Source organism: Aythya marila (assembly GCF_965140915.1).
Source record: "Aythya marila genome assembly, chromosome: 3".
Lineage (NCBI taxonomy): Eukaryota > Metazoa > Chordata > Aves > Anseriformes > Anatidae > Aythya > Aythya marila.
In genome coordinates this window covers 116,314,865-116,382,789 of record NC_139044.1, presented here as the reverse complement: position 1 = coordinate 116,382,789, position 67,925 = coordinate 116,314,865, and the positions used below count along the sequence as shown (strand labels likewise).

Below are 67,925 nucleotides of genomic sequence, written 5' to 3'. Positions count from 1 at the left end.
AACGAGGAAAGTGAAAGTGTTAAAAAAGAAAACTGGAAAATGAGCAAAAATATTGCACATCAGAACTTCATTCAGGCAGAAACAAAAAATATTGAGCTTCCCAGTTGGTTGGTTTTGCATTTCTGCATCTTCCAGCTGAAACACAAACGTCCTTCCTCTATGAATTTGATTTTTTATTCTTGATTTTCTGCTGAACCGAAAAGTGTTTTTTCCTACTCAGTTCTACTTCTGACACCTGTTTTTAATTCATTAATTATTCTTCATAAAGTGCTCCGGGGTCTTTTGTGGAAGAGAAATAAAATAAAAAAGAAGACAGAGCAAAAAAAAATAATAATAATAATAATAATAATAAAAAAAAAAAGACAACCAAATGGTTGCTTCCACCTGGCCAGCCAGGGAGTCATCGTGGATCGCATGGGGTTGGACGCCTCTCTTGGAGGTGTCCTTGGGGAGCCATCCCTTGCTGAATCCAACCCTTGCAGAGCAGGATGGCACAAGACCAGGCTCCCCCCAGCATTTTTTTTGGCACCCCAGGATTCAGGTGGTGTCCTCCAGCCACTGCCAGCCCCACGGTGCAGCATCGGTGATGCTGGAGACCACCGGAGGAACCAGCATCCCTGCCCCTGCCTCCAGGCACATTGCCCTGAGGGTATTGCAGTTCTATTAAACACCAAATTAACAATCTCAGAATAATTAATGATCTAAGAATAATTAGTTATCTAAGAATGATGGCTAATTGGGGATAAATTTTCCACTATAACGTTTCTCCCACGGGGTGCTGCGCTGGGGCTCTGCCCCATGAGAACCTCATTTATGACAAACTCCCTCTCATGTTGAGCTACGTTTTGGGGAATTTTCTCCCTTTTTCCCTAGGATGAGCCCCCCGGGGTGAAGAACCCACGGTGCCTGGGCTCTCCCAGCCCTGTCCAAGCCCAAACACTGTGCCAAGGGGTCCGCAGCTCCGAGCAATGCCAATGCACCAGCAGCATCAGTGCCAGCAACACTTCTCTAGGTGTAAATCCCAAAAGGGGGACAGCGGGAGAGCAGGCAGGCTCTTCCCAAATGGAAACTGGAAGCTTTATTTGCACGGCCATAGGAATCTCGGCAGCATAGTCCGAATTCCTGCTGGGCTGAGCTAAGCTGGGGAAGCTTGTGATGTTCCTTGCCCGGGAGCGGCGGCACAGGGGCTGCCCTAAGCATTTTTTTTTCTGTAGAATATCTCTGGGAAGCTGGGCCCCTGGTTTTGTAGGAAGAAAATGCCCACGTCGCTGCCTCAGCTCCAGAAATGGGGGTGTAAACCACATGGAAATTCATTGTAACCCCAAGGGGGCTCAGCAGCAGCTTGGAGATTAAGGGCTGATTATTTATGAGCTCTGCTGATGCCAACCCCACTACCGGAGCCGAGTCCTCCCCACCTGCAGTTATAGGGACACCCCTCAGCCTGGAGAGAGATTAGGATTCCCGATCCTATGGGGGCTTTGGGACCTCCTTACCCTCCCAAACCTGGGGCTGGGGGAGGCTCTGCTGTGTCCTGGCCCCATGGGGAACAGGGTTGGGATAGGTCAGGGTGAAGTGAGGAGGGCTCCCAAAGCTTCCCCATCACCCCAGCTCTAACACCCTGGATTTTCCTTGGGGAAAAATATAGATGCTTTCATGCTTTTAAAAAAATAAAAATAAAAAAATAATAAAAAAAATAAAATATTAAATCTTATTTATTTTAAAATCCTATTTATTTTAAAATCCTGTCTTAAAATGATCCCCATTTTAATGGGGGTGTTTCTTTTTTAGTGTGAGTTTTATTTAATGTTTTTTGTTTGTTTGTTTTGACTTTTTTTTTTTTTTTACTTTTTAATTTTTTTCCCTGCAGTCCAACCTCCAGCATCACCACCCACCCCACCGGAGCCTTCATCCCCCTCCAACTCCTCCTTGCCCTTGAGCTCTGAGCATCGGATGCATGAAAACCCAAATCTGGGATCAGCACCGGGACCAGGACCAGGACCGGGACCAGGACCGGGGCCGTGCCCGGGGCCGAGGCGGCGTCGGGGCTGCCGGGGGCGCTGACCCCAGCGCCGGGGAGTCTGGAGCGGAGCCGTCCCCGCCGCCCCCCCCCGGCGCCCCCCGCCGTCAGCCCACACCTCATCAATAGGGGCTGACAGCACGGCCCCCAGCACGGCCCCGGCGGGGGGGCAGGCGTAGGGTTGGGGGTTTAGGGTTAGGGTTAAGGTAGGGTTGGGGGGTTAGGGTTAGGGGTAGAGTTGGGGTTGGGGTTAGGGGTAAGGTTGAGGGTTTAGAGTTAGGGTTAGGGTTGGGGATTTAGGGTTAGGGTTGGGGATTTAGGGTTGGGGTTGGGGTTTAGGGTTGGGGTTGGGGTTGGGGTTAGGGGTAGGGGTAGGGTTGGGTATTCAGGGTTAAGGTTGGGGTTGGGGTTAGGGATAAGGTTGGGGGTTTAGAGTTAGGGTTGGGGATCAGGGTTAGGGTTGAGGATTTAGGGTTGGGATTGGGGTTTAGGGTTGGGGTTGGGGTTTAGGGTTGGAGTTGGGTTGGGGAATCAGGGTTAGGGTTAGGGTTTAGGGTTAGGGTTAGAGCTGGAGGCTTAGGGTTAGGGTTGGGGCTAGGGGTAGGGTTGGGGGTTTAGGGTTAGGTTTGGGGGTTTAGGGTTAGGATTGGGGTTGGGGTTAGGGTTGGAATTAGAGTTAGGTGAGATCCCCCCACAGGTGTAGGCACTTGGCAGGGAGATGCGTGGGTGGGGATGTGGGGACAAATGCAGGGCTGTGTAGGAAGGGGGCACAGTCAGGCACAGGGACACCGAAATGATGGGAATGTCACGGGGAGAAAGGGTCAGGTGGCTCTGTGGTGTGGGGTGTGGATGTGCAGGTGTCTGGATAAATGGATGTATGGAGAAATGGATATAGGGATAAATGGATATATGGATAAATGGGTATGTGCATAAGTGGGTATATGGATAAATGGATATATGGATGTATGGATAAAGGGATATATGGGTATATGGATAAATGGATACGAGGATGTATGGATAAAGGGATGCAAGGATATTTGGGTATATGGAAAATTGGATGTATGGATATATGGGTGTAGAAATAAATGGATATAAACCTATATGGAAAAATGGATAAATGGGTAAATGAATATATGGACATACGGGTATATGGATAAAGGGGTGTATGGATAAATGTGGATAAATGGGTATATAGATAAATGGGTGTATGGATAAATGGATATAAGGATATATAGCTATAGGGGTAAATGGATATATGGGTATATGGATAAATGGGTGTATGGGTATATGGGTAAAAGGATATGGGGATAAATGGATATAAGAATATATGGATAGATGGATATATGGGTATATGGATATGTGGATAAATGAGTAAATGGGTAAATGAGTAAAAATGTAAATGAGTAGATGGGTAGAAGGTCGTGTGACATGTTTATATGGCTATAGGGCTAAATGTGCAGACGAGTAGAAGGCTGGATGGCCCTACAATATATGGCTCTATGTCTATATGGCCGTATGGCTCTATGTCTATATGGCTCGGTGTCTATATGGCTATGGGGCCGAGGGTGCTGTGGTGTCAGGGCCGTGGCTGTGCACGGCTGGGGCAGAGCAGGCAGGGGGGCAGCGCCGGGACCCCCCCCCCCGGGCAGGGGTTTGGTGGCCGCAGGCGCGGCCCCGGCGCGCTCCCGTTCACCCCGGGCGCGCTCCCGCGGGTTCCCACGGTGACGGCGCCGCAGCGGGAGCGCGCCCGCGTTTTACGAGGGACACGAAACGAAATAAAGCAAAATAAGGTAAAGAGAAATAGGGTAAAGTAAAACGAAACGAAGGAGAATAAGGTGAAATAAAGCGCAATGAAATAAGGTGAAATAGAATAAAGTAAAGTTAAATGAGAGAAAGTAAAAAAAAAAATAAAGGGAAAGGAAAGGAAATAAATTAAAATGAAACGAAATGAAACGAAAGAAAAATAAAATAAAATAAAATAAAATAAAATAAAATAAAATAAAATAAAATAAAATAAAATAAAATAAAATAAAATAAAATGAAATGAAATAAAATGAAATAATGAAATCATAAACTAAATAACATAATTTTGATGGGGGGCGGAGCAGGGTCCCCCAGCCCTGCCCCCTTCCTGCCCACACACCGCTGTTTTTTTTTTGGGGGGGCGGGGGTCCCCAAATATTCACCAGGATGGGGCCTGGGGGAGAGGGGAAGGATCCAGCCCTACAGCGGCAGAGGGGTTTGGTGCTGGTTTGGGGTTTTGTTTGTGCTCAGACACGGATGGGGGGGGGGAGAGAAATTGGGATGGGGGGGGCTCAGCTGCGAAGGCGCTGGGCAGGGGGCGGGGGGAGGCGGCGGCGGTGCGGCCCCGAGACGTCTCCGGGGCGCGCACGGCTCCTCCCGGCACGGCCCCGACCGGCCCCAAGCACGGCCGCAGCTCCCAACCCTACAGCCGCAGCTCCCGGCCCTACAACCGCAGATCCGCAGCCCTAGAGCCGAAGATCCCGGCCCTGTAACAGCAGCTCCCCAGCCCCTATAGCCGCAGCCCCATAAACCCTAAAGCCGCATCTCCCCAGCCCTATAACCGCAGACCCCAGCCCTATAGCCGCAGCACCAAAACCCCTATAATCACAGCACTAAAACCCTTATACCCACAGCTCCCCAGCCCTACACCCGCATCTCCCCAGCCCTATAGCCTCATTTCCCCAACCTCTATACCCTCAGTTCCCCAGCCCTATAACCGCAGCTCCCCAACCCTATACCCGCAGCTCTCCAGCCCTATAACCACATCTTCCCCGCCCCTGTACTCGCAGCCCCCCGGCCCTACAAGCCCCGCTCCGTACCGCCCGCGGCTGCCCCCCCACCATTTAGGGCAGCCCTCCCGAGTCACCCCATCCCGTCCCTCTCCGGCTCGCAGCCGGAATTAAAAAATCCCAAACCCCAGCGCCCTGCGCGCTCGGCGCCGCGTGTACCCGCTTCTCCCTCCCCCCGTGCCAAAAAGACTTTTCTTCCTGCCTCGCGTCTCCCCCAACCATTTCGTGTGCGTGATTTAAGGAAAAATAAAAAAAAAAAAAAAATCAATTCTCGGCACAGATTTTTAAAACCTTAAATCCCTCCCCAAACCCATCTTCTCAGCTCCGACCCCAAAATCCTGACGCCGGTCCCGGCTGCAGCCACCGAGCGCCGCAGCCGCGGGGACCCAGCCGCATCCCGACCTCTGCTTTTATTTTTTATATTTTTTTTTTCGTTTTCTTATCAAAAAAAAAGGTTAAAAAGGAACGGGTCCGTCCCCTCCCCATATATCCATCTCGCCGGGGCTGAGCTCAGCGCTTTTGGGGTGAAGCCAAGGCAGGTCCCTGAAATCCCCTCTGCTCTCGGCAGGGCTGCTCCGGAGGTTTTAAGCGCTTTTAATTGAAATTCTTCTCCCTCTTATTATTATTATTTTTTCTAAATGAAGAGATGAGATTCCGTAAAAAAATTCAACGAAGTTTCCCCTAAAAAAAAATAAAAAAAAATCCGGTGGGTTTTGCAGGGAGATGCGCGTCCCTTGGGATGGCGGCACATCTGGATCCGCAGCTGCTGGGGAGGGAAAAAAAATAATAAAATAATCAATAAAAAGAAAAGGGATTAAATTCTGCCGCCTTCCCCTGCCCGGCGCCGTGCCCCTATTTGAGTCCATGCCCCTCTTTATGTCCGCGCACACGTGGGTATTTAGGAAGGGCTGGATTTATGTTTTTACACCCTATACACCTACATACCCTATATATTCCTATATATGAACACGTTTTAAGTCCCGTCCCCAGGCGATATTCGCATTTCGATGTACAGACCCGCAGCAGAAATCATTTTATTTAGCCGTACCTAACCCGATACCCGCAGCAGAGATCTAAAATCCCGGTTTAGGACCGCGGTCCTAAAAGAAATTCGTGCCATTCCCCCGTGTTTCTGCGCCCGCACGGACTTTTCTATAGGTGCCCGCACCTATAGCCCTGCTGCCCGGCCCCGATGCCCTACACCCGGCCCCAAAGCAGCCCCCGTTTTGGGGCAGCTCCCGCGCCCCCAATTCCCTGGGGGAATAAGGGGCTCAATGGGACAGGGGGGCTCGCGCTCCGCTCCCATAAATTGCTTTTTCCACATTTTTTTTCACTATTGAAACATAAAAAGGAGAAATCTTTCAATTGGAGGTTTTTTATTTCATCGGGGATTTCACTTTCCGAGCCAAAATCCAATTCCAGCCCCCCCCCCCCCCACCTCTCCCTGGATCAGACCCTAAAATTTAGGGGTACCCCAGAGCCCCCCATCAGCCCACTGCAAACTCAGGGCTTTGGTGTGTGATTATTAGGGGCAAATAATGGCCAGGATGGATTTTTTTAGGAATTATCAAGGGTGTGAGCATCATTCGGGGGGGGGACAGAGCCCCCCCAGACCCTTCTGGGTTCGGTGGGACCCCAAATTGCAATCAGCTGGGCTGGCCCCGCATCGCACCGGGAACCTTTAGACCCTGCAGCAGTGCACAGGGGGGCGGTGGGGGCAAGGTTGGGGGGTCTGTATTTGGGGAGAGGGGTCTATTTTGGGAGGGGCACCCCTAAATACGCTGGGGTGGGAGCAGGGTGGCTTTGACTACTTTGCTCTGCTCGGAGCATGAAGGATTTGGGGGCGGGAGCTCGGAGAAATCCCCCCGGCTCCTCAAAGGTCCCCAGGGAATGGGGTCGCCGGTAATGGGATCGGGGTGCTGGGTGCCCCCCGTCCCCAGCACGGGGGGGCCACGGGTGTCCCTCCAGGTGCGTGGGGAGGCACGGAGCAGGGCTGGACTTTGCCTGCAGCGTGGGGCCGGCCGTGTGGGCATGCCCCGGGGCTTCATTTTAGGATTTTATTCCTTTTTTTTTCCCTTAAAATTTATATTTTTGGCACGGCAACGAAACCCGGCGCCCGGCTGATGGTGCAAGAGATACGGACCCCCCCCTTCTCCTCCATCCCCCCCCCACTTTTTTCTTTTTTTTTTTCCCTATACCACCACCTCTTTTCCTCCCATCGCCGCCCACTTCCACGTGACGTGGGCAAACCAGTCAGCGGGTGGGACTGGGGAGACTGGCCACACTGGGGAGAAATTATTTGGGGTGCTGGTGGTGATAGGGGGGGGGAGAGAGGGGGGGGGGCGCACAACCAGAACCCAGCTGCCCCCTCCGCAACCCCATTCCCCGGCGGAGCAGGACCAGGAGCCAGGCACCCCATAGCCCCCCGCCATCCCCGCAGCGAGGGGTCCCTGCCCCACGGCCCCAAAAGGCCCCAAAAGGCCCCCAAAGGCCCCCCCCTGCCCCCAGCACCAAGGTGGGTAGCACTTTCTGTCCCCCGCTCCTGGCGAGCCCCTTCCCTCCAGGCCTCTCCCCGCGAGCTTCCTCCTATTGTTTCCCCGGGGGCTTGAAAACGGGCTCAGATTCGCTTTTGGGGTTGATTCGCCTGTGATTTGGGGGATTATTCCGATAGGGGTTGTTGCCCACGGGAGGGGAATTCGCTCTTCTTCCCTTCCCCTGCCCCTGACCCCGCTCCTTTTCGGAGCCCGCAGTGGGAAGGCTCCGTCCTAGGCCACTCACGGGCACACTCACAGCAGCCCCTCCGTCCCCTGGGTTTTGGGGAAAAGCAAATCCACCCCAAAATAACCTTTTTTTTTTTTTTTTTTTTTTTTTTCCCACCCCGCTGCCATCCTTACCCGCTCCCAACGCGCCACGGGGCTCTGCCTCCGGCTTCTCCCCCTTCCCTCGGCTCCCGCTGTCCTGCCGGGTATCAGCCCTTATCTCCCGGTTATCTCTGCTGCTAAATTCAGCCCGGCCGAGGGGTTCAGCCTGGGGAATCTGCTGCTTAAACCTAAATCAGTCCCAAGAGTGAGTCCTCTGGCCAAAATCCCCCTCTCCCTGCCAGCCCTGGCCTGGGTGCGAGGCGGTTTTCTAGGATCCCTCTGTGATCTGTGGAGAAATCAGCAGTAGGGGATTTCATTTCCCTCTTCCCCGCCTGCTTTTTGGGGGGTTTCGCCCCTGCAAAACCCACAGCAGGAGCTGCGTGCCCCATAGTGTGACCCAAAATTCCATCCCTCTGCCCTAAAACCCAAGGGGCCCAAACGAGGACCCAAAACTCATCGGGGCACAAACCCCCGAAGCGCCCACCCTGAGAAGTGCCGACCCCAAAAGCCCATCCCTATGGGGTCCCTCCAGTGCCCCCACTCGTGAAAAGGGCCAGGGGAGTGCATTAAAACCCCACAGAGGGGGAGGTCGGTGCTGTTTCTGCTTCGTAGGGGTCTTGCCGCCAGCCCCACCAGCACCCTCAGAGCGGGGAAATCGGGGGCGCAGCGCTTAAACCCCCCCTTGGGGACCCCCCCGCGGGGTGCACAGGACCCAGACACGCCTGGGGCGTGCCGGTGGGATCCCAAACCTCCCTCCTTCTTCCCCTCCCCTTTTCCCTTTTCCCAATTTAACCGGTGCCCCCAAAACCCCCCCAAAACCCCCTAAAACCCCCCAAAACTCCTTCCTTTACCCCCCCAAACCCTCCCCGCTGGTTCCACCCCCCCCCCGGGAACCATCAGCGGCGGCGCGCACCGCCCGTACCTGCGGGACAAAGGTGTTTTGGTTTTTTTTTGCCCCCGGGCTTTCGCTGTCTCTCACCTTCCCCACCGCTCCCACCCCCCCGGGGGCTCTTTCTCCATCCTCCCCCCAAGCTTTAGGTCCTGCTCTAACCTCCTTATCTCCCTCCATCCTCCCCCCCCCCAAGCCCCGAGGGGGGCTCCCGCATCCCCAGCCGCATCTCCCGGGGCTCTGTTGGCCGGGCCGGGGGGGGGTTGGACGGGGAGGAGACTGCCCGAGGGTTTTAAGCAGCCCGGCCCCACTGTCGAGGAGGGGGGGGGGGGGATTTGAGCTGATGGATGGAGCCCGGTGGGAGAAGCTAATTCCAAGCGGGAGCTAAAGCTCTCCACCGCGGGGGACCAGGACTTCTTGCTGGGGGGCTGGAAGCGGCCGCCGGACCTGCTGAAGGTGGGGAAGGTGGGCGGCGGGGAGGGGGGGTGGGTGGAGGAAAAAGGACCAGAAAAAAAAAAAAAAAAAGAAAAAGAAAAAAAAAAAAAAAATTGAAATTAAACTCGCCCAAAGCGACCTGCTGCGTTTTGGCCAGACACCCCCTCCCCAAGGCGAGACCTCTCCGGCTGCCACTGGGGGAGAAGGGAATCGGGGTTTGGGGGTTGTTTTTTTTTTGTTGTTTTCTTTTTTTTTTCATCACTCTGCTCCCCTCGTCGTCGTCATCGTCGCTCTGGATTGTGCCCGGGGAGCCGGCCGGGGTTTGGGGGGGCCCGCGGCGAGATGTACCAGAGCTTAGCCATGGCGGCGAACCCCGGCCCCCCGGCCTACGAGGGGGCAGGTGGCTTCATGCACAGCGCGGCCGCAGCCTCCCCCGTCTATGTGCCCACCACGAGGGTCACCTCCATGCTCCCCAGCCTGCCCTACCTGCAGAGCGGCGGCTCTTCCCAGCAAGGCAGCCCCGTCTCCAGCCACTCCATCTGGACTCAACCCGGAGCCGAAAGCGCCGCTTACAACCCCGGATCGTCCCACCCGCCCGTGTCACCTCGGTTCTCCTTCTCCACCAGCACCCCCATCCCTGCCACCTCTTCCCGGGAGGCCGCGGCGGCTTACAGCAGCTCCTTGAGCCTTTCTGCTAACGGGAGGGAGCAGTACGGCCGGGGCTTCGGCGGCTCCTACTCCAGCCCCTACCCTGCCTACGTGAGCCCCGAAATGGCCACCACCTGGACTTCTTCGCCCTTCGACAGCCCCATGCTCCACAACCTGCAGGGCCGAGGGACGCCCGCGGCCGCCCGGCACGCCAACATCGGTGAGCGCAGCAAACCCCCCGGGGCATGGAGGGGATGGGGTATGGTGGGCTGGGATGCTGTCCGTTTTTATGTTTTTCCCCACAGTTTTCATGTTTTATTTCCCCTCCGTTTTCATCCGTGCACTCCTATTTTTAGAGGGTGGGATTGAGAAAGTTGTGATTTTTGAGCTCCTGGGGATGGAGAATATCAGGGTCCTCACGGCGCCGGTTGCACCCTTACTCATGCACTTTCACTGCAACGTTGCAAAAAGTCCTTGAAACCACAGTTACAAGTAATAATAAAAATAATTTAAATGAAATTGGGGTAGGCCTGGAGCTGCAAGAATCATGTGCCGAGCTCCTGTGGAAGGGTTTGCTCCACAAATAGCTCCACAAGTATTTCGGGGCCGCAGCGGGGATGGCTGGGGTCTGCGGGAGTGCAACCCTGGTGGGTAGCCCCTTCCCGGCTCGATTTGGTGCAAAAAGGGGAAATTTAGGGATGGAATTAACCGGAAAAGTTTGGTGCGTGAATCCCAGATCTCGCTCTCGGGCCGCTTTGTGTCACGTCCTTTCTGCAGCTGTTGGGTGGTTGGCGAGGCCGGGGAAAGGGAAGGTGAAGGGAAATTCAGCGCCGAGGGGGAGAGGTGAAAGAGAAGAAGAAATAAATCCGCATCCATTAGCACAGCCTCTTGTACCCTGTGTGCTTTTGGGGGGGGGAGTTCAGCACATCTGGGAGCCCCAGCTCCGGATTTTGGGGTCTCCCTGCCCCAAATCCCACCCGGGTTTCTTGTGCCGATCCCCGTCTCGGAGCCAAAGTGCTGATTTCTGTAAGCGCCCCCGGTCCTAAGACCAGAAATTGTTCCCAAAATACTGCTTAATTGGCTTAAAATATTGCTTCTGTATTTTGCACGGAGGAAAAAGGCAACATGGGGAGGAAAGCAGGGCTGTGGGGCTGCTCCCCCAGACCCATTTCTGTTCCTCACTTCCCCGTGGGGGCTTCGCTGCTGGCACCGGAGTGAAGAGAAATAAAGGCACTCAGAAATGAATGCCTCAAATCTGGCCGCCGATAGATTTTCAGGTTGTACTCAGGAGGGTAAAATTTCCCTCCAGCAAGGTTTTCTTAAACTTTAGCGTTATTTTAAGGAATTACAGGAATGAAAGTCGGGTGTCAGTGAAGGCTTGGCCTTGCCATTGCCTTTTGCGTTTCTTCGAGCATTAAGAAATCGTGTAAAAAAGGGGAACTAAGCTATAAATATAAAGCTTTGGTCAACCAGGCAGGGATTTTGGGAAGCCCTGTGGTGGAAAAACATGTAGGAATCATTGATTTGTATCATCGAGGACAGTCTTGCATTTCTATTTGACTTCAGTGCCCATCTCTTCCTTGAGGGAAAAAAAAAAATCGCATTTTCGCTGCGGTCGCTGATGGGCTCTTAGAAAAATAACTTTAAAAATGAAATATTCAGGATGAAGCATTGCAGTTGGAGAAATATTGGGTTAGCTTTTAAGGTTCGTGGTGTTTTGGGGGGTTTTGAGATCAGTTTGTGTTGCTAGTCCCGTGGCCGGAGCCTGCCTGTTGGTGCTCTTCGCTCGAGCCCTTGCGTAGCACGAGGGAGATGGGATGAAACGGCCTGAAAGGCATCGAGCCTAAAAATTCGGGATTCAAACAGAAAAGGGAATTTTGTGGAAGGCAGCTCCCCGGCGGGTAGCATGGTGAATCCCAAGCTCCTTTCTTTGCCTTTCCTTGGGAGCGGAGATATTTTTATTCTCCGCACACTGAGAAACACAACCCTTGGCGCAAGGCTTTGCTGCACCCAGGGATTTTTGCAGCGCTTTCGTTTTCCTCCAGTGATTTCCTGGAAAAATAACCACCTTCGGACAGTGCTAATTGCAGAGCAGCCGGACATTACTGTAATATTAATTAGCATTACTATTTAATAATGAAGGTTAAGTCCGTGCAGATGGAGCTGGAATTGCAGACTCAGACGCGCGCGCTCTGCGCAATTGGGCACGGCGTTTATTTTCCCCTGATAAGCAATGCTCCAGGAAAAGTTTAGTGAAACTTTAGTGAAACTGCATTCAAAGCTGATAAAAAAATATATATATACTAAAAGATATATGTTCTTGCTTTTCCCTGATAGGAGGAATTTGGGGTTAAAACGTGGCAAAGCAGCTCAGTGGTACCAAATGCTGGGGAGACTGGGGGCATAAATAAACCACATGGGCATATTATGAAAAAAAAAAAACAAAACCACTCCTGCTGCATGCTCAGCAAATTTGGGGTTTGGGGGTACGTCTGGGGATCTATTTCCTCGCCCTGAAGGGCAGGATCAGCCCCAGCAGCCATGAACTTGCCCCAGGGCATGGGGCTGGGGTGAATTCTCCAGCTAAGGAGGGGCAAAATTCCCTCCAGGAGATGTCCCCGCCACCAAAATCTGCCCCCAGAGCAGCCACGGGGGTGTTTTTGCCCCATCCCCCCCTTGCTGGGGAAAGGCGAGCTTGGATGGAGGCAATGCACTGGCTTTTATGTAGGGAATGGGGGGGCAGATCCAGCTTTCCCATCCCCACCCTGTGCAGTTTTCTTTTTTTCACTTCAGCTGCAAACTTGTGCGAAATAGAAGGATTTTTCTTTTTGGGGGATTAGGAGGTCTTTTTTTCCTTTTCTTCTTGTTTTTTTTTTTCTTCTTTTTTTTTTTTTTTTTTTTTTTTTTCTGCGTATATTTATATTTTAGGAGGCTGAATTTTGCCACTGCGGTCGGGAGCGAGCCGTGGCATGGGACACTTTAGCTGCCTTTGCATTTCGTTTTGCCTTTCACCGAGCCAGGAGTCCCCAACCGGGCTCCACGGGACCACATCTGCAAAGATCAAAGCCCCCAGCAGACGCGGCCATCGGTCGGAAAAATGTTTTTTTTTTTTCTTAATTTTCTTTTTTTTTTCTGCTGCTGGGAGATCGGGGAACCAGATCTCACGCTTTCCCACAGGGATGCGAAGAGCTTGGCGGGGTAGCATCCCCAGGCTGGCATTTCGGTGCCACTGACTCATCCCATTTGTCACGTCCCCCTGCCCTACCAGCCGATGCCCCAGGGGATCGGAGGGAGGGCTGAGGGCTGGATTTCGCAGGGGTGCTCAAAGGCACCGCTCCCAACGCGGCGGCTTCAGGGTGAAAGCATCCCGCCTTGCTTCTCCCTCCTCTCCTTCCCCATTTGCAAAAATCCCCGGTGAAGGCGAAGGTGTCATCTGCAGCCCTCCGCCGTGACAACCGGGTGACAATGAGCGGGGTCCCCAGCCCCACAGCCCCGCAGTTTTGGGGACAAAACCCGCAGGGCTACGGGATGGGGAGACACGATTCAAGCTCGAGCACGCGATTTATTTTTGTGCCCTTCCCCGTATCCCCAGACAGCATATTTAAAATTGCAATTAAAGCAACGATAATAATAAAAATATCATCACACCCTTATTAATGGTTCAGCTCCATCACTGGAAACAGAGCTTTAATTATTGAATACAATCACGCATAGAATAGCTCTGGTGCAGTAAATAATACCTATGACATCACGTATTATATCATATCCATATATTTTTTATATAATGATTATTTTTTTACAAAGCAGAAAAACTGAAGGCAGTGAGCAGTGGCACGAAATCTAAGATTTATTAAGCCAGGATGAATTATTTTTTCTGCACACGCACCCATGCGCATCTTTATCCCCATAACAAAAGCAGCAATTTCTTTTTTTTTTCTTTAAGAGGGCAGCCCGTACTTCACTCTCTCCACATTTATTTCCATCCGTTTTGGGTAGAAAGAGGCAAAATCCTTGGAAAGAGAGAGGAGCGTGTATCAGGCGGTGTTTACCAAAGGAAATTGGACCCGATCCTGCTGTCTCCGTGCTCTTCTGATGATGGAGAAACCTTGGCTCGGCAGGCAGAGGTGCTCCCCGGTGCTCCCTAACGGGGCAAGTTATTTTGAAAACCCCATGGCCACAGTATTTCGGGGGCTTTGAAAGGTTTTCTTTGGGAAATTCCCCCCCAGCCATGCGCCGACCTGCAGATAAATCCCAACCCAGGTGAAAAGGCAGCAGGCGCCCGGCGAGATGCGCAAGGTTTTGTGCCTGGAGGTCGGCAGCTGCGGGGGTATGTGTGCAGGGAATGGTCAAGAATGGGTGAAAAAATGCAATTTCAAGGAAAATCTAATTAAAAAGCCTTTAAGAGTGTAGCTGAAGTAGCAAATCCCAAACTTTCTATGATTTCGCATCGGCACAGGGCGCTGGGCTGAAATTGTTGCTCGTTGGGACCCACAGAGCTTTGCGTGCGTAGGGAAAAGAGATGCAAACAGACCTCATTTTCGGTGGTTTTATCCCCAAATTCCTTTCCTTGCACATCAGCCCGGTGTGTCCTTCCTTCTAATTCCCTTACAGAAAAGCGGGTGCAGAAATGGGGTGCTTGGGGATGTCTTTCCACTCAGGAGACATCCCTTGGGGGGGAAGCACCACACATTTTGTGTGCTTTGAGGCTTTTGCACCCCTTTTCTATAAAAACATCCCTGCGAGGCTCCTGCCTCCCATTTGGGGCTGGCTGCTGCCTGTGAAACCAGGCAGGGATGTGAGTGGGGGGCTCTGATCCTGGGCTGAAAGTAGCCAGTTTTGTTGAAATTCCGATTTTTGCAAGGCGGCCGTGCTGCCGTAACCCCTCGTGCGCATCCACGAGGTTGAGTTGTCCCCATACCGGCTCCCTTTTTATTTTTTTTGGGGGGGATCATGTTTAATTATGCCTGTGGGGCCGAGGATTGGGAATATTCAAATATTCGCCTCGCTGATGGGTCCTGAGCTCTGGCTGTCTGGCAGGAAGGTGCCAAACCGCCTTTGGTGCGCGACCGACCGCAAAACGCTGCTTAAGTAAGCAGGGACAGAGGTGAGAACGTGTGTTTGCATCCCAAATGACACCAAATTACACAAGAAAATTTCACCATGATGTCGGGTGGAGGTTTGCTTGGTCTGGGGGTGAAGAAAAAAAACAAAAACTTTGGGTCAACGTTGCCTCGCAGCTGCCTATTAAACCTCCAGCGGTATGACAAGATCTTAAATCCCTCTAAACTGCCTCGCACGATCGGTCGCAGCGACCGGTCCAAGCTGTAAATACATCCGTAATGACAAATTAAACCCAATTATCTGCCATTCCTGAGCAGTGAGGTCCTCAGAGGTGGGTGCTCGCCTGTGCGTGACAGCGGCTGAAAATAATTTGGCCGTCGCTGCCTCTCGTAGCGGGGGACGAGCGGCTTTGGGGCTTTTCTGGGGGAACCTTTTTGCTGTTGAAGCGTGCCGAGCGATGCCGTGGGTGTTTTGTGAGGGCTCGTAGGGGGGTGGTTGCAGGAAGGGGCTTTTCTTGTTGCTTTTTCGGGTCATTTCCCAGTGGGAAAGCAAAGCACAGAGGAGAAATCCCGGCATCAGGGCGCATTTGCAGCCCTTTTCCCCGTGCTCGAGCGAAGCCGGCCATGCACTTGGTCGCCGTTTCCCTTTCCCTGCGCTGAGCCGGAGCTGGGATTTCTCCTCCAGACAGCTCAGAGCCCCTCGCAGGGAGCTGGGCAGAGGCTTCCCAGGCTGGCCGCACGTCTGACCCCGTCAGCAGCGCCGAAACGTTTCAGCCTTCTGCTTTTGGCAAGGCCTGGGCTGCAAAGCCAAGGCTGGGGGCGCATCAACTGGGAGCAAAAATCATTATTTTTACCCAAGAGGTGCCCGGTGTACTTTTTTTAAAATTTTCCTTGGTTATTTCCCTGCACAGAGATGGCTTTGGGTAATTTTATTTGCTGGCTCTGGGCACCTATAGCTTTTGTAGGGTTCATGCTCTGCTTGGAGGGGCAAAATTGCGTCCTTCCCAAGTCTTTCTACTGCTGAAACCAGCTGTAGGGGATGCACAGAAATGTCCCATGCCCTGAGCACCCTACCCCAATGCCCAGCCCCACCATACTGCCCTGTGCCTCAGTTTCCCCTTGGCTCTCACCAGGTATTTCCAGCCTGCTTTCAGGAGGGGAGCTGGAAATGCCTCCCTTCCTTACGGGAACCGAGTTTCCCCTCTGGATCTGCAGCAGGGATGTTTCTGGGGCCGATCCTGCAGGTTTCGCCCAGGTAGTGCTTACAGGATCAGCCCCCGTCCCCTAAATAAATTCAGTATGGGCTGTGGAAAAAAAATAACACAACACAAACCAACAAATTAAAACCAAAACCGACCAAGCAACCCGCTCAAGTTGCCTGCTCTGAGCCGAAACCACCCCAAAAGGAGGTTTCACCCAGGGCTGGGAGCTGCTGCAGGATCAGGCCCATGCAAAAAGCTTCCCTAGGGCAGGAACCCAGCCCCCTGCAAGATATTTGGGAACCGACAGCTTTCCTCGGGGAGGTGAAGGCTGTTGGCCGGGAAAGCTTCCCAGACGCCAGCAGCACCTTCCCTTTTTCCATCTTGGAAAGCAGCCGCTCGGTTTACGTGGTGCAGCACGCCAGGATTTGCTGCTTTATTTTTATTTTTAGCGACCCGTAAAGCTGGCGAGCCCCTTATCGGAGCCAGCTGGGCTCGCGCGGCCCGCGCCAGCCTTGAGAGGGGAGTCGGAAATTTGGCTTGTTTGTGAAGGAGGGGAAAAAATAATTCATGGAAAGTCAGGGAAAGCAAGTTTTCCATCAGCAGCAGACACGGGGACGGGGCAGGCGGACCAGGGGTGCGTGGGGCTGATCCCACGTCTCCTACAGGGCCTGGTACCGGCCGCTTCTGACTCTGGGATAACAAAAAATCCCTGCCTGGGAATGTTTCTTCCTAATCCCTGGGAATGAGGCCGGTGTCTGCCGGGGAGCATCTCAGGAGAGGTCCTGCCGCTGCCCTTCCCTGTCTCCTCGATGCTGTCTTGGGGCAGCCGTCCCCTCCAGGCTGTCCTGGGACGATGCAAATGTCCCCAGGCAGCTCCCTTTTGACTCCGTCTTGGCTGCTTTTGTGCCTCATCCCCTTCAGTGCTGCTCGTTTTTCCTCCGGGCTCCATCGTCCGGAGCCGTAGCATTACACATGAGGCTTGATTTTTGCAGGGAGGTGAAGGGGCAGCTTTTCCGGACAAGAAGAAAGTTGGGAACCCCTGATTCCTATGTGCTCATGCTCATGAGGAGACATAAAAATATATGATTTGAAATGCTATGAGTTTCCAAGCCAAGCTGTTGGGTTTGCAGGCCATGGAGCCATCATTATTTAATTTTCGGGGCTCAGTGCTGGATGAGGAGGCTCAGCCATCAGGTCTCCTCCGAAAGACGGCTTTGGCCCCAGATGTGAGAGGGTTTGGGGAAGGGCTTGCTGGCCCCAGGGACTGGCTACTGGGATGGATGCAGAGCTGGGACATGCCTTGGTGATGCAGAGCAAGAGGGAGGTATTTGGCTTGGGGGATGTCTTCTCCTCCTGGCCTTGGAGGATGTCCTTGTGCCTGGGGTCTTGGGCATGACCGAGGCTTTTCTCCAGGAGCTGCCTATGTCCTGCCCCTCATCACTTCACAAAGAGGGGGCAGACTGCTTGGCCCCTCGCCTCCCCTCCCCAGCCATTCATATTTCTGAGCCAACATCCCGTCGCCTCCCTTCACGAGGAAATCAATAACAACGGGTGAGCAGGTTAATTATAATCACAGAATAAACGCCATGGTCTCAAAGTTCACTCCACTTGAGCAGCGTTTCAAAACGAGTGGACGACGCCAAGAAACTTTCATTGATTCCCCCGGGGCAGGTGTGGGAGTTTGAACCTGTCCCCAAGCTGATCTGATTCAAGACTACTCAATTTTGTTCCTTATCTCGACTTTCGCCTATCTTATAATGTCTGTTATTTTAGATAAAAAGTCCAATCAATTGAGGTAGAAAAACTGCAAGTTGTATGTTGCCCTGATAAGTCAGGTACCTGCCGTTTCGTTGGCCTGGGCTGCAGTTTCTGGGCTTGCCGAGCGCTGGGCTGACCTCTGCAGATACTTTATCGCAGAATCGCTCTGTCCTCCGCCCCTGCTGACTTTACTGTCCAGAATAACGATTAAAACAGGAAAAGAGGAGGGCCGGGGGTCAGAGCACCCAGCATCCCGTATGCCGTAGCAAACACCTTTCTGTTTGTGCCTGGCTGCCGTCCCGTAGAGAGGCCAGGATCCAACCTCACTGGTTTTGGTGTGTTTTGGTCAGCCCACAGGGTCCAAACAAAATGCTGGGGCAGAGCTTGAATATGCACCTGAAGGTCACTGTTAAGGTTGTCATGTTCAGAGAGGGCTTGGGCACATTAAGCAGTGCATAGACTATGTATTTCCTATGTTCCTATATGTGGTATATATATATTTTTAAATATATGAAGTGTGTATTTATATACACGGTGTATATAAATAATTCAGAATATACAAAGTGTGTGTTTATAGTGGTGTATATATATATATATGTACAGTTCTATACAGCTGTGTTCTGCATAGCCATAGAAAAATAATGCTAACAGCAAAAGCAAAGAGAGTTGATTAGAGATGACTCCTAGCTGGCTAAAACGGCATTCTTAAGGACACAGTAAGTGTATATCTACACTGAATATATATGTCTGTATATGTGTATATATATATATATATACAAACACACACATAACACACACACACTGATAATACAGTTGTGTTTCCACAAGGGGTTTTGGCCTGATGCAGATAAATACTTTTTCCTCTGACCTGCACTAGTCTGGAAAAAAAATAATAATAATAATAAAAAAACAAACTACTGAGTTTCTGGAGTCGCAGGGTAACAGAAAGGCAGGTTGGAAGGGGTGTCAGGAGATCTCTAGCCCAACCTGCCCAAAGCAATTAGCCACTTGAATTAGCTCAGGCCAGCTGTGTCTTTGTCTTGATGCTTGGAAATGCCCAGGGATGGAAATGCCCTCACCTCTCTGGCCACCTAATCCATGTCCTAATGAAAAAGCTTCTCCTAATGCCCTGCTGTCAGCATCTACCCGCACAGCTTCCCTCATTTTATCTTCGTAATGACCCCAAGCACCACCACTTTCCTGGGCCTTGACTTTGGTCCACCTGGGCCACCCCTGCAGACAGACAGATGCTCTCCCTCAGACAGACAGATGCTGCAGGGGGATGTATGACCACAGACTGTTGGGTTCCCGTGGTTTCAGGTGTTTTGGCTCACCCACGGTGCTGTAGGCGGCCAAGCAAGGCAGGCCAAGGGCACGTGAAGGCTGTGTCATGCTTGATGAACGAGTGCCAGGCATGGGCACCGGGCCTGGCACACCAGCGGGCTACAAAGCTTTCCTTGGCTCTGACAGTCTCCATTTTCTCCCCATCATCCCTGCAATCATCAAAGGAGAGCCAAAGCACGTGCATGTGGAGATGGGATGTATTTCAAGGGGGAAAATGCTGTGGCTCTCTTTTCCCTTTGTCTAGTGAGAGAAAGACCATTTCCAGGTCCCTGCTGCCAAACGGCCCCCAGGCTGTGGATGGCCCCATCCTGGCCATTCCCCGAGCTCTCCACGCTAATCTGAGATTTGTTAAAAATATTTGGACAGTCGATAAGCAGAGGAATCTCCTGTTTATCAGAAGAGCCTCAGATATTTACAAGTGTAAGAATTGTAAGTAGGAGTAAGAAAGGGGAGGTCACCTTGGTGGGTGGGATCAGGCCTGCATCCCAGCAAAAGAAAGCAGGCCTTGGAGCTCACTCACTTACACACAACTTCACAGGCGGCACAAATTGCTGTAGGACACCACGCTGCCATCAAAGGGGTGGCCAGCAAGTGCTCTGACCAAAACCAGCTTTTGCTGCTGTTGTTTTTTTAACAATTTTTTTTGCGTAAGCTTTGCTCAGGATCTGATGGAGGGCCTCAGGCCTGCTGCTGATGAGTGGGGAGAAGGAATGGGTTTGTCTTTTCTGACTGCAATATGGGGTTGAGCCCTGTTAGGATGCTGGGGTGACTGGGATCTAATGATCTGGTTGTGTTTCTGTCATCAGAACAGCCCCCATCCTGCTGCATATGCACACAAGTGGCCATATATGAGTGGTGTTCATGGTGGATATGGAAAAAGGAGAGCCTGTCTCCACTGCAGCACGAGTAGAGCTTAGTGGGCCTTCCCCCTGTGCAAATACAACCCAGGGGGAGCTGCAGGCCTTCTCCTGCCCGGCCTGCTGTCCACTTTTTGGGTCTGGGCCATGCTGCTTCAATATGGGGGTTGACCACCTCTCTGCACAGCTGTGGTACAGCCCCTGGCCTTGTGGGGTTTGGGCATGGGGGCTCTGGTGTGGTGGAAAGCCCTTCCCAGTTGCCACATTGGCCAGTCCCCATTACCACCTCTTGCCCCTTCCCAAAACTACGTGCTGAGATGTCCCCAGAGCCCCAGGCCCAGTGTTCTCCGCTTTCCCCTGTGTGGGCACGTGGTGAGGCATGGAAGAGCCTTTGCTTCTGCTCCCAAGGACAGAGCCGAGACTGAACTCAAATCCAGGCCCAGGCTTTGACCAGCCTTCCCTTCATGGACCCCTAGCACATGATCTCAGCTGGTCCCTTGGCTGCTTCTGCCTCCACTGTCCTTCAGGCTGGGGAAAACATATCCGTGAAGGAAAGGAGTATGCTTGGCTGTTGGCAGTGGTGTGTGCCATAGACCTTGGCTTGCTGCAGGCAGATCGGGGAGCTTTGCAGGGGAGGGACGCAATGTTCCCTTTGCCTTGACGTGAAACACTTGGCTGGGAACGGTTGTGTAGGAACAGTCTCGGTGTTTCATGAGGCAAGAGATTTCTTTGCCTTCTCAAAAGCGGCGTATGGCTCAGCCTGATTATAGGTGAAGTGCTTCCTAAGCAATTAAATAGGGGCTGTAGGTCTGCAGGGGGAAAGCCAGTCACTCTGAGCAGCCAACTGAGTGATCAACCATTTTAGACATGTCAGATAAACTCCAAAACATTCGGGGACAGCATCAGGCCCTTTCTGTGAAGCTTCACAATGATGCATATTGCTTGAAATAGTGTTTCTGGTTAACAGCAAGGAAGTTGCCCCCCTTCTCCAATTCCTGTGGATCAACAACCACACAGGTGATGTCTCCTGCTAATCCAGGTCCCATTGGTCTCTAAAATAGTGGGTAACTGGATGAATTTCCCTCAAATTCTGTCAGAGGGGAAACATGCAGAGAAGAGGAAGGGATAAAAGGAAAAAAAAATGGGCAGAACCTGTTTTTACAGAAACATCCTCAGCTCTGGTGGCTGATAATGCACATGGGCTTTCTGATCTCCATCTGCATGCCAAGCTGATGATGTCCCCATAGAAAAAGGAAAGACTCACAGACAGCTTTCTCTTGGCTGCAGATCTCTCTCAGGCATAAATCTGAGCTCTTTTATTTACGATCACTCCCTGCCTCTTCTGCTTTTGTCTCTCCGTGTTTTCTGCTGCTCTGTTTTCCTTTCCAGCCCTGTACTCAGACACAGCACTGGAACAAGAAGCACTTTTAACAGCTGTGATCTGACCAGAAGCTTTTTGGTGGTTTTTCTTTTTTTATTATTGTTTTTCCCATAAAGCTGCAGCTCCTGTAGTCATGCAATTCATGGGAGAACCTCAACCCATTTAAAAGAAAGAGTTGTGACTTTCTGCTCCACTCGCTGCAGAAACACTTATTAAAGGGACACTCAGAGGCTTGAACAGTAGGTATTATTTCCATACTGTTGCTTTTTTAATAGGAACAAATTTGGGATTTGGGACAAACCATTCTGAGTAGCCAAGAATGGTAAATCCCATTTCACACTGCACTGCTGTTGTGGTTGTCCCTTGAAGCAGAAGGTGCTGGTGGCTTGGGATCCTCTGGGAGCCCAAGGTGTCCATGTGTCCAAGGGACCAGTGTCCTTTCCCTCAGCTGCGAGTGCCCCTGAGAGTCCATTTGGGATTCTGTATACACAGGAACGTGGCTCTCACCTCTTATCATAACAAATTGTTTTAGGAAACTGCTTCTCTGCAGGGAGAACTGCTCTCAGGCTCTGTTTAGAGCCTCTAAGTGCCTGGCTGTGTTTGAAGGACAGCTTCTCCTTTGTCTAGTTGCTTCACTGGGTTGAGAAGACACTTCTGCAGTGGGAAATGTTGATATTAAATATCCCTCCATCTGTAAACAAAACTCCAGTGCTATATTAATGGAAGTCTCTTTCTCCCCAGCAAGTAGAGAGAGGGGGTGAGGGCAGGAGGGGGCAGAAGAAAGGAGACGACCTTGTTGAGACAACCAGATCTCACCCAAGCCAGCACAAGGAGGGCTCTTTGACCCCTTCTGGAGGCTGGTTTGGGAACAGAAACTTATAAACTGGCTGCTGGCTTTGAACTGGAGGAGTCAAGACCTCTCCATCAGAGGTGCTTTCACTCCTATCATTCTGTTGGGTCCTGATCCCTAAGGTTCACCTGCTCAAGATATCTCTCCAAGGCTTCCAAATTTAAGCTTGCTAAAGGCCTAGGAATGGGCATGCTGGCAGAGCTGGGGTTTGCAGAGACGCTGGAAGGATTAGAGAGGAGTTCAAGTCTCCCTTCAGACCCAAGCCCTGGGCATCCTCCCCCTGCTCCCCAGCTGATTTGGTTGTGCACAGGGATCTGATTCTCCTAGCTGGGAAGGCAGAAGTACAAAGACTTGATATCCTTGGCCGGAGATGCCGTCATGCCCTAGCCATGCTGGAAGAAGTGCCTGTAGGTGTGGGCCAGCTCTGCTTTGTCCTCCCTGGTTGATCTCTGTGGACCTGGCGGTGGATGTAAGGGGCCACTCCCAGTGACTAAGAGCCATGAAAGGCCACCTCCAAGAATGCTTTTCCCCTAACAGCCCCCAGTGCTCCACTTCAGAATCCCTCCCGGCTCCCCAGAGACTAAGCGTCCCATTGTGGCGAGCATTCCTGACATTAGCATGCTCAAGGCCTCACCCAAGATTAGGAGACTGTTGTGCAACATTCAAGTGACATTTCCTGCCCTGGGGACCTTGCAGTCTTGGTAAGGGGTATGTGTGAGGGGAAAAGGACCTCCTTTTATGTGGCAAGCTGGTGGCTGGGACAGGGACAGGCCCCAATCCTCGCCAGGCCGCCTCGTTCAGCACCATTTCACGATCCGATCTTATGTGAGAAGCTCCTTCATGGGCATGGGGCAGGGTCTTATGAAGCATGCAGCAGAAAGCCATTGGCATTAGTCAATGCCAGGCACAGGGACCCACCCCATAACAAGGCCTGAACTACCCCGAGACTGATATTATCTGAGATAAAGGCTGGGCAAAGGCGCTTAGGGGAGCCAAGCCTTCAGAGAGGAGCTCAAGACCTTGAGGCACACGTGGTGAAGGAGGTTGTTCAGTTCATTGGGCCTGTTTTCTCCTCAGCCCAGCTGGCACATACGTGTTGTCCTCTCCTCAGCCTTGCTAGCCATACCTGGCTTTGGGAGAGGGAACAAACCTTTCCAGGAAGACCTCTGAGGAGAAAGGCTGTTGTAGAGGTCATTGGCCGGCCCCATAAATCTCCATTATCAGGCGGTGGCTCCTGTGCCACGAAACGGAAATTGTTGCCCTGAGTGCGACTGGGGGAGCCTTTCCTTCCATTCCCATTGTTCGGGTCCCGCCGGGAGCCGCTCGGGCAATTTGCTGCCTGAATAAACGTTTCCTCCGCCGGCTGCTAGTGCGAGGAGAGGGAATGAATAAGTGTCAGGGGATCTCATAACGCCGGGATTTAGAGATCGCAGCCCCGAGACGGCAGCCAAGAAAACACTTCACTGCTTCTCCTGGGGATCCTCCGGTCTGCAGGGCCCCGTTATTAATAACAAGGGCAAATTAAGCAATGGGGGCACTTGAAACCCAGTGACCTCCATGCCCAATATAGCTCAGCCTTGCCCCTGGTTGTGCCCCTGGAGGAGGGAGGCAGGCAGAGGCCATGGCCCATACCTTCCAAAACAAGCAGCTATTGCATTACCTGGGTCTTGAGCATCTGCCCACATCATACTGCACGGGTTGCTCCTGTTAAAGTGATATTTTCTTAGCATTTCATAGATCTCCAGGTTTCCAAGAGCAGCTGGGTTGGTTGGATTCCCTCCACAACTTCAACCCTGCTTCTAGCGATGCTGTGAAATGAGAGCACCTCTTTTTGAAAGAAAACCAATCCCTTGCCTTCCACTTCTCCACTGGCACCAAAACGAGTCACCCTTCCATCCAGGCATGCATTAAGCTTAAGTTGTCTTCCCTGAGCTGACATTCAGGTGTTTCCATGACACACCCTTCTAGCCGGCACCTCTGCCGAGAGGAATTTGCCATCATCAGGCATACCTTGATGCAATATTTCTCCTCCAGGTGAGATCTAGTGAGGTCAAGGAGCTCTCCCTGCCTCAGCGGGGCTCTGGGAATGTTTTTAATGAGATTGCACTCCACAGATGTCATTTTCTGACTCAGCTCTGGGCGGTGTCCGCAGGGGACGCACCCATCCCGTATCACCCCGTGAGGGCCGCGGTCAGGGAGAGCCACCCATTGCGTGGAGCTGCCGTGCGCCCTGCGAGCAAAGTCTGCTCCTTCCTGGCCTCCAGCTCCAGCGATTCCCAGTTGGTCACGTTCACGAGGCCCACCTTTGTCTGCAGCTGAGAGGGGGAAATCGCACAAATGCTGTTACTACAGAAGCAGAAAAGGTCTTCCAGAAACGTAAATTGGTGAAGGTCCCTCAGGAGAGAAGCTCCAGGCCAAATCCGCTGCAAACCCAAAAGAAAGAAAAAATAGCGGAGAACATAGCTCAAACAAATGCAGATGGACTGGGGAGAGCAAAAGGAGCAGGTCTGAAGACTGCTTTGTATTTTGATCTTGGATGGCAGATTACAAACCAGTGAAAATAATACGGACCATGGAGCTAGGTTACAGTAGCAAATTTGATTATTATCAGAAAACAAAAGACTTGCAGCTTGTCTGGTTTGGGCTCCACAGGCTGTTTTCTTTAAAAACAAAAGTATTTCCATACTTGACATTTCTTCTTATCATTCCCATTTTGAGGGACCTTCCTATTCAAGGGCTAGTCGAACTCTTAGCATTTCTGAGGGACAGATAGAAATTTTTTCCTTTTGTTTCTTTGATTAAAAGCCTTCGGATTTTGGTTTTCTGTTGGAAAATTCTCCAGGAAAAGCAACATTTTGTAATAACTCCCAAGAACAATTCAAATAAGTGTTTTAACTATTATCTTTGGACTGCCCCTGCCCTGCTCAGTTCCCCGTGGATTGTGTCAAAGACTTTGTACTGAACTATTTTCAAAGAGGAAAAGATTTTGTTGTAAGATGAAAATTACCCTGAAAATACGTAATACAGATTTTTTTGTTTTAGGGAAAATTATAATCAGAAACCTCAGCTACTTCTAAGAAAAAATAGCAAAATGTTTTCCTTTCTTGAGATTTTTCAAGGAAATGAGTTCTTTCCTGACTAGCTCTTCCAATTCCTCCTCTTTTTGAAGGAAGTTTATTTGATCTGGGTTTTGGCTGTGGCTCGGTGGTGATTTTAAACGGGAAAGTGAGGCATAGTTACAATACCACTGAGTCCAACATTCACCTGGAGGGATTCCCATCTTCCCTAAACCACCAGAACTACACAAATGTAATGAGGGTTCCCTAAGCTAATTAGAAGATAGCAGATTCCTTCTTTTCTGGCTCCAGAGCCCCTTTAGGTGCACTCATTTCCTCTCTTCTAGCATTTCCCCATTGCCACACGGTGTAGTCCCTTGTCATTTTAAGCCTGGTTTTCTAGGGATAACTACATGAATCCTTCTCAGTATCTGTTTACTGGCCCCACTTCAGTCATTTTTTAATCCTTTGGTTGTGTTATGGTTACGTAGCTTCCTACAGATTTCCCCAAAAGAGCCTGAAGAGCAGCAGAAGAGAGACGGCTGATGGTTGAACATAACGCTTACAAGATATCAGAGAATCCACACAGGATTAAGACATAGATCTGCAAAAAGTCAAATTTTGCTGGTTTGCCATTTGGGGAACTCTTGTCCTCCAGCAGAAAGTGAGATTTGTCTAACAAGCAGGTGGGCAGGCACAAAATAGAGCAAGTTGGACAGTAGTAGTGGAAGAGTTGATGCTACGCTGACATGTAATGGCTGAAAGCCCCAGTGCAAAGCTCTTGCCATCCTCCAAAAGCCTCGTGTGTGTCTCAGTATGTTGGGGATCCGGCTTTTTCAGCAGCATGGTTTAATCCCAGCCTGCTTGCCCTTTTCTTCTTCTCCACAAGGAGTTTATCATCTGGTCTTCCCTTCCTGATGTCCATAGCAGGACACGTGCGTGCCTCGGTCGCTGTCTTTGGGTGCAGAGGGGATACAGGGGCAGGAATGGGTTTATCATGGAAATACCTGTGGATTCTTGCTGTTCAGGAGCTGCTTCTTGTGCAGAGAGTAGGGTGACAGCATGTGAATATTTCTGATTTTTGGCTCTCTGCAGTGATTCTGTAGAGGGGTTGCTGGGATCTGCCAAGGGGCTGTGGGATGCACAGGCAGGATTTTCTCTGCCCACGCATATTTGAGCTCCAGCAGGGGATGCCTGGGTTCCTCTCTGCTCTGTGGGCAGTTCTGCTCCGTGGGTCCAGGCTTCTCTTTGTCCCCGGTCACAAGGAATTCACCTGGGTTGCAAACACGGCCGCTTGCCTGCCCCGATCTGTTTGCCCTGGCTATGTCCAATCTTGAAAACTGGGTAACGTCAGAGCAGAAGGGAAGGTTTCTATTTCTGTCTCCCTGTATCTGTGTCCCGGCACATCCCTGCTGCCACACAGGTCCTTCAGCCAACACCGTATGGCAGGGAAAGGGGTTCCTCTTCCCCGTAATCTTGGGGGCTTCCCCGTGAAAGGAGGAGATGCTTCTTGCACCCCATAAAATCTGATTGTGATTTCTTTGAGTGTCACTGCTGGGTTCAAATATCAAGAAGCAGAGCAGAAATTTAAACGCGGAGCTGCTGAATTAACCCAATCTTTGCCTTTCTCTCCCGTCATGGCAGCAGAATTTTTTGATGACTATTCCGAGGGGCGAGAGTGTGTCAACTGCGGGGCCATGTCCACCCCGCTCTGGAGGAGGGACGGCACGGGGCACTACCTCTGCAACGCCTGCGGGCTCTACCACAAGATGAACGGCATCAACCGGCCCTTGTTCAAACCCCAGAGGAGGCTGGTGAGTCAGCACCACACGTGGGGCCAGGCTGCCTGCCAGGACAAGGCGAAAAGGCCTCGGCCAGGTGGAGATGGAGGGGGTATTTCAGCTCCTCGGATCCCCATCTGCCCGGTGCAGGTGGTTTGGGGCCAAATTTCCAAATTAAGTAGGATTACCTTGAGTTTGGTGAGCTGCAAGGCCTTGGACTGGGCAGATGAGCTGTGCAGAGACCTGATCCAGGCCAGGTGGTGGAAGGGGCTGCAGGGAACATTGTTGGGCAACTGGAAAGCCAGCCTATTTCGTACCCCTGTAGGCATTTTAGCAGCAGTGGAAACCCCTTCCAGCTCCACCACACCTCCAGCTGATCTTCTCTTACCCTCAGGATCATTATCCCCAGGGTCACTGCTGGTTGACCCCCTTCCCTTCATGGTGGCCGGCCACCTCTTCTGGACACCCTGCTTGCTGTTCCCTTGGGCAAGGCAGAGCTTGTGGGGCAGGTCAGGGCGTCCCAAAGGCTGTGGGGTCGGAATGGGGCATGCATGGGGAATGTGGAATATCTCGGGGTTGATACCTGCCTGTCCCAGCCTGTTTGGGTGAGGAGTTTTTTGGGAAGGGCTCGGCAGTCCGTGCTGTCCTAACCCCATGCAGCAAGGAGCCAGCGAGCCTTCCCTCGGGGCTCCTCATCACCCTGGAGGCTCCATCCCCAGCGGCCCTGCCCTCCACCCAGCCCAAACCCAGCCAATTCCTTGCAAATGCCAAAAAATGTCACTTCTTTGAGCGCTGCCAATGTCCGCAGCTACCCAGCGCCCTCTTGTGAAAACCCTTTCGTGGTGAAGGACGGAGCCGAGCTCCACCACCACTTCTACCAGTCTGTAACTGGGCCCTGTTTCATTTTCTGGTCTCCGTGTTATCCCTGGGCAGGTCTGTGTGGTCAGGTATTGAAGGCTGGAAACAAGACTTGGTCCAGTGCTGGCAACTGGAAATCTTGCAAAAATGGCCAAATCCCTGATTTTTCTTCAGGAAAAGAATTGCCGTGAAGAAAAGGGGGACACGTCTAGGGATATAGCAAAGGGGGGTGGTTAAAGCAACACTCCTCTACCTAAATGAATACATTCAGCATTTATTTTCAGAGCCCAAGAGAGAGAGAGCCCTGCAAGGGGAAATCTCTGCCGTTGTTGCAAGCTCTCTTTTAAGCTCCTCTTGCCACAAGAAAGGCAAGAGGGAAACCCGAGACCTGTAGGGACCTGAGATGCTGCCGGTGGGAGCCGCGGAGGGTTGATGCTTTTTCTTGTTCTGTTTTTAATCCCAGTCGGCCTCCCGCCGCGTCGGCCTCTCCTGTGCCAACTGCCACACGACGACGACCACGCTCTGGCGCAGGAACGCCGAGGGAGAGCCCGTCTGCAACGCCTGCGGGCTCTACATGAAGCTCCACGGGGTAAAGCCTTCGTTGCTCTGATGGGGAGGGTGGCGATGGCACCGCGGTGGGGATGGGCTTTGGGGTACAACTCTGTGCTCCCTTGTCGTGGTTTTCCTGATGATGATTTCCCTTGCACGGGAGCCTGGATAGTCTCTTCCTGCTAGTGGGGGCTCCATGCGTTCATGTCATGTCTGATAGATGTAGAAGAGCCCTGCTGGAGCCCAAGGCAAAGTAGGACTTCAGGATGCAAATCTCCCATCCATTTCCCACCAGTCAGTGGCAACGCAGTGGCAGAGACAGAGACCTTCACCACCCTCGTGTCCGCAGAAGAAAACCCCATTCTTCTTCCCCATTTTTCTTCCTGTTGCTGCTCCTGTTTTTTAACACGCTCCCATGCTCTCAAGGATTCCCAGTGCTTCAGAGCAGATGGAGGAGCATCCAGGAGGGACAGGTCAAAGCTGGAAGACGCAATGAATGAGGGGAAGCTTTACCTGCCCCCACAAATTGTTGCTAGGAATTTCAGCATGTGTCTGACTCTGAGGATAACCAGCTCAGTGGGATCAGTTCTAAGGGAGGTCCCCCAATGTAGATTTAGTAGTTTTCCAGAAAACAAGCATTGCCCAGAAAGGCTGCTTCAGCTCTGAGTTCAACAGGAAAGTGAACTAGATGGGCTGCTGCTCCCTTCTGGCCTTAAAACAATCTCTCAGTACCTATGCTGTAAAAACCCATCTAGTCCCACCTTGCAGCTTTGACATCTGTCTTCACACAGCGGTGTTGACCTGTGACTTTGGGTTCCGTTTTGTTGTTGTTTGCAATTAAATCAAATAATTTTTCATGGGGTCAACGAGGTAGAGCTGGAACCATGTTCTACATGACCATATGGACATACAGTGTCCAACGTGCTTTTATATTTGGGTCCACAGGTTCCACGGCCTTTAGCGATGAGAAAAGAGGGCATTCAAACAAGGAAGCGTAAGCCGAAGAACCTTAACAAAACAAAGACGCCAGCAGGTAAATGTTGAACAAGGGAGTTTATTGCGTGTACATGTGTGTGCTTGTGCTTCTGGCCATTCGGATTTATGTCCCAAGTCCAACACCCAACTACAAAATGGGCTGCGTCTTAAAAATGGGGAATGTCTGAATGCTTTTCAGCAGTAACAAAGCCTTTTCTGTTATTTTTTTAACCATTTTTTTGACTTTGGATGGGTGGGTACAGATCTGCACTGCTCTAGATCCTCGGGAAGAGCCTGGCTTACCCCTCGCTTTCTCACAGGTCCGTCCAGCAGTGAGAGTCTTACCCCGACCACCAGCTCCACCAGTAGCAGCAGCAGTGCCACGACCACCGAGGAAATGCGCCCCATAAAAACAGAACCAGAGCTCTCATCTCACTACGGGCACCCCAGCCCCATTTCTCAGGTACGTGGGGTGGTGGGACAGAGCGGGGAACTAGGATGGGAGATACAGTGAGGGGAGTATCCTCAAAACCTCCTCGATAGTAAAAGGTTTCCTCTTTTCAAGCCAGGGGTCTAGGGTTTCACGGCTGGAGATCTGTCCTTGGGGACAGGGTAAAAAACACACGTTTTTGTCATCATGCTTAGCACACTGTGGCTTTTTAATGACATGTAGCAGTTCTGAATGGACAACAATAGGTAGCAGCCTTGATGAAAAAATAAGATTCCTTCCAGATGGACAGCTGTGTGGGCAAGAAAATACCTGTTCCCTGTATATGACTTGATTTGATTTGTCTTGAACAAGGAAAAAGTTGGCAATACTCTACTTCATCTACACTGGCTGGCTGTGTGTTCAACAATATGAGAAATGCAGCGTGAAAATAAACTCACGTAGCCCAAATTTAAGTCCCTGTGAAGGTAAAGCCAGCCAGCGTGATGGTAGAGCTGCGGGGTGAGCGGGTGCTGTGTGCCACATCCACCGCTAGATGTCTTGGGACGAGCCCTGCCTTCAGCAAGGAGTGCGTCCTGCTGAGCAGCACCCGCAGCTGGGAGCTGATCCATGCAGGGTTTAATAACTCTGCCTTGGTTGAGGGTTCCCATGGCACAGCACAGCTAAGAGACAGTGGTGTGTGGTAGTTGCTTCCCCCTTGGGTTCATACGGGGAGCTGCAGTATTTAAACAAAATGGAAAAAGAAAAAAAAAGGCATTGTTGGGTTGGGCTGATCCTGCACCTGCAACGCTTTGCGGCGCTGTTGTTGTGTGTCCTGAAGTCCACAGGAGGGCATTTGTAAGCTAGGAGTGCCCGAAGCCGATGAAATCTCAAGCCTTGGGGGGTAAAATGATCGCTTTTCTGTCATTTAGAAGACAACGATATGTCCCATGTGCAGAAATAGTAAAGAGCAGGGTCTAGAAAAAGGAAAGCCTCCCCAAAGCATCACATCTAAGCTGCAAACTCTAGCAAATCCTCATATGTGTTATTAATGTGGCACCAGCCCTACATACAGGGAATCACAGGGTCCTCAGTGGTTTTTTTTTGTTTGTTTGTTGTTTACGGGATTTTCCTTTTCCCGTAGGCATTCTCAGTCTCTGCCATGTCTGGACACGGTTCTTCAATTCACCCTGCGATTTCAGCCCTGAAGCTCTCCCCGCAGGCTTACCAGTCAGCCATCAGCCAGTCTCCGCAAACCAGCTCCAAACAGGACTCCTGGAACAGCCTGGTCTTAGCCGAAAACCATGGGGACATCATTACTGCATAACCTGGTCTTCCACCCAGAGACTTCAGGCTGACCGGCTCGAGAGACGAAGAAGATGCCACGTAATAATCAAGTCAATGTTGTTTCCCACCTCCCCTGCTCTCCTGCCTTCTCTCCCCTTTCGAGATGTTCCAGCAAAGAGGTAAAGAGGACTTCTTTGAGGTGTATTAGAGCTCTTACAAAAGAAACCAAGACTCAAATCTCAAAGTAACTAATGGATTTGAAGACTTTCCCCCCCTTTCAACAAGCCTCTCTTTGTTAGATTGTCACCACCTTCTACGAAATAGCCAGAAACACAAGGATGGACAAAGGTTTGGGGTTTTATTTAAAAACGTTTGTCATTTGAGACTTAGACAATGGTGGCACAGTGACTTTTTTTTTTCTTCTGTCACCATCCATTTGTTTCCCGGCCAGAGGAAATGCCGTCACCTTCTCATGACCGAAGTTCAGTGATCTTCCACCAAATGGAGCCAGATTCAGGACAGTTTGGTGAACAGACTCCAGGAGACATGCTGCGGTGTCTTTAGTGGATTTGATATGAAAAAAAAAAAGCCCCCGCTTCCTCATCCTCACCTCACGTGCCTAGAGCATTACCTTCATTCTCCTAGATGGTCTGGAAACCCGATGAATGTCCGTATTTAATAGTAACTCCTTTCCTATTTATCATTACAAAATCATGGGACTGTGTTTCCAAAACGTCGGCGGAGCCTGGAGAAGGTCTGTCTGAAATCAAAGGGGGATTTTGGAAGGAGAAACCTTCCAGGAGTGGGTAGAGGAGACCCACGTTGGTCATCAAATCCTGGAGGAAAGTGTTGGGCTTTTCCCTTATGGATAGCCACAAGCCAGGCTTAGAAATTATTGCAGGGCACAGCAAGTGGAAGTTGCTCTTTAACTCTGCTGTGCCGTCACTTTTCAGCCAGTTAATTTAATTATTTTGCATCCTTCTCTGTTGTTTTTGATGTCATTGATGAAATCCTGTTGTCATTTATCTGTTGTTGTACTGTGAGTGCCCGCTTTGCCCCTAGCAGCCGGCTTGTGACCATTTTCCGTGTCCAACCCTTAAGGATTTGACCTTCCACAAGAAGAAAACCCTTCAGCCTTTAATGGATGCAGGCAGGGGGCATCTTCTTCACCAAGCATCTGCACAGACTCGCTTGCCTGCAAGAGGAGCCTGTTTTTTTTGGGGAGACTGCATCCAACAAGATTCTCCACTCTCGTTTCTGTCCACTCCCAAACTCTGTCACTCTTCTTCTCGCCTTTCAAGCTCTTCTCTTCCCTCCCTGCATCCTGGACTTGACTGCGGAACGACCGAGTGCTACCCCAAAATGTGCTGAAGGGTGTAAGGTGCCATCCTCCAGCTTTCACCCTTCACCATTCCCTCAAGGAGTGTTTCCAACCAAGATACGGGGCTTGGCGAAGAGGAAAGCCACCCACACAGCTGAAACAAAAGCATGACTCGTGTTTGAACTTTTAATTTCCTCCTGGTGGCTGAAAAGCTTCTTTAAGGAGAAGGATTTAACTGGACTGGTCATGACAGAGACTGGGAATGGAGTCAGAGTAGAGAGCTGGGCCCCTCCACTCAGATTTGTAGGGGGTTTTGAGGGGGGACAGAGCATTTGCACTCCCTGGAGGAGGACGCAGCGATGCCACGGGGATGGCTGGATGCTGGTTGCACCTTGAGGCTCCTCTGTGAGCATCCCCAAAGTGTGGTCCTCCCCCTGACAAGAAGTGCCCTTCACTGGCTCACGGGAATGAAGCCCACAAACTGGGAACTTTTCCCATCCTTCCCTGCCAAGGTGCCCCCAGGGTTTGCACTCTGACCCACGGAGCTCATGAAGAGTCCAACCTCGTTAGTGCGTTAGCTACAGGCATTCAATGAAACATGAATCAAACGCTACCCTGACATTCTGTGATTCTGCTGAGACCAGTAGCCTGCAAAGAGGCCAGAAATAGCACCTAGCAATATGAATTTGGGCTGAAAACATTAAGGTCTGTCTCCCCGGGCACGCAGGTCTTTAGCCGGCCTGCTCCTTGTGCTGTCCTCCTTCGCACCTGGCAGTTGAGGTCTCTTGGGGTCTCGCTGTGAATTCTTCTCTGTGACACCGAAGCACCCCAGAGATGCCTCATCAGAGATACCTAAAAAAACCCTGCACAGCCCGAGGAGACCAAACACACGCAGCATTTGTCTCCATGCTGATGCTCCCGAGGGCTTTGTCTGCTTTCCCCATCACTGTGCTCCTCCTACTGCCCTCAGAGCCAAATTCCCTGGTTGAAATTCTTTCCTGCCCTTAAACCACACTCCTTGGTGCCACGGAGGAGGCTGCTTGCAGAGCAAAGTGGAAAAACCCTGCAAGACATGAGCCTGGTGGTCCTCCGGCTGACATCCCTTTAGGTTATCTAAATGACCGCGGCACAATTTGGTTGACTGCCTCTCTTCTTCCCACAAAGCCTTAAAAAATGAATGTTGAAACACGATGAGGAGCAGTTACATGGAGCCAGGCAACAAGACGTCTGCTTTCAGAAGGTGAGGCCCCTTCACACCACAAGCAGCTGACATTTCAGATGCACCTGGGATCGTCACCACAGGACGACAAGCACCAGAGGTGACCCTTGAAGGGATTCGCACGGGATGAAGGAAGGAAACCAGCAGGAGATTCAGCTCGTTTGAGTCAGAGGGGCGAGTTAAAAAAATTCAGGGTTACATTCGAGCTCTGCTTTCCTTCAGGTGATGGGGGAGGCATTCAGAGCCTGCTTTGCTAATGAAACGAGATACAATTACCAGAGACAATACGACAAGACAATTATTGCTGTTATTTGTTCCCTTGCAGTGTGGCTGGAGGTCCTGCTGAGGGCCACGAGCAGGGGTTTGGACCAGATGACTTCCAGAGGTCCCTTCCAACCTCAACCATTCTGTGACACCAGGCTGGGTCCTACACAAACAGAATTGAGAACCATCCCTGTCCTCAGGAGTGAAAGGCCCAGTCCTGCAAAATGCTTAATCATTTATATAAACCCGTTTGTGGAAGTTGTTCCCTTACAGCTCATCGTTAATGGCACGCATAAATTTTGATGCCTACAGGTTTGCAGCACAAGGTGGGATTGTGCCAAGCCCTCTTCATTGAGTTCCATGCTCACCAGAGCAAGATGGGGAGCAGGAAGGGTGGAAAGATCTTTTACCCCCTCTAAACGTCTTTCCGAGTTGTGAACGTGCAATATCTTGAATCACGTCAGATCTCGTTGCGTAAATCGATCAGAAGAGATCTGGGATCCACTTTGCAGTCGTACGGGATGATTGGACCCTCCCCAACCAGGAGGAGCTCAGGAATATTGCAGAAGAGCTTTCAAACCGATCAATGACTCTCAGTGTAACTCTGAAGCTGTGACTATGCCGGGGGGGGTGTCCTGTTTTGCCTTTTTTTTTTTTTTTCCCCTCCATGTATAAAGTTTGAAGCTTCCCAGGTCGGCTGGGAAGGTCCTGTAGAAACAGACACTTGTTTGTAAGGGGAAGAGGGAAACCAACCAACTGAACAAGCTGTAATTATTTAAAGATGTAAAAAAATATATATTAAGAAGTAGTATGGCTACCGATCCACGTAACTTCTACACCTTTAGAACTAATGGAAATAAAACAATGGCAATAAAACCAGAAGGCTGCTGCCTGATGCTGACTATCCTGGGGGGGGCTTTCTGGGGCGTGCTGGGGGTAAATATTCTCCTATTTGGTGCACCTAAAGAAGCAAAGATTATTTTAATGCGTAGGGGAGAAAGCACCTAACATGTTTTCCAACCTGCAGGTGATTCCACAAGCACAGAAGAGAAAGGATAAGCTCCTCCAGGCACCCTCATAGTTGACTTTTTTTGCTCTTTTTACTAACAGTTGCGCAGCTGATTCAGCCCGACTGCTCCCAGCTGCCCCCATAAGCCAAAATCACTTTTCCACTAAAGGCTCCGCTCACAACCCTCACACTGTCCCCCTCCAGCCATGGAGTGTCCAGGCTCTCTCCCAGTTCAACCAATCCCTGGGACAACTGGTGGGCAGGGTGGGGCCAGCACTTGAAACCTCACCCTTTTCTCCCATGCCAGCCAATTAGGGAGCCCCCCTGCTAATATTTTAAGAGGGGAAGGCTCTCATTTTTTCAATTGAAGCATGTGAGAGGGAGAGATTGGGTTGTGAAGGCTGGAAAGAAGGTAGTGATGGTGTTTTGGGCTGTGGGAGGTGGTTGGGGGTAGTAGAAGCAGGTAATGGGGTAGGGGGAGAAGGGAGGAGACTGCTATGCCCACTGGTTGTGGGGTTTGGGGACAGGGGGGTGTGCATTGGGTTGTTTTGGGGGTCTGTGCTGTGGCTGTGGAGGTGTTGGGTGAGCCCCATCCCCAGGAGCATGCTGCAGGGTGGTTGCTTCTGCTGTCCCTGGGAGAATAGGTGAGGGGGGAGCTCTGGGTTGTTTTGGAGTGGTGTAAAGTGGGAATTGAATGCAATTTTTGGGGGTGGGAGAAGGGAATATGGAGCTGGCAGGAGGCAAAAGCCAAGGCCCTCATCCTGCAGGGGCTCCTTGTAGAGGGGTTTGGGCTTGTTGGTGCACAGATTTGGGGCAAACTGGGGAGATAATGGTTTTATAGAGTGAAAAATCCCACGGGTGATGGAAGGCAGTGGGCTGAGCAGAGCTGTGCCCCTATATTTGCACATGAAGAGTCAGACCCATGTGCCTTTAAACCCCAGTAAGGCCATGAAGTTGTGGTGGGACATGGGTTGTTCTTCCCTGTGCTTCTTGCTCGTGTGGAGGAGCATTTGTAGGAGAACACAGCAGTAGCATCACAGCCATGAAGCTCTGCAGGTGATGTGCTGCTCGTTTTGTGCTGCCTTGCACAAATCAAGGGCCTACATAATTGGGAGGAGGACCAAAAGGGCCTGGGGTGTGGGCAGGCTGCTTGGCTGAGTGGTGTCTGGGGCCAGCAGCTGATCCTGGGGATCTGTCACCTCCTGGGTGACTCCTGACCTGGTACTGGCTTTAGCCTACAGTACACAACACCCAGCTGAATGGGTGTAACTGGAACCAGCCTGTGAATAATTACCTCCTGCCCTGGGAGACATGGGGATAAAGCTCAGGTTTTTACTGCTACAAAAGCTATTCAGTTTGTAGGACCAGTTAAGGCATTAAATGGAAGGTACCAGACCCAGGTAATGTTCTCTGACACGTTTTCCTCTTGGAGCTTTTCCCAAGAGGGTTTGTGCTCGTTGCAGCACATGAAGGCTTTTATGGCCATGCTGCCTTGCCTGGCCCTGTGGGATCAGCATTTGGGAGCAGCTGTGTCAGGCCCAGCCCAGATGCCTCTGCTGGTGGGCGCCCATGAATGTGCTTGATGTAAAAACCAACCTCGGAGTGGTGCCAGATGGCTCAGGGCCTTTCTTTGGGTGCTGTGGGGTTTGAAGCAGAGCCTCTGGTCTCTGGGGTTGGTCTGCAGGGGGAACTGGTGCTGTCAGCGACTGTTCTGGGGCTGAAGCAGTGGCTGCAGTTCAGGGAGCTTTTGTTCCAAGCAGTCTAAGGCCTTCCTGGAAAATCTGTGGTGGAAAAGGGCTTCTGGAAATCCACACATTGAATCCCTGCTTGAAGTGGGTTTAAAACTGGTGTTAAAACAGGTTGCTCAGGGCCCTGTGCAGCCAGATTGTGAAATTCCCCATGAATTGGAGGCTCCTCAACTTCCTGATTCTGAAAGGGACCTGGCTCTCTCCGTGGACACTGCCAAAGGGGCTTGAGGAAGAAAACAGGGGTGTGAGGGGTTTGTGGTGAGCTCTTCCTGGGGCCGTGAGCTCGGCCTCTGACTGTTAGTTCTGTTTCTGAGCTGGAAATCTTCCCTCAGCTCTAGGGCACTTGGTGTGAGGAGGTCCTGCCATTCCCTCCCCAGCTGGCCGGGATGCCGGAGGGCCCCTCGGTGAGGAAGTTCCAGCTGCTGGCCTCCCGTTTTGTGGGGCAGGTGGTGGCCAAGGTGGGGGGAAGCACCAGGAAGATAAATGTGGATGACCTGAAGTCCTTGAGGCTCCAGGATGCCCAGGTGAGCTGTGCTGAAGGTGGCTTTATCAGTCCATGGCAGGCCCTGGAGGGAAGCCACTACCCTTTGGCCTGCCTCTGAGAGGCCTTCACATGGGAGTAGTGTTTGGGTGCTTTTTGCTTCATATAGATGAAGAAGGGATGCTCTGAGCTCTGACAGGGCTGGCTCAGATGCAAATGGATCCTGTGAAGGGTTGGGTGATGTGCCTCCTGCTTAGAAGACACTAGATAACAGCCCTTTGTATGGAAACAGCCAGAGATGATGTAGATCCTCAGTCCATCCTGCCTTCCTTTTCCTCAGGTTCATGGCAAGAACTTATTCCTGGCCTTTGTGGCAGCTGGCTGTCCCTTAGGACCAAGCACAGACAACCCAGTGCTGCAAGGAGAGGCTGCTAGTGGGACAAGTTCTCCTGCCCAGGTGTGTGCTCCACAGACACATCCTGAGGAAGAGGAGCTGCAGGAGCTCCAGTGCTCCAGACCTGATGTCCCAGGGGGTCCGGGCAGCTGGCTGCGTGTCCACTTTGGCTTATTCGGCAGCATTCGGGCAAACGAGTTCTCTAGAGCAAGCCAAGCCAACAAGAGGGGGGACTGGAAGGACCCCACACCCAGGTACTTGGTGGTGTTTGCTCATTTTGGAGAGGCAGTCTTCTGCTTCAGGCTAAATTTGTATGGGAATGCTTTTCAGTCCTGTCCTTCTGTTTTCTTCCTCTCAGAATCTTAAAAGTAGGTCTTAAATAAGGAGGTGTGGGGTGTGTTCAACCAGGAACCCCATAGTAGGTTTCTGTTTAGGGATTCCTGTGCTGTAGGTGTGATGGAAGCCTGTCAGCAATATCAGTTGGGTATGGTTTGCCTTGGACACACCTTTTCTTAGTATTTTTTTTCTCCCACCCTTAGTGAGAAGTGTTCTGCTCTCTGCTGTCTTCTGCCTCCTCCAGCCAGCCATGGCCTCTCTAATTCTTTATTTTTTCTGCTGTTTTATCTCCTTTGTTTCATCTCATCAGAGAACTAAGGGGTGGCACTTGTGGGCTTCATGTTGCCTGCCAGCCTGGGGATCACGGTGTCAGTTAGGTTAAGACTTTTAATCAAAGAAAATTTCTAGGATGCTAAAGTGAATCATGCCCCCAAAATGCCAGCTTATACTACATATTTAAAAAAAAACTGTATTAACATCTGGGGTAGCTGAAACCACTGGCTGGAGTGATGCTCTTAGAGACAGTGGTGAAAACACTGCTGTTGAAGCCCAGATTACAGCTGGTGTCCTTGGAGCCCTGGGGTACTGGTGCTCCAAGAGGTTTCCCTGGGGTTCTCATGGGAATTGATGGGCATTTGCTCTCCATGGGTTGATGGCTAATGATGTGTTCAGTCTGTTTTTTTTTTCTGTAAACTTAAGTTATGTGTGGACCCTTTCTAATACTTGATTTTTTTTAATCTAAGCTGCTGCCTTTCTGCTCTGTTTTGTGCAAATCTCTTCAGCCAGACCCAGAACATAACAGATGGTTTAGGGATGTTTATGGTAGAGCCTCTAACTTCTCTGCTTCTCCCAGGCTGGTTCTGCATTTTGAGAGCGGAGGCTTCCTTGTTTTCTACAACTGCCGAATGCAGTGGTGCTCGTCTCCGGTGGCTGATCCCACATCTGACATCCTCTCTGCTGAGTTCCACCGTGGCCGGGCGCTGGATGCCCTCCGTGCACCCCATCCTGTCTGCTACACCCTCTTGGACCAGAGATATTTTTCAGGGCTGGGTGAGTTCCAGGGCTTAGTGGCAGGGCAAGAAAGGGAGGAAAGGTTTTGGATGCTTGGGTGCACCCTGTGAGCTGAGTGAAATGTGTTAGTGTGGGCGGCTTGTACTTGTGGAAGAAAGGAGGATTTGCTTGATGAGTGGTGGGAAGGGAGTCCTCTGGTTTGTTCCCAGCTGTAAATCTGGTTGTTGTGTGCCACCTCTGATATGGGAGATGGCATTGCAAGATGTGATATTTTCAGCAGAAATCACAGTGACTGGAAGCGGTGGGTCTGCATCACCTTGGTAAGATATCCTTATGGTCTCCCGATTTCTGACCTTTTGCAGGGAACATCATTAAAAATGAGATCCTCTACCTGGCAAAGATCCATCCATTAACACAAGGATCTCTCTTGGCACCCTCAGATCTCGAGCATCTGCTCGACTGTGCCATTCAGTTCAGCTTGGACTGGCTGCAGAGCAAGCTGCGTGATGAAGGACTGCACTTTCAGATCTACCAGAAGGAGCAGTGTCCCCTTGGGCATGCGGTGATGAAGGGAACCTTTGGACCCTCAGGTGGCTATAAGAGACTCACGTGGTGGTGTCCTCAGTGCCAGCCTGCAGTGCTGTCAGGGGCTGGGGAGCCTACCCCAGTCACTGAGTGACCTGGCTTTATGTTCCTTGGTTCCTGGAAGGTGTCCAGGTAGTCTCAGAAAGGTCTCCTGAGATGGGCTTCATGGTTTTTGGTGGTGTTGAGGCTGTTTGTTAGGGACAGGGATCTGGCAGAGTGAAGTACTCAGTGGAGGTGACAGGAGGCACTTTTGCATGCCTCTGGATGCAAAAAGGAGAAAGTGGTTGAATTTTTTTTTTTTTTTTTTTACACAGTTTTGTCACAAAGAAAAAGTTTAACTAGTTCTGAGGTGTTTTTGTCTCCACGTCTGCTACAGCGAATGGGAAGCTTAGGGTGTTGAGCAGGTGACTACTGTCACTGAGACTCTTACTCTTGACCCAAATATAAATAAAATGACTTCAGATGGAGTTGAGTTAAAGGAGTAGGTCTGTCAGTCCACACAGCTCGATTGGTTCAGTGTTAGATAATCCTACTTCTGTTTTATGGTAGAGTTACGTGTGTGTTTGGCTGTGATTAGGTGTGGTTAAAAAATGAGTGGCTGTTCCTCTGCCAGCTCTTGCGAGACCAGCTGCTTCCTTCCAAGGGATGAAAACCTCAGCAGTGCTTGGTGCAGCTCAGCTCTGCCTGCCAGAGCGTCTGCCCCCGCAGGCTGATTTTTTTTTTTTTTTTTTTTTTCTGGCGAACTCTGCTAAATCCAGGTCTTGATGTCAAAAAATCAGCTGTAACAAAATACTGGTGTGGTTCTGAAGGGAGGGACTCAGTAAGGTCCACAGCTACAACCAGGATCACAAGCCTGACCAACGTGGGGGTATCTCACAATGTTTGTGATGGGGACTGCATGAAACTCATGATCTTCAAGGTAGCTTAAAAGCAGAAAGGTTCAGAAATAGATGATTCTTTCCCTAGCTGGTCAGAGCTGTCTCTCCTGCAACATCTGCCCTACTGCATGTTCTCTCTCCCTGAATTTGGCTTTACTTTAACAAAGGATTGTTGACTTGTGAGTGAAAAATAAAAACTGAATTAGCAGAACTGGTGATGTTCAGATGAAGTTCACTGTGTCTCTTTTGTGTGTTTCTTGGTTAAAAACATAAAGCACAAATGAGGGAACTCCAGAATCTCATGCTGCCCTGTTAGAGGATGGCACCAGCAGGAAGACATCTCATGGATCTAAAGGTGGGTTGTGAATCACTTGGGAATGCTGGAGTTCAAGGCCTCAATGGCAGGCTGCTTCCCAAATCAGAGTTTCATGGCCACTGCCCTTGAGTGGTTGTGGGTGATGGGACTGCTGAATTTAGGGGGTTTTGGTACCAAAAGGGGTGGTTAACGTCACTTCTGAGGGTATCCTGCAAAAGCTCGCTTTCAGCTTTTGACCAGCCCTGAGAGGCTGTTCGTTAGGAGTCAAGTTTTTAGTGAAAGAGGAGGCCTGAAAATGGAGTATGGGGGTTTGGGTGTCCTTCCTAAATAAAAATTTTGAGGTGAAATTGTGTCATGGCATTGCAATGGGGTTTCCAGGGAGGTGGTGGAGTCACTGTCCCTGGGTGAGTTTAGGGAAGGGCTGGATGGGGTGCTCAGGGACAGGGTTTAGTGGGTGATAGTGGTGTAAAGGGGGAGTTCACGATTGGATGTGGTGCTTAGGGACAGGGTTTAGCGGGGATATTGGTGGAAGGGGGAGCTTAAGGTTGGATGTAGTGCTTATGGACACACTTTAATGCGTGATATTAGTGGCAGGGGATGGCTGGACCAGATGCTGTGGGAGGTTTTCTCCAATTTTTATGCTTCTGGGATTCAGGTGGGGGCTAGGAGCAAGCTCCTGCCCCAAAGACCACCAGCGCCTGAACCCCTGTGGTGCTGACAGGAGTCGGCCGCCATCTTGGCTCCTCCCTCACCCCCCTCAGCGCTCCCGGCGCCACGCGAGTGCCCGCAGCGCCCGCTGCCCAATCAGCGCCCGCCGCCGGCTGTCACCCCAGCCGCGCCGCCTTCCTATTGGCTGCTTCCCCTCTGGTACGACGAGCGGCCGACCAATAGCCGCTCCTATCTACCTGCTGAGCCATGAGGCGAGCGCTCTGATTGGCGGAGAGGCTCCTCGAGGGGCCCGCCCCCCTCAGCGGTTTAGCAAGGGGGGGGGGGGCCAAGAGGGGGAGCGGCGCCGGGAGCGCGCGTGGCGGCGTCGGGAGCGCGCGCGGGCAGCGGGAGCCCCCATGGAGCTGCTGCGGACATGGCTGGGGCACCCCGAGGACATCTACAACCTGCTGCGCTTCAAGATGGGCGGCTACCGGGCTGTCATGCCGCGCATCGACCCGGTGAGGGGCCGGGGATGCTCCGGGGCGCGTCCCCGTGGTGATGGAGGGGGGCGGGGGGGCTCCGTGCGCGGCCCCGCTGCGGGTTTTGGGGGGGGGGGGATTTGTGATGCTCGGGGGGGTTTTGCATCGCTCCCGGGGTTTTGCATGGTGCTGAGCATCGCTCATTGGGGTTTGCACGCTCCCCTTGCTTTGCATCGGCAGCCGGCTGGGCGTGCACGGCTGCTTGGTGTGCGCGGAGCCGCTTGCAGGCGATGCGCGCCCCCGCTTTGCACCGGGTTTTGGGGTCCCGGGCACCCCGGGGTGCTGCAGGCATCGCAGCAAGCCCCAATGCAAGAGGCTGGGTGCTCACGGTGCATTGCAGCGGCGCCGGTGCTGCCCTGCAGCGTGCTGCTTGCTCCCGGGTGCTTGCTGCATCAGCACCGGTGCTCGGCAGCCACTTGGTTCTGCTCGTATTTTGCACCGCTGCCGGCTTGCCTTGCATTGCACCGGCCCCGGTGCTTTGCATCGGTTTGCTTCCCAGCAGATGAATGCTTCCCGTGCATTGCATCAACACCTTGCAGCAGCTTGGTGCTTCCTGGGCGTTGCAGCAGCCCCGGTGCATCCCGTGCGTCTTGTCCCGGTGCTTCCCGGCAGCTTAATGTTTGCTACGCGTTGCCCCGGTGCTTTGCAGCAGCTCGGTGCTCCCTGTGCATTGCTCCAGCACCTTCCTGCATCACCTTGGTGCTCCTCGTGCATTGCTCCAGCACCTTGTAGCACCTTGGTGCTCCCCGTGCATCGCTCAAGCACCTTCCTGCAGCACCTCGGTGCTGCCTGTACATTGCTCGAGCCCCTTGCAGCACCTTGGTGCTTCCCGTGCATCACTCCAGAGCTTCCCAGCACCTTGATGCTCCCTGTGCATTGCTCGAGCCCCTTGCAGCACCTTGTTGCTTCCCGTGCATCGCCCCAGAGCTTCCCAGCACCTTGGTGCTCCCCGTGCATCGCTCCAGCACCTTGCAGCACCTTGGTGCTTCCCGTGCATCGCTCCAGCACCTTGCAGCACCTTGGTGCTTCCCGTGCATCGCTCCAGCACCTTCCTGGAGCAGCTTGGTGCTCCCCGTGCATTGCTCCAGCACCTCGTAGCACCTTGATGCTCCCCGTGCATTGCTCGAGCCCCTTGCAGCACCTTGGTGCTCCCCGTGCATTGCTCCAGCATCTTCTTACAGCACCTTGGTGCTCCCCATGCATTGCTCCAGCCCCTTGCAGCATCTTGGTGCTCCTTGTGCATCACTCCAGGGCTTCCCAGCACCTTGGTGCTCCTCGTGCATTGATCCAGCACCTTCCTGCAGCACCTTGATGCTCCCCGTGCATTGCTCGAGCCCCTTGCAGCACCTCAGTGCTCCCCATGCATCGCCCCAGAGCTTCCCAGCACCTTTTTGCTTCCTGTACATTGCTCTGACCTGGAGCCTCGCAGCACCTCGCTGCTCCCCTCGCATTGCACCACTCCCGAAGCCTTGCAGCAGCTGGCTGCTCCCCATGCATTGCCCCGTCGCGGTGCTCCCAGCAGCTTGCAGCCTCCAGTGCATTGCCCAGCACCACGCCGGGCGCTCAGCGGGTTAAGGGGGCGGTCAAGGGGGCGGAGCGGGCTCGGTGCCCCCCCCTTGGTGCCCCCCCCACCCCGCTGCCACCTCCCCGATGGCCGCCAGCACCAAAGCCGTGTCCCTTTTCAAGCGCACCCTGGCTCTGTCCCCCCCTCGGGGACCCCCCAGAGCTGCTCTGGGGCGGTTGCGGGGTGGGGGGCGGCGGGGGCAGCGCAGCGGGGCTGCCACCCAGTGCCCCCCTTCTCCTCCGGCCCCCCCACGCCTCCAACCCCCTCTGTGCCCCCCGGTTTCCCCCCAGGACTCGCTGGGACTCGGCCTCCGCACCTGCTACCGCTACCTCAACCAGACCAGCCGCAGCTTCGCCGCCGTCATCCAGGCCCTGGACGGAGAGCTGCGGTGAGCTGAAAGCAGGGGGGCACCCGGGGGGGGGGCACGGCTGGGGGTGGGGAGGGTGGGGGTGCAATGGTATCGGGCTGCAGGGCTGCTTGGAGGGGGTGGGAGGGGGCTGCGCGGTGCCCCCGAGCATTGGGGTTGCTCGGTTTGGGTGTTGGGGGGGTCTGTGCAATGCCCCCAAGTATTGGGGTTCTCAGTTTGGGTATTGGGGGGGTCTGTGCAATGCCCCCGAGTGTTGGGGTTGCTCGGTTTGGGTACTGGGGGGGGGTCTGTGCAATGCCCCCAGGCACTGGAGTTACTTTAGGGGGGGTCTGTGTGGTGCCTTCAGGCACTGGGACCACTCGGTTTGGGTACTGGGGGATTTGAGGGGGTCTGTGCAATTCCCCCAAGTGCTGAAGCTGCTTGGAGGGGTACTGGGGGGGGTCTGTGCAATGCCCCCAAGCATTGGGGTTGCTCAGTTTGAGTATTGGGGGGGTCTGTGCAATACCCCCAAGCACCAGGTCTGCTCATTCGGGATTTTTGTTTTGGAGGGGAACCATCCAACAGCCTTGAACCCCAGACCCTCCTGCCCCAATCAGCGCGGCGGTGCCCACGCCATGCCCCTGGTCTCCTCGGCGCAGCTGCTCCCTCCCCACGCAGCAGGGCTCGGGGTTTTTTTTTTTATTATTATTTTTTTTGGGGGGCCCACCGCCGGTCGCTGCGGCTCATCTGGCAGTGGGAGGTGAAAGGCAGGGCCCGTGTGCTGCCTGTGACACCCTGGGAATGCGCGTCCTGGCAGCAGCAGCGGGAGCTGGCGCTGGGTGCCACGCCGGAGAGGCACGGCAGGAGGAGGCGAGCAGAAAACCGGGGCTGACCGAGGGGCTGGAGCCCGACAGAGAGGTTGGTGTGGAAGCAGCAGCCTCCAGAGCTCCGTCCCGGAGGTCCATGAGGTTTGCTGGGTGCCCAGATTTGCTTTAAAGCTTTTGCAGACCCCTGTGGAAAAAGGGGATACAAGCTTGGGGTCTCGTGCGCCTCTTTACGCACCTCAAATATTCCTTTATGTTCCTGATTTCCCCTCTGGGGAGCTTTCCCCATCAATCCCGTGTCATGTTAATGGTTCAAAGCAGGGGATCCCATAAGTAGGTGTACGTGTTGTGCCTGGATCCTGGGGAATCTGCTGGTTTCCGAGCTGGCATTTGGGGCCGAGCTGGTGTTTGGGACACTGCCCCGCGGCTGCTCTCCAGCGTTTGTGAAATGGTTTTGCAGGAAAAGCCAAAAAAAAAAAAAAAAAAATCCAGCGGCTTGGAAAAGCGTGAGCAGGGCCAAAAACCCAACTTATTTTTTTCCCTGTTTTATTGATTGGCGCCTTCACTTCTCTTTAACACCTCGTAATGTGTTCCTGGTGTCTGTACAGGGTGCTGGTAATCTGTCCTGCCTGCCTTTTCTGCCCTTTAATCCCCCCCTTGTTGTAGTTTACCGGGATGGTGAAGGCTCCCTGTCCCCAGGGCACGGAAACGCCTGCCTGGCATCCTAAAAATGCTATCGGCGGCCGTTCCCGACCTACGTGCGGGGACTGCTGCTGAGTTATGGCCACGGCTCTGTGGCGGATCGGGAGAAATCCACTTCCCAAAGCTGCATTTGGAGAATTTGGGGATGAGGGAGGGAGATGCAGAGCTGGCAGGCGGTGCTTGCGGCGGCGGTACCCGAGGGATCGATGTGCTGGGCTGGGAGGCTCGGCCTCATCTCTCTGGGTTTCTTTTTGGCCCTATAAATCCTTTGCTGCATGTGCCAGGACCCCATCCAGCCCGTTGCCCCGTGTTTAGGGCATCTTCTTGGGAAGGGGGTTGCCTAAACCCAGCGTTTCTCATTTCGGGAGGGTTCTGGGGAAGTGATTCCTTCCTGTGTGGCTTGGGTGCGGCAAGCCTGAGAGAAATCCGGAGCCTTTTTGGCTCTGCCTGCCCTCCCTGATGCTCCCATTGCACCCTAAGGGGTGCCCTTACTCCCCCCAGGGTGGCTAAAAGGGCTCCAGGTGCAGCAGTAGGAACGGTCCCACCTGCTTTTCCCCTTGTCCTTGCTGTGAATTTGCTTTTTATTCCTGTAAACAGACCTCGGGCTCCGTCCCCCGGGTCCTAGCGAGCGCTGGCCGGGAGCCTCGGAGCTCGCTCGGATTTTGCAGTGCCCTGCCCAGTGGTAAATAGCCAAAAAAGCCTTGCAAGGAACGCTCTGCTCCAGGGAGAAAGCCAGGGATGAACCTAAGCTGCTTTTCCCAAATAATAAGCAACCCTGATTAAGATGACGGTTTTCTCTCCCCCTGCAGCCACGCCGTCTGCATCTTCTACCTAGTTCTGCGTGCCCTGGACACCATAGAGGATGACATGACCATCAGCCTGGACGTAAAGGTCCCGATGCTGCACGAGTTTCACGCCTATCTCTACCAGCCGGACTGGAGGTACATGGAGAGCAAGGAGAAGGACCGCCAGGTGCTGGAGGACTTCCCCACGGTAAGGCACCCGTGAAAGCATCAGGTTCCTGGGGCAGAGCCCGTGCATTTTTTTGGGTTTGCTGTCCTGGGACCCTTCGTGCAGAGGGAGATGAGGAAGACTTTCCTGGTGCCCAGCTTGAGGGAGGAACAGCGTTTGCAGCAGTCCTGCAGGATCTGCAGGAGTCTGAAGGTCTTCAGTGTAGAGCTTACGATAAAAAGCACCTTTGCTGTTCATAAACTTATTGCCCAAAGTGTTGCTATTTAAGGATCTTTCCAAAACGAAGGCACAAGGAGTCTGCATCTCCCCAGTAAATTAAACAGTATTAGAGCTGCTTTGCTATTGCTCACATTGATCAAGAATAGTTGATGGTTTGTTTTTGTTTTTTTTTTTGCTTTGTTTTTAAAGCTCTGTTGAAGAAACAGTATAATATAGAAAAAAGCGTGGTTTTTTTGTTGTTGTTGTTGGTTTTTTTGTTTTGTTTTTTTTTTTTTTGTTTTTTTTGAGGAAGTTCTGCTTTGCTCAGCTTTCTTCTGCTTATTTTTTTTCTGTCCTGATCAGGCTTTCCGCAGCAGTGGGAAAGGGGGTTGTCATTTGGAGAAGCAAGGTGGAGTGGAAACTTTGAGGCTCTGCTGCGGATGCATGGGATAGGAGAGAGCTGCACCAGGGAGTTGTTAATATATAGTGATAAAGACGTGGGTTTTATGCCACTGCTGTGGTAGTTCAGGAGAGATTTTCTGTTGGTAAGGTGTCTAGGGAATTTTGTTGTTTTCTGTTTTGTTTGTGTTATGCACTCAGGTGATAAGAGTTCATATTCAGGTATGATTTTAATAATATTTGGTAGGGGTGTGCTCACCAGCAGTTCTCTGCGTGGGGGATCCCAGCCCCTGAGGCCGAAGCTGAGCCCGTGCGCTTAATTTACGCAGCAATTGAATCACTGGGAAGGTTGTGGAGATGCAGGGGGAGGATCTCACACTCTCCCTGCTGTTTGATGCAAAGGGCACTTGTGTGTCCTGCAAGAGCCAAAGCTGGAAAGCTTCAGGAGAACAGAGCACCAGCAACCTCCCCTTCCCTTCCTGTTCTTGGCGTGCTGGGATGCTCTCATCAATTTCGAGAAATGACTTAGCACACCAGGCATAGCTAGTTTTGTCCTGCACCTCCCAGAGGATGCAGGTCCAAGGCTGCAGAGTCTTCCCAAAGATTTCATCGTGTCTGATCTGCTGCCAGAGATCGTGCCGTTGAGATTGAGGATGGACAGAGCCTGTGCTTGGAGGGCCTTGAAACAACTCTTGTTGGGGGAGTCGTCCTAGATCTCTAGCCAGGGTGGGATAAGAGCCTGCTAAACAAGTCTGGTCTGCTAATAAATGTTGAATTCTGATTTTTATTATTATTTTTTTTCCTGCTGTCTTTGTTTCCTCGTGGTGGCTCGTGCTGCAGATCTCCATGGAGTTCAGGAACCTGTCGAAAGTCTACCAGGACGTGATTTCAGACATTTGCCACAAGATGGGCGTCGGGATGGCTGAGTTCTTGGAGAAGAAGGTGGATTCTCAGCGGGAGTGGGATAAGGTAAGTCAACCTGGACACACTCAACATCAGTAGGAAAGTTACCTTGCTCCAACACTCACTGACGTGGCAGAGGACATCTCTGGCAAGGTGTTTGGGCATGGGAAGGCTGACCTTGCAAGGAGAACTTGCAGAAAACGTACCATGAATTGCCTCCCGAGCATCATTTTTGTAAAACGTGCTGTGAGAAGTGGGCAGCTCTTTGTAACCATTCCATTTATCTTGTTTTTCTTTTGTCCTTTCCCCTCCCGGTGCCTCCCAGTACTGTCACTACGTAGCTGGGCTGGTGGGGATAGGCCTTTCCCGTCTCTTCTCTGCATCAGAGCTAGAAGATCCGATTGTCGGGCAGGACACGGAGCTGGCAAACTCCATGGGCCTCTTCCTGCAGAAAACCAACATCATCCGTGACTATCTGGAGGACCAGCTGGAGGGAAGGGAGTTCTGGCCCAGAGAGGTAAGGGAGAGCACTGCCTTTGGGCGAGTGTTTCTGCTGTGCTTCGTGAGGAACTGCACGTACTGTGCTAATAAATTATGTAGGTACAGTCTTTGCTGCTCTGATAGTGCATTGCAGCCTCGCGTTGGAGGAGTTCCTCCTAGAATTTTCTTCAAAATCCCCATGGTCAGGGCTTTTCTGCTGTTCTGGCTTGTTTGTTGTTGTCCCTTGACAATCTTTGTGAACTTCTATCTTTTGTGGATGTAGCCAAATGGGCCACGCACAGCTAAAATTGTAGCATCTTTCATATCCCTTTAAATCGAAGTTAATGGGAGAGATTTGACAGTCTGCTCCAATTTTAAGGTTGCTGCTGTTGGTTGTATGTTCCTTTAATAACACCTTCTTCAAATGACACCTGGCTCACGAGTCCTACATCTATCTACAGCTGTTAGGCACTGATGTGGTGGCAAGATGATGTCTTTCCCCCACTGCTAAGAGCTTGTTGGGCAGCTTTTTCCCCTCTCCTATTAAGTCAGATCTGGGAATGAGGGAGAAAAAGACTGGCTGAGGTTTTTGGGAGGTTACCTAGTCTCCTCCCAGAGACAGGATCAGCTCTGCCTATCAGACAGATGCTTGTCTGCTGTTCTTGAAGCCCTCCAAGGAATTTTCTTTCTTCTTTAGCCGTGTAAGCCCTAGTCCTTCAAGGCTGTGGGGGTTCTTCCCCCAGACCTCAGACTTACCGATGTCTCCTTCACAGCATGAATGTACCCTCTAATTTGAGTCTTTATCTTGCTCTTTAGGTTTGGAGCAGATATGCAAAAAAGCTCTCGGACCTTGCCAAACCAGAGAACATCGATATGGCTGTCCAGTGTCTGAACGAGCTCATCACCAACGCTCTCCACCACGTCCCTGATGTCCTTACGTATCTGTCCCGCCTGAAAAACCAAAGTGTCTTCAACTTCTGTGCTATCCCCCAGGTAGGTTATGGCTTCCAAGTGGTTCTTCATCATCTGCAGCCCAGCTGATGAAGAGCTGGAGGTGGAAGGGTTACAGATCATGTCTGTGACAGAATCACACAATGCTAGGGATTGGAAGGGACCTCGAAAGATCATCTAGTCCAATCTAAAACACCACCTCCTTGGAGCTGCCAAAAGACGCTGCTAATTTCTGTGTTTCACCTGAGACAACCGATAGAAACGGATGCTACCTAGTCTCTAAGAGGGGCACCTTTTCCAGAGCAATTCCTCCTCCTCAGACAGCCTGTTGCTCTTCTGGTTCCTTGCTTTTGCCCTTGGTAGTGGTATCTTGAGGAAACCTCTTGCTCTTAGGTACCCTGAAGCTGCACTTGCAGGAGGCAGTCAGCGCCTTCCAAGGATGCTGCAGGTTGCGAGGCCTGGTTCCTCAGCTGGCAGGCATTCTCTGCCAGGCTTTTAGGAGACTTCTGCTCTTTAATTACTTCAGCCCCTGTTCCCACTCCCTCTACCCCCCTCCCCTCTGACCTATGCAGTAATAAGTGTAGGCAGAGGCTTTGCAGGGTGGAAAAGTCATAATTTATTCCTGGGGTAACTGAGGGTGGCTGCCACCCTCTGCCCGTCCCCAGGTGAGGCCCGGCCGCCTGCTCAGTTGCGGGGCCTGGCCTGGCGGACTGCATGGTCACCAGAGCCCAGCTTCTCCTCTTGGACCCGACGTAGCCAGGCCATGTCCTTGGCGTCGAGGTACTGCAGGGACAGTGGCAATGTGTGCCTGTCCTGCTGCGATCTCCTTTGGGGCCAGCAGGGCGAGGCATCGCGCCGGGCGGGCATCAGATGGCCAAAATAGGTCCATGGCACAGCGGGCAGGTGGCTCTTTGAGCGGCCCAGGGCAGGATGCACCCCAGGCAGAAGGAGTGCCTGCAGGGGTTCACATGAGTGGTGCTGGACAGCCGGTCCAGGCAGATGGGGCACGTCTTGTCCCCAGGGGCTTCTTCCTCTGGCTGCTCCTGATGGTTCATGGTGCCTGCAGCCTCCACAGTGTGGAGATGGTCGTTCCCTGTGATAGGCTGCCCTGGTGACAGGTGGTGATCAGAAGCCTAAGATCCTCAACATCTCCTCTGTGGATCACTTGCAGGACCTCATCTCTTTGTGTCTTCCTTGCGCTACATGAGGCACATATATGTAAATATATTTGGTGACATTACCAAAGAACTTCAATGACTCTATGTGCTTCGCGTGTGCCTCATGCAACATCTCCACCTCTCTCCTTCCAGCAGTGGGACCTCGAGCTCTCAAGTCCCATCAGCCAGACTGGCCGCAGACACGTGGCTCAGGGTACTTATATGCAGCCACATTTTGTGAGGCCGTAGGGTGACAGTGACTCTGTGGTGGCATCACAGGAGTCTCCGGGTGCCCTTGATGGCAGTACTGCCAGAGGTCGCCTGGCTGTGGTGAGCCAGTGCTGAAGTGAGATGGCTGCTCCCCGCTGACAGGAGTCATGTGTGCCAGGCTGGGGTCCAGGCCAGGAGGTCGGCCTGCGGCCTGGGACCTGCCTCTGGGAGCCAGGGATGTCCTTGACGTGCAGCTGGGCTCTCAAGCATTGGAGACGTCCTGGAGAAACCATGGAAACAACAAGAATAGAACATAAAATATCTATACAATAACCTGAAGGGAGTGAAGAAAGCACTGTGAAGAAAGGAGGCCTGCTTTAGAATTCTCCCAAACAAGTCTTGGAAAGTTATGTGGCTTTTTGCATTTCACCGTTGATAAGGACACAACCAGAAACTGAGGACCAACTTATTACCTGGGAGGGTGGAAATCGGCCAGAGAAAGTGGGAACGGGCATGAGACATGTAGGATTCTTTATCAGGACCATCACCACCTCTTGTCTGTCTCGGTAGGACAAGAGAAATGAACAGCGCCTCACTGGTTACCTGAAGCGGGGGCATTCTACGCCATCTTATGCGTCAGTGGGATCAAAAGGGCCTGTTTTCTACCCAGCAGGAAGCTCCCAGAAGGGCTGGGTCTGGAAGGGACCTCTGGAGGTCCTCTGCTCCAACCCCCCTCCTCAAGCAGGGACACCTAGAGCCGGATGGCTGCTGGGCAGTGCTGACGAGAGCCTGGCTCCGTCTTCTTTGTATCCTCCCTGTGAGGATGTCTAGGCATTGCTAAGATCCCCCTGAGCCTACTCTCCTCCAGGGTGAGTGCTCAATGATGCACAGTTAGAGAATGACAGAATGTTAGGGATTGGAAGGCACTTTGAAAGATATCTAGTCCAATCCCCTTTCCGGAGCAGGAGCACCTAAATCATGTCACGCAGCAGGAATGCATTCAGGAACTCTCAGGTTCTTAGGTACCCTTAGACTGCACTTGCAGGGATGCTGCTGGTTGCCAGGCCCGGTTCCCCAGCTGGCAGGCATTCTCTGCTGCCAGGTTTCTAGGAGACTTGCTGTCAGCTTTTTTTCCCAGTCAGGCCAGGTCAGCTTTGTGGCTCCCAAATGACTTCTCATCCCCAAGTCTCACCTGGGGACCCGCCACCCGCAGCCATTTGCCATAAGCAGCAGACATCCCCAAAGCAATTTGTGGCACAGACAGTGCGAGAGGGCTGTGTTCAGCCCCCCTGATGACCTATGCAGGAATGAGTGGAGGCAGAGGCTTTGTAGGGTGGAAAAGTCATAATTTATTCCTGGGGTAACTGTGACTACCATCCCCACAGCCCATCCCCAGGTGAGCCCCAGTTGCTTCTCAGTTGTGGGGCCTGGCTCGGCGGCCCGTGTGGTTGCCAGAGCCCGGCTCCTCCTCTTGGACCCAACGTAGCCAGGCGATGTCCTCAGCATCGGGGCACTGCAGGGACCGTGGCAGCGTGTGCCCGTCCTGCTGCGATCTCCTGGGGGCCCCCCAGGGCGAGGCATCGCGCCAGGCGGGTGGCAGCATGCGCATGATGGCCGCAATAGGCCCGTGGCACAGCAGGCAGGTGGCTCTTATTGGCCTGGACAGGATACACCCCAGGCAGAAGGAGTGCCCGCAGGGGTCCACACGAGTGGTGCTGGACAGCCGGCCCAGGCGGATGGGGCATGTCTCGTCCCCAGGGGGTTTCTTCCTCTGGCTGCTCCTGATGGTTCATGGTGCCTGCAGCCTGCACGGTGTGGAGATGGTTGTCCCCTGTGGGAGGCTACCCTGGTGCCAGGTGGTGATCAGCAGCCTCTGGTCCTCAGCACCTCCGCTGCGGATCACTGGCAGGACCTCAACTTTTTGTGTCTTCCTTGCGCTACATGAGGCATATATATGTAGATATATTTGGTGACATTACCAAAGAACCTTGATGGCTCATGTGCAAAAAGAATGGCTTTGCGTGTGCCTCGTGCAACACCTCCGCCTCTCTCCTTCCAGCAGTGGAACCTTGAGCTCTCAAGTCCAACCAGCCAGACTAGCTGCAGGCGCATGGCTCAGGGTAGTTACAGGCAGCCACATTTTGTGAGGCCGTAGGGTGACAGTGACTCTGTGGTGGCATCACAGGGGTCTTGCAGTGCCCCTGCTGGCAGCACTGCCAGAGATCGCCTGGCTGTGATGAGCCAATGCTGAGGTGAGATGGCTGCTCCCAGCTGACAGGAGCCATGTGTGCCAGGCTGGAGTCCAGGCCAGGAGGTCGGCCTGCGGCCTGGGACCTGCCCCTGGGAGCCAGGCGTGTCCTTGACATGCAGCTGGGCACTCAAGCATTGGAGACATCCTGAAGTGACCATGGAAACAACAAGTGTAGAACACAAAATATGTAACAATAACTTGAAGGGATTGAAGAAAGTGCTGTTAAGAAAGAAGGCCTGCTTTCTAATTCTCCCAAACAAGTCTTGGAAAGTTATGTGGCTTTTTGCGTTTCACCATTGATAAGGACACAACCAGAAACTGAGGAGCACCTTATCACCTGGGAGGGTGGGAATTGGCCAGAGAAAGTGGGAACGGGCATGAGACATCTTGGGTTGTTTAGAGAAAATCAGGACCATCACCACCTCTTGTCTGTCTGAGGAGGATGAGAGAAATGAACAGTGCCTCATTGGGTACCTGAAGTGGGCGTGTTCTATGCCATCTTTTGACCCCTCAGTCCCCAGTTGGCAGAAACCTGCTGTTTCTCTCAGAAAACACCAGTGATGTTGAGAAAAGGCTAAAAAAATCTCATACTGTCATATATCCACGGCATGAATGCATAGGCCTCTTTGTCCTCCCATTTTAATTCATGCCAGAACATGGGGATAGATACGTGACCCTCAATCTCTACTCACTTTTAGGCTTATTCACTAGATCGAAACAAATTTGAGAGAGATAGAAATGTAACGTGTCTTTAAAATAAATAATAATAATTAAATAATAATAATAAAAAAGTATGTAAGGGAGTGAATTTCCGAAGTGGGGCTGGGGGGAGGAATGGCAGGCAACATTTGGGTTGTCAAATTCACCTACATTATTAATTGACATAATGCATGCTGCCTCTTTGTCAAGTCATCCTGTAGCTGCAATAATTCATCAGAGAGCCAGGAAATGCACCAAGTGAAGATATCTTTCTTTAGAGCAAACTCTGACGTGTTTTATTCTCTTATCTCTTTGTTCTTTGCTGGCGTGTGCTGTAAGTGGGATTGTGGCTCCACTCCAGTGTTTTGCTGTTGACTTCACTCGGGTTGAAGTTATTCCCTGGCCAGGCTCCTTGCAATGTAGTGAGGGCTCTTTGTTTTTCTCCTTAGGTGATGGCCATCGCCACTCTGGCTGCCTGCTATAACAACAAGCAGGTGTTCAGGGGTGTAGTGAAGATCCGGAAGGGACAAGCCGTCACTCTGATGATGGACGCCACAAACATACAGGCTGTCAAAGCCATCATGTACCAGTACGTGGAAGAGGTAGGTTGAGCAGCTTGCTTCGAGTCATTTCTGGCTGCTGCTGTTCTTGTTCTTGGTGGGAAATGGGCAGTCCCTTGCACACCCTTGAATCTGTTAATCCCTTTGTTAGGTCTCTATTAGTCCATCACCAGGGCATGGCAATGCCTGACATGGTTTTGGCCTGGATTGAACGGGGTGCTTGAAATTCTTTAAATATACCCTTGGTTTGTGGCTGTGTTGAGAGGCAGAGGCCAAGGTCTTGTCTGAATTCTGGTCAAGAGCAAGATGAGTCAGCTTACAGAGCGTGAGGGCTTCCTCTCTCTGAGCAGTCAAGAGGACTGGTTCTTCTGAACAGGTTTCATCATCTCCCCACAGACAGCTCCATGGTGAGCGCTCTTGTTTACACCGTGTCCATAGTTGCAGCGGGTGTGATGCAGTTTGTGTTTCCACTTCATGGGCAGCAGTAAATGAGGGCAGCCCGTCTCTGGTTGTTAGGCAGCGGGATTCCTGCCTTTGGGGTGCTGTGGATGGAAGGAGTTTACATGGAAGGACAGCTTTTGGGTGGATTCATAGGGGGAAAAAGTATATTCAGCAAGGGTTGTTGCCAGCAGTGAGTGAGGTTTGCTGGGCCAGACCTGCTTGCCCCAGCACCACCACTTGAAGTCGATGGATTGTGTCTGAGGCCCTGCGGCCCATCTCCCATCATGGGGTGCCCTCAAGAGGCTGCCTGGCTTAATGCACTTCTCCAGGGAAGTGGGCCCTGGCCCCGTACAGCAGCTGGGCCTTAGAATCATAGAGTCACAGAGTCATTAAAGTTGGAAAAGGCCTCCAAGATCACCTGGTCCAACCACCACACCACCACCAATATCACCACTAAAACATGTCCCCAAGCACCACATCCAAGCTCTCCTTGAACACCCCCAGGGACGGTGACTCCGCCACCACCCTGCGCAACCCGTCCCAACGCCTGACTGCTCTTTCTCAGCAGAAATGTCTCCTCATTTCCCACCTGAACCTCCCCTGGCACAACTTGAGGCCATTCCCTCTGGTCCTATCACTGGTTACCTGTGAGAAGAGGCTGACCCCCAGCTCCCCACCACTTCCTTTCAGGCAGTTGCAGAGAGCAATAAGGTCTGCCCTGAGGCTCCTCTTCTCCAGACCAAACACCCGCATTTCTCTCAGCCGCTCCTCACAGGACTTGTGCTCCAGGCCCTTCACCAGCTTCGTAGCCCTGCTCCGGACATGCTTCAGGGCCTCGATGTCCTTGTAGCGAGGGGCCCAGAACTGAACACGGCACTCAAGATGTAGCCTCACTAGAGCAGAATTCAGGGGGATGATGGGCTCCTTTGCCCCTGCTGCTCCAGGGGGCAAACTGAGGTTACTCTTGGAGTTATGGAACTCATTACTCTTCCTTCCCCTCCCCAGATCTACCAGAAGATCCCCAGCACCGACCCTTCCTCCAACAAGACGCAGCAGATCATCGCCTCCATCCGCACCATGAGCCTGCCCGGTGGCCCCATGGCCTCGCGCCACCACTACTCCCCCATCTACCTGTCGTGCGCCATGCTGCTGGCCGCCCTCAGCTGGCAGTACCTCAGCACCATCTCCAAGGCCGCCGAAGAGTACGTCCAGGCGGGCGAGAACTGAAGGGTGAGCAGGCGGTGGGAGAGAAGAGATGGTCGGCGGACGGGCAGCAGAGGCAGGAGGCTCCTTGTCCCCTGCTGGTGGGGACAGCCAGATGCCACCGGGTGCCACTGGGCCCATGGGCGGTGACGAGGACGAGATGCTGGTGGCCTGGAGCCCCCTGGGGGGACGGCGTGGCATCGCCGGGCTCCGCTCCTCACCTCTCTTGCTGCCTGCGTGGCTGGTTGCAAGCACCGATCGGAGTCTTATTGTTTGGGGTTGAATTTGGATTTTGCTTTTTCCCCTCCTTTCCCTTTGGACGGTTTACCTGATAACTACCATTTTGTTCTTTCTTTTTTTTTTTTTTTTTTTGGTTAGGATGGTTGAAATAGAAACTCCAGTTGCCTCTTTTCTTGCTTGAGATCTGAGACCCCTTTCCAGCTCGGAGCCGCGGGACGGGAGCCTTTTTTTTGGGTTTGGCCTCCTTTTCTTGCACAGCCCCTTTTCCCTATGTGGAGGGCTCTGGCTTCAGCCAGGAGGCACTGCAGAAAGCTCTGGCCATCTTCTGGCCACCAGCCCAGGCTGGTTGCCCTCCTGGCACCTAGAACCAGGGGCAATCTTCACCTTTCTGTCGTATTTGAGGAGGCTGCTAGGCTTGAAACGAGCCCTTTCCTTGTTCAATGTCGGAGGCGTGCTGCTCTGGCCACTGGCACCCAGCCCAAAGCCAGCTCTTGCAGCTCCTTCGTGCAGGTGGCACTGTGCATTGCAAAGTTTGGGGTTTTAGCAGCTGGGGAGGTGGTGAAAGGGAGGGGGAAGGAGTTGCCCTGGGCTAATAACCTTGAGCCTGAGGTGAGCACAGCCACCCACCTTTGCTGCATGCTCTGGGCTCTGCACTTTTGTAGCCCAGGGGGAGCCTGGGGTGGCCCAGGCGGGTTTTCCTGGCCCACTTGGCTGCAGCTCGGGGTGCTGCGAGTGAGCCTGACGTGCAAACTGGAAGAGCTTTCCACTGCTGCTGCTTCGAAACCCATCAGCCTGGACTTCAAGCGGGCTGCGTTCCCATGGGGAACGCCAGGGGTGGGAAGAGGAAACGGCTTTCATGTCCTGTTTTCCTGGATTTTGGCTTTCAGTGACCCTAATCCCTCACTGCTGCTTTGACTGTGTGATGGGGGGGACAGCCTGGGGCAGGACAGAGCAAAGCTTACCCCTACCAGGGGCGCTTGGTGGCCTTTGCAAGGCCAAGGCTGCGTGGCCAGGCTGTCATTTGGAGGAAGCACCCCCTTCTCCACGGGTACCTATGTAGATAGTTTTAAGCTGTCGTTCAAAAAAAAAATTGCGGTAGCTCCCTTTGTGCAGCTTCCTGACTTGTTGACATTAAAGTTTTCTTTGGAAAAAAAAAAAAAAGAGTGTTTGAGAATTTCTTCCGCTGTTATTTCTCTTATTGTGGTAGTTCCCCCGCTATTGCACAAGTTACATAAAGTACAGATGCTTCCTTGCAGGGCATGACAGTAATACCATATTTTGTTGTACCCTAATACCCTATTTTCAGGCCCAATCTGGGCCTGAAAACTGAATTGTAACCTGGGGGGGAGACAGCTAAAGCTCAGTATATTGACTTTTATACCACTCCCTGTTGGGAAGAAGGGGAGTGGGGAAGCTGTGCCTACGTCAGGGACCTTCTCTGCTCTTCTGGGTTGGAGCTGGAGCCAGGCAGGAGGTAAGTTAGAGCCCTAGAGCATGTTGCAGGCTGGGGGACTACAAACAGCCCTTCTAGGGGCACTGCTGCCCTCTAGAAACCTCAGAAAGTCAAGACCAGTCTAGTCCAGCACCCCCTGGGCTGCTGCTGTGCTTGCCAGTGCCTGGAAACATCCTTGTTTCCCCAGCCCTGCACCCCTGGCTTCCCTCTGGTCCCTGGTGGAGCATCCTCTGTGTCACCAGGACTTGGCACTGCTCAGGGGCCAGTGCAGGTCCCAGGAAGTGGCTGCAGCCCCCCTGCCACCAATATGGGGTGGGGACAGCTTGCACTTGTACAAAAGCACCTCACCTGCCTTCCACAACAGCAAAGCAACAGGAGAAGAGCTCAGGATGGCTTTAGCTCCTGAAGGAGAAGTCAACAAGGGGCAGGAGACGAGACATTGGAGAAATCGTTTATTGGCACGGTTGTTTCATTCACACACACCAAAGCTCCGTCTCACTGGTTCAGGATGCAGAGGTAAGGGGCTATTTTACAGTACAAGGGAGAGCCTGCTTTGCTTATTTCAGCCCTGTAGCATTAGCTCAGCAATATACTTTGTGCTCTAAAAGAAAATAAAAAGCTCTTTCACTATATTAGTGTTGGCAAATCGCATGATTCCTCCTACACTGCTATTACACTTCCCCCAATAACAAAAATAAGATTTTTTTTGTTTAACTTCCTTGCCACCTGTGGCTCAAAGAAAGCTTCAGTTGCGTGCAAGTTCGCCAGATACCTCCAAGCATCTGCATGAGCTCCCTGTGGCAGACCTGGAGAACATCACCTGCAATCCCAAAGTACAACACCAGAGCACCCTTGCCAAGGCATGGCCCAAGCTGCGTAGCCCTGGCCAAAAGCAGTTTGCCCTTCCCAGCGTGCTCCTGAATGCTGCAGGACATTCGAACAAAGCTCACGGAGCTCCAGCCAGGCCCTTCCCTAGGATCAATAACCCCAGATTACAGCAGAAAAAAAGAAAAAATAATAATAAAAAAAAAACAACAGCAGCTGAGGAACGAGTGGTTTAAAAAGCAGCCGAAATAATGGAGCAGAGCAAGCGATGCAGAAAGGACGTGTCACAGGCAGGAGGGGCTGTAGGCAGCCCCACGTCAAGTTCATCAGTATTTTGTCACTAACAGGACTACGTTTAGCCAATTCCACAAGGCACACGCTCCCTCGCCTACCCTGCTACCAGTCAGACCGCCCCAGCCCTGGGTGCACAAACCATGCCTGGATTTGCCAGCAGCCTCCGTCTCTGCTGCCCCACCAAATCCCTGCTCCCAGCACAAAGCTACTGCTTCCCTCCCTCCCAGTAACAAACTGGGCTGGAAGGGGTCTGGGCTAGCCAAAAACCACGGCACAAAGAGGCCAGCAAGCCCCCAAGCAGTCCTTTTGAGCAGGGAGTCCTGCGACCCAGCAGGAGCAGAGGGCTTGCAGACAGCAGCTGGCACCAGTACAGGGCCTGCCACCTCCGGCTCCATCATACAACTAAAAAATAAAAGTTAAAAAAAACAAACAAAAAAAAAAGATAAAAAGCTTTAATAAAGTAACCTCAACTATAGTCTCTTAGAGAGGGGGCTCTGTGCCCAACCTGCTATCGGTTAAAAGCATCGGGGACTCGGGATTATTTGTGGTTTGATCAACTCAGCAGTGACGCACGAGGTTGGTTACATCCTCTTCCAGTATTGCTCCGTCCGGGGGATGCCAGCCACGATTTCGGACTCGATGCCGCAGTGGTCCTCGCCTCGGAGGATTTTGAAGAAGCCTGGAAGGACACCAGGGGCACGTCAGTCCTCCCACCAAACCGAGTGCCCAAGGAGACCAGGGAACAGGGGGGAAGCCCCCCCTTGACACCGATAGCGTTGTGCTCCTCACCGTTATCCCCCCAGTCGGTGTTCCAGGAGTTGGCAGCCAGCCAGTAGGGGGTCCCGTTTTCGACCCCCCAGCCCAGGATCCGGATCGCGTGGCCTCCGACCTGCTCGCCGGACACGTGCTGGTACACCCCTGCAAGGCAGCACCCCGAAACGTCAGTGGCTTTTCCCCCCTCAGAGCTCTGCCAGCCTCCAAAATATTTGATACGAAAACCCAGAGACCGGCTGAGAAAGGTGTTTTGGTGATTTTTGTTCTGGGGTTTTCCCTTTTTTGGTTAAATGAACTCAAACCTGAAGCTAAAATAGAGAGATGGAGTTGAGAAGGAGGCACTCGGCAAGAGGCCCAGAGGCAGCGCAGCCCAGTGCAAGGAATTGGGGTCCATCTGCCAGGATTTGACCTAAAATCCTAGCTCTGATGCTATTTTGGGAGTTCCTTCTTGGGGCTTCCCTTTGAACCACTCTTAAAAACCTATTCCCCTTGCTACAAACCAATGGATAAAGGAGATGTTACCTGCTGGTGTTCTCACAACACCAAATACTCGAACACAAACCCAAGATCTCCCTTCACACTTGGGTACAGGACAAGGGCCACGCAGGACAGACCCTATGGGTGAGGTAGGGACCAGCCTCGGTGCTGATGCTCACCAGACTTGTACATCAGGAAGTCCTCGTAGACAATAAAGGCTCCTTCCACCGGTCCGTTCTTGTAGATCTCAGCCATGATTTCCTTCTCGCTGTGAGGGACGCCGTAGGACGTGATGCCTAGCGAGGTGGAAGAAGTCCTAACCATCAGCCCAGCCTTGTTGGGCCCACCAGACCTTGAAATGGCTGTGCTATGAGTGCTCAGTGTGCCCCTTCTCCACTTAAAGGTTGAATTCAAACCCTGGAGGTAAAGGCACAGCCCAGCAGGAGATGTGGGCTCCAACCATCCCTCTTCCCTTGGCTTAACCCAAGCGTCCCACTCTGTACCCAAAGACCTATACCAGACAGCTTCTGTGGAAAGGGAAGTTCTCCCCTTCTCCAGATTCACTTCAAAAAGAAAAATTACTCAATGCTAAGACAAATCTGCAAGAAGCAGCCAGACAACCCTCAGCGTAGAGTCCCAGCTGCCACCAGGAGGGAGGAAGGAAGCAGATGTGAGGCCAGACTCAGCACCGTGCTCTTCAGCCCAGGTGGTTACCTCCTGCACCCGCATTAGCACAACCAAGAGGACCCAGATCACCTCCCCCATCTCAATTAACACAAACGAGCTCATCAGAGAGGCTCACAAGCTCCAGGAACCACCCATCCCAAAGATGTTGGCCATAAAACTGCTTGGGAAGAGGTTTCATCCCACCCACCCCACGGAGTTCCTGCCGGGAGGCCACCTCCTTACCGTAGTGCTTGTCCTCCTTGTACGAGGGCGAGTAGCCAGGCTCACAGTGCCGGCTGCACCTGGGGGTTTCTCCTCCCTCCCCGGTGCACGGTGGCCGGGAGCCATTGACGTGGTGCTCACAGGGTGGGATGGAATAGGGACGGCAGCCTGGAAGGCAGAGGTGGCATGAGCTGGCTGTCCCCAAGCACCCCCCAGCCCCAACAACCAAGCTTGAGAAGGCACCAGATGCCCTGAGCACAAATTATGATCCTTTTAACCCAAAAACCCCACAGATCAGTGGGGTGAGGGCAAGAGGAGGTCATCACCAGATGAGCAATCGCTGCAGGTTTCCCTTTGGACCTGCTCCCCACCGCCTTCCTCTTGACAAGGTGAAGGGAAAGATGGAAACCTGAACCACCTTATGGCCCTGCTAGGAGGTGGTGGCCAAGGTTTCCAGTCTGGAAGTTGCTTTTGGAAGGGGAAACACATCAGGAAGACTCCTGCCCCCACCCAAAATGCATTAAAACTGGTCCAAAGCCAACAAAACATCCACAGACTGGTTCATACATGTCCTGACCCCAGTTCTGTGGGTTGGTCGTTGTGACTACTGTGCCATATGGGTCTCTTGTCCCACACGGGTGACCAGGAGGAGCCATGGGGACAGGAGCAGCCAGCGGGGCTAGTAGAGGTGCTCAAGGCTATGGTACAGCCACGAGGACACAGACTAGTATGTCTTGAAGGGCACAGCCCCATAACCGAGTGGGGATGTTCCTCTTGGCCTTCACAAGGCTATGAGCCAGGACTTACCCACGTGGGAGTCGTAGAGGCCTCCAGACACGAGGCCCCGCTCTGTCCAGTACCTCCACGCACCAGAGGGGTAACCACCATTGCACCTGCGGAAAGAGACAGAAGTTTGAGCTCCAGCCATGCCGAGGAAGCTGAAGGTGATCCTTTAAAGCCTCAGGGCAAGAAGGAGCTAAGAGCAGCCACGTCTCCAAATCCCAATGCAGTGGGGCCTCCTCACAACGTCCCTGCCCAGCTTCTGCCTCCAGAACCACACAGCTCAGACACCAAACTCCCAGCCCTGCTCCCAAAGACTGCAAAAGCCACAGGTGTAATACTTTTGCCAAAAAAAACACAAGGCTTTGGGGCTACTGGAAGACCCTCCCTTTGGCCTTTGGACAAAGCCCAGAGGGGCCTTCAGGCCATGCAGTCACCTCCATGTTCCCACCTAACACTACCATCTACAGCACAAGCCACCAGTGGGGCTTCGTGCTGAGGGAAAAGACTAAAAAAAACAAGACCAAAACACTACCAGCACCTTCGGGCTGTGTCCCTGCTCCTCCCACCCTTCCTTGAAGCCAAAAAATGTCCCCAGCAGCTCACCCCATGCCGCACTCGAAGCCACAGCATGACAGCAAGTCCTCCGCCGACACCTCCACGCTCACCTTGGCGTTTGTGTGGACACAGATCCTGTCCGAAATGGCTTCTACAGCACCAAAGGCCTGTGGGCAACCCCCCCAAAAAAAATTACAAGGCAAGGTGGTTAGGGTAGGCCATGGGAGAGAAACCAGGCAGATTTCTGTCCCCTCCTGGGATGGAGTTGAGAGCACCAAGCTCAAGACCGGCTGGGATAAACCCACTTAAAGTGCTAAGACATCGCAGAATCCCCCGTGCCCCCCAGTTTTAAAGCTCAGGAGCAAACTCAGCAGCCTGCTTGCTGTCCGCCAAACCCTGTATTGTCACGACCTGAAACCCGTGCTCTTACCCAGCAAGAGCCACAGGAGCCCTGGTCTCTTATCTCGCTGATGGTGGGACAGTTGGGCCACTGCTTCCGTGAGTCGAAGTTATCTGGCAAGTCCAGATCCGCAGCGAAATCTACCCTGCAAGGGAGAAAGAGGGAAGTCCTGTTATAGGAACCCCGGTGAAGCAGGACTGGGGGCAGTGCTCTCTTCAGCCAGCTCAGGAGGTGACCAGGAGGAGGAGTGCTCCCATTATTTGACTGCTGAAGGAGAACGAACACTCCTGAAGTCCTCAGACCAGGTCAGCAGCTCCTCCAGTGCTCTGAGTTTCGAGGTGTACAACTTATGAGATTGCTCAAGGAGCTGGCACAACACAGGGTAGAAGTTCCCCACAACACTAACCCCATGCAAAATGTCCACCAGGACATCAACAAAAAAAAGTGAGCTGCACCCAGGGGAACCCCGCTCACAGCCTGCCAGGAAAGACCCCCCAACCCACTGCAGATGCACCAGGAGCTTTTGGGGGCCCTCATCTTCTTCCCCCAGCACTCACCTCTCGGGGAGCTTGGGCCCACCTAGGAAGGTGCCACAGAGCTTCTTCACGTAGCTCATGTCAGTGTTGTGGAAATTGTGTCCTGCCTGGGGAGAGACACAGAGAGGTGCTCCAGATCTTCCTCCTGCTCTACGAGCTCATCACCAGTTACTACCCCAGCAGGAACCCGTGATGGCACCAGCTCAAAGGAGAAGCCAACTGGGACCAAACACCGTCCCGGTACTCACCTTCCAGGTGGTGTTGAGCTTGTTGATGTGGTTGACCAGGTCGCTGGAGAGCGGCGGGTAGTAAGGAATGCTGCGGGCGTTGGCCAAGGCCACCAGGATGCACAGGATGGACACGGACGGCCACATCTTGGCTACGGCACAGGTCACTCCACCTGCAGCCAGATTTGGGAATCGTTGAAACCTCCCCAGCGTGAAACCTCCTCAACATGCCCGCACAAAGCCCCTGAAGACCCAAATTTACCCCAAAGATGAGGAGAAGACAGAGGAGCATGCTAATAATCCCCCCCTGCCACCCAGAAGCACATCGGACAAGGCACCCCTGCTCGGTCGTCTGCTGTGGGATTAGCAGCAGCAGGAAAAGTCCCTCTTGAAGCAGATCCAAGGGATTGAGTTTGGAGGGCATTAAGAGCTGTGTTTGCTTCCATAAAACCAAAGGCTAAGGAATAAATGATCAAACTGCAGGGCTGCAGCCCCAGGAAACTCGCTGTTCCCTTCCTTGCTGCAACACATTTGAAGATGCCACTGCAGAGCACATTTTGGGGCTTTATAGCCTCATTTTGGCCAGCTCGTGGCCCTGAGGACCCTAAATGTGCTCACAGCACAGGGCAGGGAGCTCAAGCTCACGCAGAGGTGACCCGTGAGCAGCTCCCATCTCATGGGGACTTCTCAGGGGGCTTTGAGAAGCGGCAGCGTGCCAGGGAAGTCCCGGTTTGGAGAACGGAGACACGAGGGGGAAATACAGGGACACGGAAAGGCCTCAACACACCCACCCCATGCCAGAGCACAAGCTGCTTCCACATCCCCACCCCTGACTCGGGCACACCACAAGCTGCTCAACCTCTGCAAAAACACACTCAGGCGCCCTCCTCCACCAAAACCCCTCTCCAAACCCCCCTCCAGCAGCCCTAAAACCCTCAGATACTCACTGCAGCGCCGAGCAGCAGAGGCTGAGGCTCTAATTCCTACTCAGCTCAGCCAGCCGGGTGCATAATCACCTTTGCAAGCCCAGGCTTAAACCCTTGTGGCCAAACACGCCGGAGCGGCCCCACAGCTCCCATCGGCGGCTCTGCGAGCTATGGGGACACACGCGCACACATCTCCAGCCTGCCTCCACCCACTCGCAGCCAAGTTTAGCCTTTCCAGGGAAGAAAGCCCAGCAGCAGTGTCCTACTTTCTGCCAGCAGCAAGCCCTGGCGCCTGCAAGCCTCCCCCTTTCATTTTTCTCCCCCATTCATCCACCGCTTATTGATTTTTTTTCCCCCCTTGGTGCTCAGCCCAAAAGCTGAGCTGAGTTTCAGCAACGCGTGGGGCCTCCTGCCCCCAAATCTCACCTTTTTGAAGGTGTTCCCAACCCAATCACATCGTCTGGCCTCTCTGGGAGGCCTTTTCTGCATCGAACGGGTCTAAATGGGACCCTGCCCGTAGGGTTGGAGAGTCACAGCACCCAAACGCTGGTGGGCACAGCATGGATTTATCTCCCAGCACCTGGATAAAGCTGCAGCAGCCTGACCAGAGACAGATGAGTGGCATCCAGGGCATTTTTGTGCCCCCAAGTGCCAGCTACAGCAGGAACAGAGGGGACTCAAACCCTTCTGTCCCCCCGGGATGAGCCCAGTGCCCCCAGTTTACACCACCCCAGGTCAGGCAGCACAACAGCCTGGTTAATCCTCAGGTTTCAAGACCACACGGGCTGCACGCCTCCGGCTGCAGCCAACCGGGGACGGAGGTGAAAGGGGACACCGCCACTTGCGAGCTCGCTTACACCCCAAAACGTGGCTCGTGGCCAGGAACAGCCTCGTCTCCTTGTGTGCAACCCAAACAACCCACAGCCTGCCGGCCATTTCGGCAAACAGCCCCCTCGCTGAGCCTGCAAACGGGCTGAGAGTGTGAATTTTTTGGGGGGAAAGACCGATGCTCTCGGCTGGATGACGCTATCCCAAGCTTTGCCGGAGGATTTGGGTGGAGAAGGAAGGGGAAAGCCTCGATCTCACGTGATTTCTTCCTCCCTGCCCCCCCCCCCCCTTAGCTTTAACAAGCTCCCTGCGTGCGGTAAATCTTGGCTGCAGAGAGCGAATTTCCGCTGAGAGCGAGTCACGGGGGCAGCCTGCGGCCGCCAAAAACAAGCTGCTGCCTCCTGCCTTCGCCCTCTTTCCCCCCCAAAAAGGCAGAGGAAGACGGCCCCCCCCCTGTGGCTCCGTCACCGCTCCCCAGCGCCGCTATCTCCCCTGCGCACCCGTGTCCCCTCCCCGGAGAGCTCTGCGGCCATTTCAGCCGCCGCCACCCCGAAAACGGCACCAAAACCCAAACTTGCGCAAGGGCAGCTGTGCCTGCGGATCTCTGCTTCCTCCTGCACGCTGCTCCAGCCAGATCTTTTCCCTTTCCGGCCCTGGTTTTGGCCCCAGAGGTCTCCAAAGGGGGTGTCCACCTGCTGCCCCTCCCGGCTTTGGCACCGTCCCCAAATGCGCCGGTTCTGCTCCTTTGCAGCTCTCCCAGGGGTGGTGCAGGCTAATTCAGCAGTAAAAACCACGACTCGCCCCGTTCACCAGGCTCTCAGTGCTGGAAACAAACAACACGCAAAGGCAAAGCTGGTTTTGGGGAGGGTCCCTACCACCAAATGCCCCTGTTCCTCGCCTGTGCGTGTGGAGGAACCGCCTGGTCTGTCCGAGCCCCCAAAAGCCCAAAAGGCAGAAGGAAATCCAGCCAGGCCTTGTGTACAGCCCAGTCCTTGCTCCTGCAGGACCCACAGCCCTAAAGTTTCAATATTACCCTGGCAAAGGTTGTTGGACTTCTTGAGACTCCACCTGGGCGATTCTCCAGGGTACAGGAGGGTGTTTGGGGCGTGCAATGAGCCCCCCGAGCTGCTCCACCGCCTCCTGGGCTGCAGCAAGCCCCCTGCCCTGCTGCTTTGGGCCCCAACGTATCCAGTAATGACATTTCTCAAAGGAAAAGCAAGAAGCTGAGGCCAGAACGCAGCTGCCTGCTGCAGAACTCCTGCAACTCGGCCATCTGGGGGCTGGAAAAAGAAGAAATTTGGGCTGAGCGCAGCCCTCACGGAGAGGAGCTGCAGCGAGCGAGGGAGGAAAGCAGCCGCAGCGAGACGGGTGTCTGCAGGGGGGGCAGGAGACACGGCCCAGCTGCTCTCCCCATCTCTCCTGATCAAATCTCGAAGGCAGAGGTGTTCCCCTGCTCGTTTTCCCACGGGCAGAGCTGCAAATATTCAGCCCGGAGCCCGGTAGGGTCACGCAGAGGATGCTGAGCAAACCCCTCCACCGCAGCGCCCCACCGCAAAGGTCTTCTCGCCCCCAAGATCTGCACGTCAGCTCTATCTCAGCGGGCATTTCCCCGCCCTCCTGCCCCAGTCAGAACAGAAACCACACCAAAACAGGCTGCTGGAGCCAGCACCCACTTCAGGCAGCTCAAGCCCTGAGATAAGTCAGAGCCCTGAAGCACCTCATCTGGCCCCGAGCCCTCCGGGCATCCAGGGTGGCACCCGCCCGCCCTTATCCAAGGGGGTGAGGAAGATAAAAGCTGGCCCACCCCTTCAGCTTCCAAACCCCCCAGCCCTCGGGGGCAGGAGGTGCTCAGCAAAGCCCTCGTCATGTGCTTTCCTCCAGCCTTCTGCCCCAAATGAGCTTTGTCCTTTGTTCTGGAGCCACAACAAAGCCGAGGGTCGGGACACGGAGCTGGCCAGCCCAGCTGGGTGAGCTTGGTGGCCCCGGGGCACGCACCAGCCCCGTGGCGTGGTGACTCCATTCCACCTATGACTGCGTTAGGAGAATTGGATTTGGTTTTCGGCCTTTTTTTTTGGAAAAAAAAAAAATATATATATATATATATATATATATATATATATATAATGCGTCAGCCGCTCATCCCCACACCCAGCCCTTCCCAGGAAAGCCGAGCCGCTGGCACAGGCTGGATACCTGGCCAAATGGGAAGGGCAGCTTGATGCAAGCAGCCACGCTCACCTCTCCATCCCAAAGCCATGGGATGGGCGAGGGTCCCCCTAAATGGCCACCCTCGTCCCCATCCCCATCCCCGTCCCCATTACCATCCCCGTCCCCAACCCCATTCTCCATCGCCGTCCCCAGCCAGGCAAACATCACAGGACATTCCCCATCGTCCTTCAAACAAAACCCCGTCACCTTCTGCTCCCCTGTTAGGAAATCGGGAAATCGGGGCGTCCTCCCCCTCCCTACCCCCCTGCCCTTCCCCTGCTCTTCCCCCTTGCGCCAGCATCCCTCCGGAGCCCCCAGCCCCAAAACCAAGCTGGAAAAACAAGCGCAGCTGCCAGCCCTGCCCCTGAATCCGCTGAAAACCCTCAGCACGGACCCCCCAAAGCCCCCCAAAGGCTGAACCCGTCCCTTCCCCGTGTAACCCCCCTCCCCCCCCCCCAGGTCCTCACCGTCCCCTGTTGCGCTCCCGCTGCTCGCCCCGGCCCCGCTGCGCGAAGGGGCAGCTCCGGGCGGCTGAGTCACGGGCAGGCGGCTCCTTCTCTGCCCCTGCCCCTTTCCCTGCCCCTTTTGCCAGCCCCTGCCCCTTTTGCCAGCCCCTGCCCCTTTCCCTGCCCCTTTCCCTGCCCCTTTCCCTTTCCCTGCCCGCCCACTGCTGCTCCCCGCCTCCGCTCCCCCCGTGCGCCCTTCCTGCCTGCTGTCTGCTGCTCTCCTCCTCTTCCTCCTCCTCCTCCTCCTGCTCCTCCTCTTTCTCCTCCTCCACCTCCTCCGGCCCTCCTCCACCCTGCCTCCAACCCGTCTCCATCCCAGCCGTTTCTCACCCCAATCCTGCCTAATTC

General features: G+C 53.0%; 4 protein-coding genes across 7 annotated transcripts; 3 read left to right on the top strand and 1 right to left on the bottom strand.

Moving 5' to 3' along the window:
* The first annotated feature begins 9,103 nt into the window (after positions 1-9,103).
* On the top strand, positions 9,104-34,719 carry GATA4 (GATA binding protein 4). 2 transcript variants are annotated; one of them, XM_082756998.1, is made up of 6 exons: positions 9,104-9,883; positions 26,819-26,985; positions 28,274-28,399; positions 29,305-29,392; positions 29,655-29,797; positions 30,906-34,719. In XM_082756998.1, exons 1-6 carry the CDS (start codon positions 9,358-9,360, stop codon positions 31,086-31,088), a joined length of 1,233 nt encoding a protein of 410 aa, XP_082613124.1. In that variant the 5' UTR covers positions 9,104-9,357; the 3' UTR covers positions 31,089-34,719. The 2 variants fall into 2 exon arrangements, with proteins under 2 accessions (XP_082613124.1, XP_082613123.1); XM_082756997.1 differs by having other exon boundaries at positions 26,816-26,985.
* Positions 34,720-36,995: 2,276 nt separating this feature from the next.
* Positions 36,996-40,424, top strand: NEIL2 (nei like DNA glycosylase 2; the record flags this gene model as incomplete). The annotated part of the gene is made up of 4 exons (XM_082757002.1): positions 36,996-37,133; positions 37,431-37,738; positions 38,674-38,870; positions 39,194-40,424. The coding sequence occupies 4 exons, from the start codon at positions 36,996-36,998 to the stop codon at positions 39,508-39,510; spliced, it is 960 nt and encodes a 319-aa protein (XP_082613128.1). The 3' UTR covers positions 39,511-40,424.
* A 1,213-nt stretch (positions 40,425-41,637) lies between these two features.
* On the top strand, positions 41,638-57,056 carry FDFT1 (farnesyl-diphosphate farnesyltransferase 1). 2 transcript variants are annotated; one of them, XM_082756996.1, is made up of 8 exons: positions 41,638-41,776; positions 43,652-43,749; positions 46,043-46,226; positions 47,643-47,771; positions 48,031-48,222; positions 49,002-49,178; positions 53,903-54,055; positions 55,460-57,055. In XM_082756996.1, exons 1-8 carry the CDS (start codon positions 41,675-41,677, stop codon positions 55,679-55,681), a joined length of 1,257 nt encoding a protein of 418 aa, XP_082613122.1. In that variant the 5' UTR covers positions 41,638-41,674; the 3' UTR covers positions 55,682-57,055. The 2 variants fall into 2 exon arrangements, with proteins under 2 accessions (XP_082613122.1, XP_082613121.1); XM_082756995.1 differs by lacking the exon at positions 41,638-41,776 and having other exon boundaries at positions 43,442-43,749; positions 55,460-57,056.
* A 1,849-nt stretch (positions 57,057-58,905) lies between these two features.
* On the bottom strand, positions 58,906-67,663 carry CTSB (cathepsin B). Of its 2 annotated transcripts, none has more exons than XM_082757000.1 (10): positions 67,539-67,663; positions 63,131-63,282; positions 62,904-62,989; positions 62,377-62,491; positions 61,995-62,113; positions 61,416-61,501; positions 60,630-60,776; positions 59,900-60,016; positions 59,259-59,387; positions 58,906-59,148 (listed from the first exon to the last, which is right to left on the bottom strand). In XM_082757000.1, exons 2-10 carry the CDS (start codon positions 63,254-63,256, stop codon positions 59,051-59,053), a joined length of 1,023 nt encoding a protein of 340 aa, XP_082613126.1. In that variant the 5' UTR covers positions 63,257-63,282; positions 67,539-67,663; the 3' UTR covers positions 58,906-59,050. The 2 variants fall into 2 exon arrangements, with proteins under 2 accessions (XP_082613126.1, XP_082613127.1); XM_082757001.1 differs by lacking the exon at positions 67,539-67,663 and adding an exon at positions 65,442-65,531.
* Positions 67,664-67,925: the final 262 nt, after the last annotated feature.

Coding starts and splice junctions, on each gene's coding strand:
- GATA4 (XM_082756997.1), top strand. CDS start 9,358: ATGTACCAGAGCTTAGCCATGGCGGCGAACCCCGGCCCCCCGGCCTAC. Junction 9,884..26,815: donor CGCCCGGCACGCCAACATCG/GTGAGCGCAGCA, acceptor CCGTCATGGCAG/CAGAATTTTTTGATGACTAT. Junction 28,400..29,304: donor TCTACATGAAGCTCCACGGG/GTAAAGCCTTCG, acceptor TTGGGTCCACAG/GTTCCACGGCCTTTAGCGAT.
- FDFT1 (XM_082756995.1), top strand. CDS start 43,448: ATGGCCGCCAGCACCAAAGCCGTGTCCCTTTTCAAGCGCACCCTGGCT. Junction 43,750..46,042: donor GCCCTGGACGGAGAGCTGCG/GTGAGCTGAAAG, acceptor CTCCCCCTGCAG/CCACGCCGTCTGCATCTTCT. Junction 49,179..53,902: donor ACTTCTGTGCTATCCCCCAG/GTAGGTTATGGC, acceptor TTTTCTCCTTAG/GTGATGGCCATCGCCACTCT.
- CTSB (XM_082757000.1), bottom strand. CDS start 63,256: ATGTGGCCGTCCGTGTCCATCCTGTGCATCCTGGTGGCCTTGGCCAAC. Junction 59,388..59,899: donor CTTCCTGATGTACAAGTCTG/GTGAGCATCAGC, acceptor GCTGCCTTGCAG/GGGTGTACCAGCACGTGTCC. Junction 59,149..59,258: donor CACCGACTGGGGGGATAACG/GTGAGGAGCACA, acceptor GTGTCCTTCCAG/GCTTCTTCAAAATCCTCCGA.